The 72089-nt window shown below is 39.5% G+C and overlaps 1 protein-coding gene across 6 annotated transcripts; it reads right to left on the bottom strand.

Annotated features, from left to right (window-relative positions):
* Window positions 1-22969: 22969 nt before the first annotated feature.
* PCGF5 (polycomb group ring finger 5) lies at window positions 22970-71444 on the bottom strand. Of its 6 annotated transcripts, none has more exons than XM_060768746.2 (10): window positions 71257-71444; window positions 53687-54001; window positions 47564-47660; window positions 42489-42544; window positions 42311-42370; window positions 40451-40599; window positions 37960-38058; window positions 35874-35963; window positions 33864-33923; window positions 22970-31776 (listed from the first exon to the last, which is right to left on the bottom strand). In XM_060768746.2, exons 2-10 carry the CDS (start codon window positions 53796-53798, stop codon window positions 31765-31767), a joined length of 735 nt encoding a protein of 244 aa, XP_060624729.2. In that variant the 5' UTR covers window positions 53799-54001; window positions 71257-71444; the 3' UTR covers window positions 22970-31764. The 6 variants fall into 6 exon arrangements, with proteins under 6 accessions (XP_060624729.2, XP_060624727.2, XP_067321829.1 ...); XM_060768744.2 differs by having other exon boundaries at window positions 22970-31880; window positions 71257-71443; XM_067465728.1 differs by lacking the exon at window positions 71257-71444 and adding an exon at window positions 71149-71232 and having other exon boundaries at window positions 22970-31880.
* Between the last annotated feature and the right edge of the window lie 645 nt (window positions 71445-72089).

Raw genomic sequence — 72089 nt, 5'->3', positions numbered from 1 at the left:
TCAAGTGAAAGGACAAGTGCTGTTTATTATTAGCTCCCACTGTGCAAGTTCAAGAGCCCTGGCACTTTCCAGGGTTCGGCATCTCAGTCATCTTCAAACCACTTTCCCTCAAAAGGCTGCCGTGCTCATTCATCCAATGCCCTTGCAAACCGTTATTTTTATAAATGCTCATGAAGTCATTTGCCCGAGCGCTGACAAGTATGTGATCGGATTTCACTTCTGTGCGATTTGTGACATTCAGCAGATAAACACCAGAGAAAGGCTGTCAATTGGAAGAGAAGGACTGATTGAACTTCAGCCATCTCTTGTGACATTACAGATGTACCACCAAGTCATCACATCACAAAATCTAGTTTTGCATTGACTTTTCACTATTTGGAAACTGTAAACTTGCAAGTTAGCATCTGTTCAAGTTCGTTCCTGAAGCAAATATTCAGAACTTGATATCCCTTCATTGGACTGAACTGGAGTTATAGAGTAATTGGGAGTGGTCAAGATAAACTATATAGGGAATCTGTTGTTGACAGTGGCAGCTCGAATAGTATATGCTAGATATTGGAAAACCTCAGAGATACCTCCCTTAGAAAAATGGGAAAAATACATTACAGGTTTGCTAATAATGGATAAAATAACTGTTTAGTGCCATCTGAATGGATGAAATGAAGTGGAAACACAAATGAAACTAATGGGATAAATTTTGGGCCCATGACTAGTAGGTTCATGATATCTAGTAGCTGGTAATAGATACTACATGGTATTCAGAATTTGGAAAATTATTGCTAAAACAAATTAATCACAAAAAACAAAAACAAATAAACAACCATTTACTTACAAAACCCAAACGGTCACTGTATCATTTCACATTTATTCCGTTTCCAACTCATTCTCTCAAAATTCTATCAGTTGAATCCATCAGTGTGTGTTTTTTGAAATAATCTCAAACGCTTCTTTCATTCAAAAATATTTCCTCACTAGCTTTTTAAGGGCAATCTTTCTTAACTCTTTTTGATCCTTAGGAAAATTTGAACAACTCACATCAACCTCACTGGTATCCAATGATTGGGGACTGTTTGATTTAACAACATGGCCCTATATCTGTTGGGGGTGGGGTGGGGGTGGATATACTATATTTCTGGATTTACCTTAGAAACAGCAAACTTTGGGTATTGTGAACCCTACTGAAATGCACAACTTCTGTCAGTAACTCCCATAAAATAACTCTAGAGAACCTAGGACTGCATTTATCAACCTTCCTAATGCCCCGACCCCTTGATACAGTTCCTCATGTTGTGGTGACCCCCAACCATAACATTATTTTCATTGCTATTTCAGAACTTTGCCTCTGTAATGAATCGTAATGCAAATATCTGATATGCAGGATGCATTTTCATTCACTGGACCAAATTCGGCATGCACCCACATTTGAATACTGGTGGGAGTGGAGGAGGGATTGATTTTGTCATTTGGGAGTTGTAGTTGCAGGAATTTATAGTTCATTTACAAGCAAAGAGCATTCTGAACTCCACCAACGATGGAACAGAACCAAACTTGGCACACAGAACTCGCATGACCATCAGAATATCCTGGAAGGTTTTGGTGGGTATTGACCTTGAGTTTTGGAGTTGTAGTTCACCTACATCCAGAGAGCACTGTGGACTCAAACAATGATGAATCTGGATCAAACTTGTCATGAATACTCAATCTACCGAAATGTGAACCCTGGTGGAGTTTGGGGAAAATAGACTTGACATTTGTGAGTTGTAGTTGCTGAAATTTATAGTACACCTACAATCAATATTTGTACGGGGTAATTTTAGCTCTTTGTATATGTATAACATTGCAGAAGAATGTGACTATAGCTTGCTAACCACTTAGGATGGTGATAGAGGGAGAGATCATGGCCAAAGTGTAGACAGCAGCCCTGGCTTTTGCTAAAGATCCCTATCAACATATCACTCTCAGTGACATCAGACATGCCAGAATCAATTTGGAATCGTGCCATTGTTCTTTTCCTGGAAACAAAATGAGGGTGAGGAACCCTGGTGTATCATCAGTTGAACAAGTAGTCTCAAAATAGCCGCACAGCGTGATGTCAAATGGAGTGGGACAGTAATCTCCCTTAGGAGGAAATTAACTCATGCAAAGGCACCTCGAAGACACAACAAAGCAAGGTTTGTGGAAATAGTCACTGCTAGATACACTGGATGGTCACGAGCCTAAGTCCAAATACAGCGTTAGAAAACAACTTTATTTTGAGTACACAAATTTGAAGGTTGCAATTGCTCTTCTATGATATAAGGCGATGGCAGAGCACTCCGCTGCATCACAGGGTCTTTCCAATGTGGCGTATCTCTATTCCTTCCAAAATGAAAGAGGAGGGGATATGTTCATTTTGCTTTATTAAATTGACTATTTTCAGAGTGCAGTTGACCAGCTGTGGATGCAACCAATGGAGGAAAGCAAAGACACATACAAAATGGCCTTGAAATAGGGTTGCCATGTTCCAGCTTATTAAAGGCAGGTGGCAGAATTCATATACTATGCAAAATTTATAATGTGCAAATAAAATGCATTATGTAAACATGATTAAGGCCAATGAAAGGCCTTGTTCAAGCTGGAAAGTAGCCTGGAAGCCATTTCCTGTTTTGAAAACAAGCTCGCCCTGGCCTGAAACAACACTAGAGTTGGGCACCCCCCCCCCCCCCCAATTCTTTAAACAGCAACAATACTGAGTAGTGTTGTACTAAAAATAGCTTTGATTAACATGCACCAGTTTTCTTACCTATAGCTTACAGAACATTTTTGAGTCACTCTCAGTTAAAATTACCTTACAGATGATGATAGCAATGATGATGAATTGCAGAAGTGTTTCCACTGGAGTTCTTTTTTGTTGCCTTTGGCCATAATCTTTAAATGTTGGTGTTGAAAACATTCAGAACTATGTCGCAGGAGGCCATGCAAGGCAGTGATCTAATGGACCTGATTCATAGGAAATAAGCAAAATAAAATGAAACAAAATAGTGGGAATGAAGGGGATAGTTCAACATCTTGTTGCTTTTGCATAAAACTTCACTGAGCTCGAAGGTGGTGGGAGACAGGATGGCTGTAAACATTTTTCCTTGGCAAGGAGGCGGAGGCGAAGGAAACTAGTTGTAGTTTCCTTCAAAATGAAGTAGTTAATTTTAACTAGAATGCGTTATTAGTAAGGATCAGGTGGCAGGATTTTAGGAGTTTGCCGGGCCATATATGCTTCGTAGGAGACATCAATTTTTTTTCTTTTCATGTCAGGAACAACTTACGAAATTGCAAGTTGCTTCTGGTGTGAGAGACTTGGCTGTCTGCAAGGATGTTGCTCAGGGGATGCCTGGATGTTTTTGATGTTTTCCCATCCTTGTGGGAGGCTTCTCTCATATCCCCGCCTAGGTAGCCAGAGCTGACAGAGGGAGCTCATCCGCGATCTCCCTGAATTCGAACCTGCGATCTGTCCCTCTTCAGTCCTGCCGGCACAAGGGTTTAACCCATTGCGCCACCGGGGACTCCTACCAACATCACTGAAATGATTCAATGCATGTGATTCTGATAGATCCCATCCTACTCCCCCCCCCCACCATTTCCTCCTGTTTTCATGAGGTTCCAGAACTCAGAAGATGATTCTCCTAATCTTCTCTCCCCCCCCCCCCCCCCCGCCCCTGTTTCTTAACACTTTCAACATATTTCTTCAATGAAGCATCATGGATAAAGAAAGGAAGCCTCCTTATGTCATGTGATGGGCTCCATTAAATTTAGTTTAGATTACAACTATTTAGAAACAGTATAGAAAAATTGATGACAACTGTTTAGAAACTGGGATGAGGGGGATGCATGGCATAATGTCCTTTGGGTTGCCCTATGTCTGAAACTACTTGAAGGCACACAACAACAACAATCCTAATTAATTTGGCTATCTCATCAGCTAAAAGCAGGCCCACACTTCCCACTGAAATACTGGTATGTTTCTGTTGGTTAAAATTGTTCATTTTAAATATTGTATTTCTACATGGGGTTGCTTTTGAAGATTGTCCGGAAGCTTCAATTGGTCCAACGGATGGCAGCCAGGTTGCTAACTGGAGCGGCTCTCAGGGAGCATACAACCCCCCTGTTGTGCCAGCTCCACTGGCTGCCAGTCTGCTACTGGGCACAACTCAAAGTGCTGGCCTTGGCCTACAAAGCCCTAAACGGTTCTGGCCCAACTTACCTGTCCGAAAGCATCTTCCGTTATGAACCTTCGAGGACTTTAAGATCGTCTGGAGAGGCCCTGCTCTCGGTCCCGCCATCATCACCAGCACGGCTGGCAGGGACAAGAAACAGGGCCTCCTCAGTGGTGGCCCCTTGGCTATGGAACACCCTTCCTATGGATATTAGATCGGCTTCTTCACTTTTAGCATTTCGGAAAAAACTCAAGACATGGCTATTTGAGCAAGCATTTGCGAATACTGAGTAATGGACATAAGAACGGAATCAATTGCAAGATGGGATTGGACATTGTTTTAATGAGTATTTATTGAATTATGTTTTATTACAGCTGTTTTGATTTTATTGATGTTAAAGTTTTTATATTGTAATTGTGTTTTTGGTGGCATTGAATTTTGCCTTGTAAACCGCCTCGAGTCTCTGGAAGGCTGAGAGGGGCGGTATACAAATACAGTATAAATATTCGTTCGTTCACCCCCCCCCCCCCCCAGCTACATATCAGATATGTAGAGTGTGAATAGAAATTTGTTCATGTTTTTTTTTTCAAACCATAGTCTGGCCTCACAACAGTCTGAGGGAATGTGAACCGGCCCTCCTCTTTAAAAGTTTGAGGAACCCGGGTTAGACTATTCTCTAACTCAGAATAGTTGGGTATTAATTCTTTCTCTTCCAACAGATTATAATCTTCCACTGAAACATAAAAACAACAAATCTGTAAACTCGACCAAGTGTCTAGAGGCATGATGAAATGGCTTACAGACTATGCACAGACCTATCATTAAGCAGTATGCCCCAGACAGTAAAATGCTAAATCTAGTGAAATGTGCAGCTTAATGTGACTCACCATGAGAAAGTCCTGCTGCTAGTGTCTCAAGTCATCTTACTAGCCAACCTTTCCTCACCCTGCTTTGTTGCCTGCCTATCACTTCTCTACTTTCATTCCCTCCCTTCCCTGATTCCTACATGCTGATTAATCTCTTTCTCTTCTGTCATTCCCTGGTCCTCCATCTCCTGCCCCCTTGTTCATCCGCACAACAATTGTCTCCTACTGTAGGCTGCACCCGTCTGATACTCTCTCCATCTCCTGCTCATTGTCTCAGGTGTGACAGTAGATGCCTTCGCTTCTTTTTGCTGTTTTTCACCTGCCAGCTGGGTGGCAGATACTTCTCATTCTTGCCACCCCATTTGCACAAAACCAGGAGAAGGCAAACAGTTTTGAAAAGAATACCGAGACAATGGACAGGCACACAAAATAGAGTCCAGTTGCAACACCTCTGCTCTTATGTCAAGCAAGAGAGTCTGAGCTACTGCGACCCCCCATAGCTATTGTCAAAGGATTTTAATCTTTGAAGTAAACGACTCTTTTGCTGGTTTTTTTTCCCAGCAACAGATGAGCATGGCTGCCTCTTTTAAAAGTCTAAAAGATGTTAAAGCAATGGTGTTCCCCATGGTAATCTCCAAATGTGAGAGCTGGATCATAAGGAAGGCTGAGCGAAGGAAGATAGACGCTTTTGAACTGTGGTGCTGGAGGAAAATTCTGAGAGTGCCTTGGACCGCAAGGAGATCCAACCAGTCCATACTTCAGGAAATAAAGCCTGACTGCTCATTGGAGGGAAGGATAATAGAGGCAAAGATGAAGTATGTTGGCCACATCATGAGAAGAAAGGAAAGCTTAGAGAAGACAATGATGCTGGGATGAATGGAAGGAAAAAGGAAGAGGGGCCGACCAAGGGCAAGTTGGATGGATGGATGGTATCCTTGAAGTGACTGGCTTGACTCTGAAGGAGCTGGGGGTGGTGACGGCCGACAGGGAACTCTAGCGTGGGCTGGTCCATGTGGTCATGAAGAGTTGGAAGTGACTGAATGAATAAAAAAAAAGATGTTCCTTTGTGTAAGAATCTCAAAGTGAGTGACTATGTAATGTGGCAGACCTGCACTTCCCCATTAACACCACCCTCCCATATTTTATTTCCCCTTCTCAAAATAAATGCCTCCTACTCCACAACCCACCCCATAGCAACTGTTTTGTTTCCCTGTTATGCTTTACATTACAGTAGAAAATGAGGTAGAATCATAATACATGCTGGCCAAGTTCCTGTATCGTCAGACGTAACTACAGCATCAAAGTTCCATTGTCGTAGCTGTGTTTGATGATTTGTTGTTATCGCTTTCAAGTCCACTTCAATTTATGGTGATCCTATGAATAAAAGACCTCCAAGTCACCCTATCTTATAGCCTCGGGATTGTGGCTTCCTCAGCTGCGTCTGTCCATGTTGTCTTCCTTTCTTCCTGTTACCTTTTGCCTTAACAAGCATTGTTGTTTTTTCTAGTCTTTTCAAGATATGTCCAAAGCCTCAGTTTAGTCATTTTGACTTTAGGAACAGTCTAGTGACCTCTTCACATGGCTCTGAGGGGCCATGCCATTTCACTGGTAGTAGCCGGCACGAAGCATCTTGTGGCACCCCCTGTGACCTCCTTCCTTCCCCCATCAAATGGTGGGGATGAGAAAAGCAAGCTGGCACTCTGTCCCTATTGCCATGATATGCATGAAAAGACAGCAATGAGTGTTGCCGCCTTGCCCTTTCCCCATCACATGAAGGAAAGGGCAAAAAAAAAAAAAAAAAAAAATTAGGTAGCTCCATTGGAGCTATCCAAAACACACTGTCCTTTCCGTTGTGGCAGACAAAGCATCTTTGTCTCCTCTGAGGAAGCCTGCCATAGATGCAGGCGAAACGTCAGGAGAAATGCCTCTAGAACATGGCCATATAGCCCGAAAAAACCCACAAGAACTGAGTGATTCCGGCCATGAAAGCCTTCGACAATACATTAAAGCATCTTGTGATGCTTCCCCTCTAGTTCGGGAGGAATGGGGATGGGGTCAAGCCAGCATGGTTTGATGGCACTTGGCAGGCCCCGTCTAGAAGAGGGAAAAGGGGCAATAACAATCCCTGTTTTGTACTATGATGAGGATGCATCACATTTATTCTAGAACCCATTGATTTGTCTTTTTGACAGTCCAGAGTATCACAGACCTCTGCTCTAGAACCACATTTTAAATGTGTTTATGTCTTTCACCATTCTTCACTGTCCACCTTTCTAACCATAGATAGAAATTGGCTATATAATGGCATGGAGAATTCAAACTTTAGGATTCAATTATATAATTCTATTTCCTGATTTATTTATTTTATGTCAAAAGCCTTGCATAAATTAGTATAAAACTGATAAAATAGAGGAAACACAAGCGGTTAAATAATTTTTGAACAAAAACAGGCAACAGCAACCATATTGTCTGTAGCTTTAAACAGTTCTTCCTCTTTGCATGAGGCAGGGCATTGTGGGCAGGTATACAGATGCTGAATTCTGTTCCACGGTCACACAAGGTGTGGGATTCTTCTACGTAGTGCCATTTTGCCAGGCTGTCTTTTGATCTGCCCTCTCCACTTCTGAGTCTGTTCAGGGACTTCCAAGTTCCCCATTCTTGGTTTGCCCCTGGAGCAAGACCCACGTGGGGGGCCATCCATTTGGGATTTCCTGGTTTAGCTGCTCAGAAGGATACGCTTGCTTTTGCTGAGGGAGCATTAAGAGATATAGTGGTTCTCATGACACTTTTCCTTGATTTGAGTCTACTGGGAGGAGGCTGATAGCCATGCAGTGGATGGCTTTCATAATGTTCAACTTTGTTTCTCTCACAGTTGGCAGCAACTTCCTGTTGCTCATCGGGGGTGGGGGTGGGGGTAATGCCAGCTAGCTTATAGCTGCCAACAGGTGTAGGTTTAAGACATTCTGTGATTATACTACATGTTTTGTTCAGTGCTATATTCACCTGCTTCGCGCGGGCAGATTTATTTCAAACAGGACAGGTATAACGCACAGGCATCACCTAAAATATGAACACATGCTCACCAAAAATATAAAGCTGTCAAAAGGAAGAGGGAGTATGGTTGTTGAAACAGCTGTATATTTAAAGTTCTCTTTATTTTAATTGTTGAAATATATCCCACTGATTATACCAATATCAGGGGAGATTACAGCAGAGAAGGGGAGGAACACTTAGTAATTTAAACAGTGGGAACTGGGAAATACTAGAACTGAGAGACTTAAAATGCTTCTTCAAATGAATTCCACTGCCACCATTCCAGTAATAATCAGGCTGAGGTAATATTGTGAGCTTGTTCTGTAACACACACTGGGCCACTATAGTCTCTTAGTGGCTGCTATGAAGCTGACTTTAGAAATACTTTGACCACAAAGGTACACACACTGAGGCTGGTATAGTTAATAAAAGAACAAGAATGTTTATTAAACAAGCTTGAAGTATTTCAGGTGGAAATACTTAATGGTTTCAGAAAATACTGGATTGAAAAGCTTATGGTTGCATTAGAGTAAAAATCTTAAACTCTTCAGGGTTACAAGTCTTCAAAGTTTCACCACAGAAAATAACTTCAGGAAATTAATCTCTGAAAGTAACTCCCTAAAAACTGCTCCTTAGGAATCTAGCCAAAAATACCCTGAACTAGACTTTTCTAGGAATTTGAACAGTCCACTAACTGGGCCCTGCTCCACAACAGTATTCTAGCTATCTGCTAATAGCTAGTCTGAATACTTCACAAAAGACTAATCCAATCTTCTTCTCCAAACCCAAACTTGCTCTGAACTAACACCAACCCTCCAACTCCAACCGACAACTGACTAATTGGGACTTCAAGCCTCTGTTTTAAAAGGACACTTTCCCCCCTCTAAACCACTTAGGCTTCACCTCCATCTTTCTAGTCAATCCTAGTCTCCTTATTTTCCCTCTAAGACTTGAACACGCCTCCTCAAGGAATACCTAACTAAAATGGCTTCCACCTGGCTCACTTTCCTAAAAATGGATGCCGTGGCTTTGCCAGGCCCACTCCCTTAGGCTTCAGGCAGCCAGCTAAGGTAAGGGATTCATTACAGCAGGCATACTCAGAAGTTAAATAAGACAAGATTTAACTTATTAATTTTGGGTCTGCACCCCATACAGGATGTTATTGCGTGCATCTGCTTTGTGCTTGATGTTCATACATCTGTTTCCTAGATGTTAGTGTTCGATCTAATGTGACACCACGATATTTAGGATGGGAACAGTGTTCGAGTTCTTGTTCTTCCCAGGTAACTTTCAATTTCCTGCTGGCTTCACAATTACGGAGGTGGAAAGCACACATTTGTGTCTTGGCAGGGTTAGGCTTCAGGTGGTTATCTTTGTAATAGCTGGAGAGATGTTGCAGGGCATTATTAAATTGGTTTTCAATTGTTTCAAAGTCTTTTGCTTGTGTTGTTAGGACAAGGTCATCAGCATATATATCGCTTGATGATGTATACAGTTTTTCTCCCCTTTCCCCTTTCTTTCTTTCCTTGCTTGTGCAAAAGCTAACTACTGAAGCCTGTCCTAGCTTGGTCCTTTAATATTGCTCACACACGTATTTCAGTTTTCATCTTTAAAATGAGTCAGAGAAATAAGGCAAAATTTATCTACTCTCCTCTTTCAGAAAAGTCAGTATTTTGCCATTTCTTGTAATAACAGGTTATGCACTTTGGATTTTTTAAAACTAGAAGAGTTATTTTCTAGTTTAGCTTGGCCTAAAATAGCATATTTGATCAGAGAGTTCTCTAGTATGGGATATGGAAAAATACAGCCTCTCTGAAAAGTCCGCCTCATCCTAATAAGGCAGAGTTCTCTACTAGTAACATAGTTTGAATACTTTCTGTATGAAATAATACAGACGGAAAGAACTCCATTCATTTGGAAAAGTGATATATCAGCTTTCCATCTGTGACGAAGCATGGTCATTGTTTTGAGGAATTACTCATTCCAAGCAATATGTGAGCACTTTCTTAAGTGCCCTCTCCTGTAGCAAGAAAACTGTAACAAATCATATTAGCCATATGCTTTGCCAAACATTTATATTTTTCCAGTATGAAAAAGCTGATGTACATTTTGCATATTTCCAGTGAAAAATGGATACGAGGTGTGTATTTGTTGCCAGGAACAATAAAAAATGATCAATGGAGTAATTCTACTTTCGGTTGCTTGTTGTTGTTTATTTCAGTCATTTCCGACTCTGTGACCTCCTGGACCAGCCCACGCCAGAGCTCCCTGTCAGCTGTGGCCACCCCCAGCTCCTTCGAGGTCAAGCCAGTCACTTCAAGGATAACATCCATACATTATGTCCTTGGTCGGCCCCTCTTCCTTTTTCCTTCCATTTTCTCCAGCATCATTATCTTCTCCCATCCTTCCTATCTTCTCATTATGTGGTCAAAGTACTTCATCTTTGCCTCTAATATCCTTCCCTCCGGTGACCACTCTGCCATTATTTCCTGGAGTATGGAAATATTGTTGGAATATGGAAATACTGTTTCTGTTGTATGTAGCTTTCTTCCTCTGTTTCCTGTGTTGAGATAGCTGCTGCCAGGTGACATTTGATATCTTCAATTTTTACCTGTCTAATCTGATCTTCTCCAACCTGATATATGTGGACTGCAAAAACATAGAATTCAACAGCTCTCTGTACTCTGATGCCACCCAAATTTATTTATTTAAGACATAGGTGCCACTTGACTAGAAGATTCTGGGAAATGAAGTCAAAATATGATCTCTCCAAGCCTCTGAGATCAATATATTGTAAAGGAGGAGAGTCTAGCCTACCACAAGCAGCCCCTGCTGAAAATAAGAATCAGAAGTATGAATTTATTTTTTGTTGCCTTGCAAATACCATTGGTAGGCAAGTATAGCTAATTTTGCTGTAGGCAAATTAAGAAGTTCAGCAATTTATGATATTCCTTCTTTTATAGCATTTTGTGTTTTCTTACTCACACGTGGAATTTTAAGCAGATATTTTCATGTGTTCTTTTGTACCAGACGAAAAGAAATCAAACTGGAAAAGGTCAAATGAAAAATTCTGATAAGAGTATCAAGAAAATGATTAAGGATAAAAAGTAGATTTTTTTAATGAGGTCTAAATATGTATTTATTTATAGAAATGCCTACCTGAGTGACCGCATCTCCATCTATGAACCCACACGTTCACTCCGGTCATCTGGTGAGGCCCTGCTCGTGATTCCGCCAGCGTCACAAGCGCGGCTGGTGGGGACACAAGACAGGGCCTTTTCTGTGGTGGCCCCCCGACTCTGGAACACCCTCCCAAAAGATCTTAGACAGGCCCCTACATTGGCAGTCTTTAGAAAGAACTTGAAGACCTGGCTGTTCCGATGTGCCTTTCCAGAATAGGAAATCTCCAATAACAAGTCCTCGAAGCACTTTTAGTAGAACTAAGATTATTGCACACCGCACACTGCACTTGCCCTATAATCCTCGTATACCACCTGCCACATTAGCACTTTTAATCCTGTACCCATTACTCTGGCCCGGCCCAGTTTTTATTGTAGTAGTATACTGTCTATTGCATGTCGTTAATATTGCTTTAACTGTTTTTAATTTTGCTTTTGTGTTATTTTGTTTGTGTTGTGTTTTGTGGCCTTGGCCTTTGTAAGCCGCATCGAGTCCTTCGGGAGATGCTAGCGGGGTACAAATAAAGATAATAATAATAATAATAATAATAATAATAATAATAATAAATGTTGTTGCAATATTCTAACAATTCTCTATTAATTACAAAATTCATAGAAAATGACAGATTCATTCCAGAAATTCTTCTGTTTTGATTGTCCAACCTATGAAACTCAAGTTTTATTTATGCCATGAATACACTGAGACATGTTAAACAAATCACGATCCCTGGCTTCATTACAGATAATAAAAATACAGTAAAATATGATAAAAATCATAGAAAGAGTGTCAAAATTCTGTATCAACATACTGTATTCTATTTTTATATACCCACATACTCTGCAGATTACAACCTAAACATTTAAAAGGGCAATCATGGCTAGGTCCTTTCATTGCATTGATGGAGATGGAGAATAATGAATATTCTTATATTCTTATTTCCATTTACATAAGAAGGAAAAGGCTGCCATATTTCACAAAATAAATTATTGTTTCATTTGTTTTGCTTTGCTTCCTTAACCTGGACTCTCAGCTTCTCTGTGGAGCAATTTCCCATACATTGATTAGCCAGTTGGAAAGCCAAGTGTCTTGGATTTCCTCCAATGTTCAGCAATAACCATTCTGGCCACCAGACAAAGGAACCTTATTAGATCCTTATGAAGGAGAGTTTCATGTTCCCTAGAAAAAAACAGACTGTCAGATTCCTTCTCCAAACTTCTCTGCATGCAGTTCCAACCCTTGGGTTCCTGTCACTCACTGTGAGTTGTGATAGGCTGGCACCAATTAGACTTACCCAGTGCTTCACATCATACATATGTATAGCTGGAATTAGAATGACTTCTTGACTTGCAGTGGAAGGCTTATTTATTTAAATTTAAAATTACAGCTATGAAGTAGCAACACATTTTTTTAATGGTTGGGGGTCACCACAACATGAGGAAACGGATCAAGGGGTGGAGGCATTAGGAAAGTTGAGAACCTTGCATTAACTCATCAAAATGACTGACTTAATTCTTTGTCTTGAGATTTAGCTGGGTCCCTGCTTCTGGGGGACAGCTAAGCAACTACATCTCAAAGGAGACAAGCTATATCTTTGAGTGAACTTCCAGCAGTTTGTCAAAACTATATAGTCTTCCTTTTGTATTCACAGATTCTGCATCCATGGAATCAACCATCCATTGCTTGAAAATATTCTTGAATTGGGAGTTGAGAGCACAATATTTTTTGCTTTCTCCATTTACTCTTGCTCTGCTCTGATGATTTGGATCACAACTGTCATCCAGCAAGGCTGTTCTTTCTTTCTTTCACTCAATAGCCTTGACTTGAATTGTCAGGAAAGGAAGTCATTAGATCATTGCTTTACAACAGCAAATGCACCATTATAAAAAGATAAATCGCAGCATGGTTTTTAAACAACGAATTTGAGCAGAGCTATCCAGGAAATCTTAATTGATTACTCAATATGCTTTTTAATAAGTTACATTTGCCTGCCTTTGCTTATGCATGAGCTAAAGAATGAAAGGAGGATAGTCTTTTATTGATGATTAAAACATACGTAGGACTGGGCACTTCAAACAGCTGACTCAGCGTGAACTAAGTTAATTATAGCTGAATACTTTGCAAGGAAATACTACTGAATTTAATTGGAGTTATAATAAATAGCATACATAAAACTGGGTTTACGGTGTTCCCTCATTTATTGCAGGTATTACATTCCAGGATCACCCGCGATAAGTGAAAATCCGCGAAGTAGGGACACTATCCACACTCAAACACACACACACACACACATACACACACACACACACAATATTTACAATCATATTTACTGTAAATTATATTTTTTATGATTTATAATATTCTTTTAGTGTTAGAATTAATATTTTTAGTATATTTTTTATACATTTTGTGGTTTTAAAATCAGAAATGCCTTGCCTGACTTACCGGCAAGGGCTGTTGCAGCGGTGGGCCACGGTGGTAGAGCTCTGCGGAGGCCACGGAGCCGTGTGGAGGCCCAGGGCAGCCCTACAAAGGCTACTGGGGTGAGGTGGGGAAGCCGGCCCTGGCCAATCCATGGGCAGGGCAGGGCCTGCCGCTAGTTGGCCAGCCGGCCAAGTGCAGGAAACTTCCCACCATGCAGGGGGCTTCTGGGAAGAAGAAGCCCCTTGCAAGCAGCATGGCCGACAGGAGGGCGCCCACCATCACAACATCCCTTGCCTGGTAATTTCTGATTTTAAAGCCACAAAATAAAAATATTAATTCTAAACCCCAATCACAAAACAGAGATTCTGCAGAAAGCGAACCGCGAAACAGCGAGGGAACACTGTATGCCTTTGGAACAGGAGTGGGCCCCTGTGGCTCTCCTGACATTTGGGAACTACAGCTTCCACAGTCACTTCCCATAGGATAGTGTAGCCAAGGGAACATAGGAATTATAGACCAAAAAATATCTGAAAGAGTCCGCTTCTGCTTTGGAATTTTCTGCCAGATCAGAGCATGTCTGCTGTCTAATAAGTTTCAAACAACTCAAGCATGTTGGTTTCCATTCAACGTACAGAAGATTGTAATTGGCAGCTTAAGACAAGTTATGCAAGAGACTGGTTACAGTAAGGAATGCAAAAATGTATATTTTAGGACAATATCACATGTGGCTCCAAAAATGGGTCTTGTGTTGCAAATCTGTCTAGGGTTAGAGCTGGAGCATGCCAAAATAGCTGACCCTCTTATCACACCAATCCATTTCCCAAGTGCTTGAAGAAACTTGCAAGTGCTTTTAGTTTACCACAACTGCTGGCATTCATCTCCTCCAAACCTATGCATTACCCCTGTTTGTCCATGCCTCTCCACTTTCCCTCATGGAAAAAAAATGCCAGAATTCAAAATCTTGTGAGACTGCAACTTTGAAAATAACTTTCAAAAGTTCACCAGCACTATCCCTATTTTCTGGTATTTCAATAGGGTGCCATTAAAATACCCTGCTAAAGCAGTACCTATTTATCAACTCACAGCTGTTTCAATCTGTGTCAGAAAGCAGCATCCATATGAGGCCATACAAAGTATAATTATATAGGTATTAGTAGTGCAGACCATTTTAAAAAAATCAAGAGCACTCCTATGCCACTACTGGGGAAAATAAGAAAGAATAACCCAGGTACCCACTAGAACAGTCGTTCTCAACCTGGGGGTCGGGACACCTGGGGGGGGGGGGTCACCAGGGGATGTCAGAGGGGTCACCAAAGACCATCAGAAAACACTATTTTCATGGAGGATCTTTGCTGCTTACTCTAATAAATTTACTAGATTTACTGCTAATTCTACTAAATTTACTAAATATAGTCCAGTAACATTTGGTAGAATACAGATTTCTTCAGATTGTATGAAGTGAATGAAAAATTCAATTTGTTATGCGTTTTCTTATGACTATTGTATCTTTATATTGGAACATAAGCGCATTTCAACCATTTTACTCAGAATATATAATGTTCTCTTCCTTCCCTCTCCTTATTTAGTTATTATATCTTTGTTATTTCAAAATTCAAAATCTATCTTGGAAGCCCCCCCCCCCCTTTTACTTACCCTTTTTAGTCATAATAGAATGGCTTAAGACATCTACAGGTGCTTTTTTTAAGGCAACAGCTCCTTATGTCTCTGTTTTCTCACAATGGAATTTTCCCTTTGATAGAAAAAATGTGATTTAATCATTCAGTTGTGACTTTTTTAAAAAAGTGCTGGCATTCTCTAATGTGTATGCCTCATTCTGGTGGCAAGCTTCCAGCAACTTCATTTGGAAAGAAGTCTTCTGCATTCATAATTCATAAAAAGGATGGCATGTGTCCCATTAAAATAACAGAGGAAGAGAAAATATTCTTACATTCAGAAACACTCTTCCCCAGCTTGTCGGAATTATTTACACAAAAGGTCTCTCATTTTCTAAATTAAAACATATAACAAAAATTATATATATATAATGCTACATGGAGGAGTAGAGTTTTAACAAGTCTTTTTAGAAAAAAAGTCCTGAAGAACTATTTGTTATCATCACGCATTCTACAAATGCTTAATTATCACTCATTGAAAGTGACGAAGAAACAGACACGTTAACAAAGAGATGCCCTGCATATATGCTAGGTTTAATAATAGGTGCTTTCAGAGGCTTTTGGCAAGCAATATTAGAGCTAATTAAAGAAAATCGGCCTTAATCTGGGCAGGAAAAAAAAAAGGCTACATGGAGCAGAAGAGCTTCTATACAAAAAACAGAATATGTACTCAGTTTTGTAAATAAATAAACTTATGAGGCCGATATATTAAGGATGGTGCGTGGTACACCGCCTGAGCTCTGCGACTGCAGCATTTTTCCGAATGAAACAGAGAGTGTTTGAAAACTGGGACATCTGTACTCCGTAGGGATACCAAGGTGCTTGTTTATAAAGCTATTGTCCTCCCAACCCTGTTATACGCCTGCAAGACATGGGCTGTCTACAGACGTCACATGCAACTCCTGGAACGATTCCATCAGCGTTGCCTCCGAAAAATCCTGCAAATCTCTTGGGAAGACAAGTGGACAAATTTCAGCGTGCTGGAAGAGGTAAAGACCACCAGCACTGAAGAGATGGCCCCCCGCCATCAACTCCACTGGACCGGCCAAGTTGTCCAGATGCCCGACCACCATCTCCCAAAGCAGTTGCTCTACTCCGAACTCAAGAACAGAAAATGGAATGTTGGAGGACAGGAAAAGAGATTTAAAGATGGGCTCAAAGCCAACCTTAAAAACCGTGGCATAGACACTGAGAACTGGGAAGCCCTGGCCCTTGAGTGCTCCAGCTGGAGGTTAGCTGTGACCAGCAGTGCTGTAGAATTTGAAGACGCACGAATGGAGGGCCAAGAGGAAGGCATATCATACCACCTTCCACCTGGAAACCAATGCCCTCACTGTGGGAGAACATGCAGATCAAGAATAGGGCCTAAGGACACCAAGTTTAATTGAATACAAGGCATTGGCCTTATAACAGAGAATACCTTTACACCCTGGTCAACTTGGAAGTGCACTTCTCCAAAGATCTACACTCCATTTGAAGGAGATGGATGAGTGTATGTGTGTGTGAAAGTATGTGTATAGGTTCCCACCCCCCCTTGTTCAGTGTATGCGTGACCCTCCATTCCCCCTCTTCTCCCATCTTCTTACTCTCTATTTCTTTATTCCTACTGTACTACTCCAAACTATTGTTCCCCCACTTTTTATGTATTCAGAAACTCACAATAAAAAACTATATATATAAAAAGAATAGGGCTCCACAGTCACCTACGGACCCACCGCTAGTACACCAATCTTGGAAGACAATCCTATTCGGACAACAAGGGATCGTCTAAGTAAAGTAAGTACAGTAGAATCTTACTTAGTCAACATAAACAGGCCAGCAGAACGTTGGATAAGCAAAAATGTTGGATAATAAGGAGGGGCGAAGGAAAAGCCTATTAAACATCAAATTATGTTATTTTACAAATTAAGCACCAAAACATTATGTTTTACAACAAATCGACAAAAAAGCAGTTCAATACATGGTAACGTTATGTAGTAATTACTGTATTTACTAATTCCACACCAAAATATCACAATGCATTGAAACAGCTGTGGATCTGGGCAAGAGGCAGACTGTGTTGGATAATACAGAACTTTGGATGAGTGAAGGTTGGATAAGCAAGACTCTACTGTATGTACATGGCAGATATCACACAGCCAAGAAAGCACAAAGCAGGGCAGCTCAGGGAAAATTGAAGGGATATGGGAAAGAAGAGTGTATACTTTGGCACAGTTTTGCTGTTCAAGTCCATGTGAAGCGAGAGAAACAGATCTGCCCTGCCCAGGAAAATATCCTGTGTGATCCACACTAAAATCTCTTGTCTGGAATGAAATATCTGCATGTTCTTCATATACATCCGGACATTTTAAGTTATTGCCAGGAACTAGTTGAGATTGGAGGCAATGTCTGCACCTGAGGGTATTTTTATGAAATCTGTTTCTCTTACTTCTGCAAAAAGTCAAATAACCCATTCATTCATTCTGCATCCTGTGAATCATCTGTTTGTGCTCCTTTCTGGTTCTCCCGCATAAATCATACACTTTATGAAGTTAGATGACGAGAAAGAGAAAAACAGAGTTGGGAGGAGAGTATGGAAGTTCTAAAAAATCTTTAAGCCACTGAGAGATGATGTTCAAGTGAGTCCCAAATTAAAAAGTACCAGACTGGGATATAGAACGTGTACATGCAGCAAGTACCCCACAGACCTCAGTGGCTGGGAAGGGGACATATTCGTGGTACTCTCTGTGTTTCTCTCTTACACACACACACACACACACATTTTGTACTGTTATGCTTTGATAAAAATGTTCCAAAGGGAGAAGATGAATGTAGGTGTCCCTCCCCAAAAAACCTCCTCCTTTGCCACACACTTTTCCTTGTTAGGCGATCCCTTGTAGCCTGAGGATGATGGTCCTCCAAGTGTAGTGTCTTAGCGGTGGGTCCGGAGGTGGTTGTGGATCTCTATTCTCAATCCACATGCTCTCCCGCAGTGAGAACATCGGTTTCCAGGTGGAAGGTAGTCTTGGGCAGGGCTTCCTCTTGGCATGTTTCTCCCTTTTGCCCTCCATTCGTGCTTCTTTGAATTCTGCAGCACTGCTGGTCACAGCTGACCTCCAGTTAGAGTGTTCAAGGGCCAGGGCTTCCCAGTTCTCTGTGTCTATCCCACAGTTTTTAAGGTTAGCTTTATTACTTTTCCTTGTAATAAACAGCAAATGAAAATCCACCCATAGAGAAGTTCTACTAAATATCATAGTTAATTATACTTCTTGTATGCCTTCAAGTCATTTTCGATTTATGTCAGCCCTAAAGCAAATTCATCACATAGTTTTCATGACAAGATTTATTAAGTCGATTTTCATGATCACATGAGGATCAAAACCTTTGTCTCCAAAGTTGATGTCATACACTCAGACTACTATACCATGGTTGGTCCCCTAGTTATGCTTAGGGGTTTTCTAAAGTGACAGAAAAAATTGTACTCACTATGTAGCCACTGTGATCCAGAGACACAATATTCTTGACGATTCACTTGGAATATGGATTTTTGTGATGAATGAGATCTTTAATTCAGTTTTAAAAACCTTGGTCTTTACCCCCCCCCCCCCCCCCCGTTTTCCTGAATATCCATTTTTAATGAGTAGCTGGCTCTTCATGGTGCTCTTCCAGCAGTCACCAGCCAATCCCTCTGCAATGCCAGAAATACAGCTTAACGTTGCAACATAAGAAAATGTCGACCATTTCCACTACCTCTTCACAAAGTCAACTTTGACACTGAAATACAACACCACCTGAGCTCTGCAAGTGCAGCATTTTCTTGAATGAAGCAGAGAGTGTTTGAGGGCCGGAGCATCTGTAGGTGTTGTTTATAAAGCTTTTGTCCTCCCAACTCTGTTATACGCAAAACATGGATTGTTTGCAGACGTCACACTTAACTCTTGCAATGATTCCATCAGAGTTGCTTCCAGAAAATCCTGCAAATCTCTTGGGAAGACAAGTGGACAAATGTCAGCATGCTGGACAGGCATGTAGCCGGGGGGGGGGGGGGGGGCTCGGGGGGCTTCAGCCCCCCCCCCGAAATTTTTATGGTGGTTTGCGAAAAGGCCTTAATGGTGCATTATTTAAACTGTTATGTTTATTCATATCATGATCTGATCACCATACTGAATATATCCCATATGCATGGGGGTATTGGGGTAATGATACAAAAGGTTTGCTAGGCTAGACCCTCTTTCACTCAGACTCAGCCCCCCCGAAACTCAGCCCCCCCCCAAACCCCCCCCTGAAAAAAAATTCAGCCCCCTCCCCCCCCCCCCCGAAACGAAATCCTGGCTACGGGCCTGATGCTGGAAGAAGCAAAGACCACCAGTATTGAAGCGATGCTCCTACGCCATCAACTACACTGGACTGGCCACATTGTCCGGATGCCTCATCACCATCTCCCAAAGCAGTTACTATATTCCCAATTCAAGAAAGGAAAACGGGATGTTGGTGGACAAGAAAAGAGATGTAGTAGTGGGCAGAATGGGTTGGTGGGAGGTGATGTAGGCCAGGTGGTAACCTGATTATTCATGTCAATAGATGATTCATTTAATTGTGTTCATGAGGTTGAAATATTTTTTGTCTAAGAGCATCCATGTATCAGTATATCAGTATTAGGGCACCACTACTTAACAGAAAACATGTATACGGTCAGCCCTCCACATGTGTTGGGGAGGGGAGAGATACGAATCTTTAAAAAATAGGAATATGAGGTGTGAGCTAGAGTTAGTTAGTTATAGCCCATCAGGATTTATATTTGTTTAAAAATTAATCTTTGACTGTATATTGAACATCTGCTTTATATTTTTTCCTATTATACATTTAGGCCTCTGAGAATGCTGCAATAGTGTCATTGATATGGATGAATTCAAATGCTTGGTGTCAGCAGGGGTTCAAGAGTGATGGTGGTGGTCAGATTATATAAGTAAAGCCTTGAACAGGAACCATGAGAGCACCAAAAAGGATCCCACATTTGGTATCATAGTGGTGGGAGAGGTGGAGTGATGGGATAAGTGGGCAACCCTCACAGGTTCCTCATAATCTCAGTATTTCCTCCCATTTTGATCTGCTACAATGCAACGCCAGAATGCCAATGAGAGTGCTCACACAAAGGGAGCCTCTTTTCAGAACTATTTTAGGGCTCTAATCCCTTTATTCAGCCTAGCTGTCTTGTTTCCAAAGTGCTCCCCCACCTCACCTCCAAGTTTTTGCTCTATCTTAACTTTTCAAAGCTTTCACGTCCAAACTCTATTTTATACTACCTTGCACATTTTGAGAATATATAATTAATTCATACAAAAAGTATTATCCATCTGTGGATTTGGTTTCATTCCTATAGATTTACACTAATTCTTTCTCTCTTTTTTGGAAGATCATATGCATAGTACATGTCATTTGTGATAAGAGAAGCAGGATCAGTTTCATATTGTTATTCTTCTGACAGCCCTTTGTGCCACCCTGGTTTCTCTTTTTACTCCGTTGAATCTGTAACATAAATATGCCAATCTACATTAACATCTTGCTCAGTAGTTATGGCATTGTAGCCTGAATTCATTTTTATAGTCATTGCACCGTTGCAAATACCACAAGTACCCCTCCAAACCTCCTATTTAAGCCATGTCACTCATCCCAATAGGAATTTCGAAGGAGCTGAAGGGTAAGGTGTGTAGGACTGGATGAGAGCTAACAAATTGAAAATGAATCCAGACAAGGCAGAGGTCCTATTGGTCAGTCGCAAGGCCAAACAGGGTATAGGGTTACAGCCTGTGTTAGATGGGGTTACACTCCATGAAGACGCAGCTTCGCAGCTTGGGAGTGATCCTGGACTCATCACTGAGCCTGGAACCCTAGGACTCAGTGGTGGTCGGGAGAGCTTTTGCACAATTAAAACCTGTCCATCAGCTGTGCCCGTTCCTTGGGAAGTCTGATCTGGCCACAGTGGTCTACGTTCTTGTTACATACTGAATAGATTACTACAACGCGCTCTACATGGGGTTGCCTTTGTTCGGAAACTCCAATTTGTCGAATGGGCGGCAACTAGACTACTCACTGGAGCATCATACAGGGAGCACACCGCCCCCCTATTATGTCAGCTCCACTGGCTGCCGGTCCAGTTCCGAGCACAATTCAAAGTGCTGGTCTTGACCTATAAAACCCTATACGGTTCTGGCCCAGCGTACCTATCCGAATGTATCTCCTTCTACATCCTACCTTGGAGTTTAAGATCTTCTGGGGGGGGGGGCGCTCTTGGCCCCGCCTCTGTTGCAAACACACTTGGCGAAGACGAGGGACAGGGCCTTCTCGGTGGTTGCCCCCCATCTGTGGAATTCACTCCCTGGTGAAATTAGATTATCAATATTCCTCCTTTCCTTTAGAAAGAAGTTACAAATATGGATGTGAGACCAGGCTTTCAGGTAATCTTGCTGACAATGACAGTGACAATGATGACAATCACTATGGAAAGGGACCATGTGCTTGATGGAGTCTCTAACTACAGAATTCGGCTCAGAAAAGGCCACCAGGCTGTTATTGAGACAGAAATGGATTTTAATTAATAATATGATTTAATGTCTTTAATGTATGTAATTATTGGATTGTATTATGTATTTTCCTATGTGTACATTGGAGGCATCAAATTGCTGCCAGCTGGTAGCCGCCCAGAGCACCCCCCCCCCCCGGGTTGAGAAGGGCGGGATACAAATATCTGAAATAAATAATAAATAAAATAGGGCATTAAACAACAAAGTGTCCAGCTATCTCCCAGTAACAGGGTATGAGTCTATGCTGCTGCATGTCACATTTCACCCCACTAGAGGAGAACCAGTGTGAGCCAGTGGTTTCAGTGACTGTGGAAACCAAGATTCAAATAGCTGTTCATCCATGAAAACTCACTGGGAGACCTTTGGCAAGCCTTACAATCTCCTCAGAAGAGCCCATGGAGTTTCCTGGGGAAAATAAAGGAATGCGGGCAAGGGATCCTGGTAAGAGAAGTATATACAAGGCTATCAATCGAAGTGCAGGTGTAAGTTCACAGTGACAGGAAAAGAATGAATGCTATTGGTTGATATGAATGTGTGTGTGTGTGTCTGCATATCGGTGCGGTTCCATAACCTAAAATAATCTGATATAATGAACATGACGATGACAGGAAATTTATTTTGTATTGATATGACTTCAGGTGGGGAAAATGTATAGCTGCCAATGCCAATTTATGTCCAGATTTAAATAAGTTAGTGTGACACTAAAGGCATCAAACCAGGGCAAGACCTGGAATATAGCCGTAGTATGGACTCAAACCCAAATATACATTCCATGTGCAAAGATTTGAACTGCAAGTAAAAATGGCTACTGCTAAATATGGACACTACTTGAACTTCCATTCCAGTGAACTCTGTGTTAAAGTTGACATCATTAGCATGAAACCGTTTTGCTTTTTACGTGACATAATCTGATCTCAGAAAACACATTCGTTATAAATGAGACACATTTCCAGATGAAACAAATCATTCTTTTTATAGCACAAAATAAATTATATAGAAAAACAAAAGTGCAACAAAATGCCTCTTCACATAGGTTGCACAAACAGATGTTACAACATGGATATATTTATTGCTTTCAGAAAATAGCAATTCAGTGCTAACAAGCAAATTATTTATACAACTTGCCCAACTTGATTTTTATAGGAGTTTGTCCAACTGGGCTAAAAGCATATTGCAGCATATGGACTTACAGGATGTGGTTTCTGTCAGAAGCTTACAGTGATGCTGTGGACATTATTAATATTAGCATTGCATACAGGGTTTGAAAAACAGTTATGTCAAAGAAGTAACATGTAATTATTTCAATTATGTTTCATAAAATTATTAAGCAAAAGTAGCTGTGGGCAAGTGGACTAGTACATGTATTTGGACTTGGAGAAAGCTTCTGTACCTTTAGTAGCTACACAAGCATTAAAGATACAGGATCCTCATTCTGTTTTTCCACCTGCCTACTCTTTTCTTGGCTTCAACCTTTTATGTACCTCTTTTTAAGGCTGATTATAACAATGTATTTCTGCAAATGTGAGAAAATATTCACATTTGTTACACAGTTTAATGGTATCTACCTTCAGATACATATTAGGCTTCAAAGGAAGTTAAGATTAACAAACATCCTTTTTTAAAATTTATTTTTACACCTTCTACCTCCTTTTTTTGGGGGGGGGCTCCCCTCTTACATACACTTTGTATGTGTCACACACTAATTACCGCTGAAATGTTGTGTGTTCCCAAGAACAGTTTCCTAGGGAACATATTTTCAAAATATCCAGGTATAAAAACCCACATTCTTCCCCACATTTGGAATATGAATATTTACCTGTCTGCCTACCTATCTATTGTATTGATATGACAAAACAAAATTTGGGGGAACATGAGAATGTATTTGTGAACCAGGTTTAGTGAGCCAACCAATGTCTTTGGCACGGAATCAGTAAAAAATAAATTGACCATGGGCCCGGCAGCTACCAGTCTATGATGACCCACTTCTACTTTTTCTTTTGGTTCTTTCCTGCCATTTTACTTTACATTTTACACCAATTCACTAGGCCAGTGGTTCCCAACCTTTTTTTGACCAGGGACCACTTTGACTAGGGACAACTCTCCAACATTAGTACCAAAAGGGTTACGAATCGGTTTTTGGTTAACTTTAAATTCAGTTTAGTTATTTGGGGTGCTGATTAAGGAAACTGCATTGGATAGACCACATCAGCTCTAGTCTCTGATACAGAACATATGCCACCCAGTAGTCACCATCTGCTTGCCCACAGAAACCATATTTAATAAGCCTCGGCACCACATGAGGGTTTTGTGAGACGAGTCTCACAAGGGTGTAGTAACAGTGAGGCCACAGACCATAATTTAGTTCTTGTGGCCCACTGGTGGACCACAAGTTGGGAATTACTGCACTAGACCTTACTATGGCTCAACCTGCCATGCATACTTAGCCGTGCCTCATATGCATGCAAATGAGCACAATATTTTTGCTACAAAAAGGTGGCAAACCTATTATAAACTGCATTGATAGATCTCTCTGGAATGTGATCTTCATAATGAAATGATAATTTTGTTGTAACATAATAGCAAAAGCAGGAATGTTGTTAAGTAGAAGGTAGCTAACATTAAAGATGAAAACAGCATCAAATGTATATTCTGCTTTCAGGTAGGATTTAATGAGAGACTTGTCATGAACAAGATGTAATAATTGGATATGCCCAGGTATGAAATGCATTTAGCCCAGTTGTAACTACTCAGCTTTGTACAGAATGAACATGCCACAAATGCAAAGGAACAAAAATACATTTAAGCCCAAAACTAAAAATAATAAGGTGATTCCCCTAAACAGCAGCATTTTCCCCAGAACAAACCAGAGATAATAGACAAATTAAATATTTACAAGTGCATTTCCATTACAAAAATACATATATTTTTTAATAAGTAGGCTATACTATGTCATTAATAATGACTTGGTATTTTTCACTTCAATTTGAATGATTTATAAGCTAAATTTTACAACCACAAAAAGGTTTCTTATAAGATGTTACCACTTTTGACGAAAAGCTTAAAATATGTCATACTTCAAAACAAAATCAGCAATGGGCTATAACACATCAAGAACTAAACCAATGGCAAGATCTGTTGCAGTACAGATATATCACCAACCAGATACAACGAAATACAGAAATCCTACTACTCATATTCTTCTCTTCTTGGATCACATTTTATAAGGATACTTAAGTCCATAGTATGTATGCTTACTCAGAAGTCTATCCCATTAATAGCAGTGGTACTTGCGTCCTCATTAAGTATGCATACAATGACTCTACATCAGTATATATAAATATATGCATTTCAATAAATCATAGTTTCTCTTTTGGATGGTGTACTATTGGAGAATCCATTTTGTTGCTTTCCAGAAAGTTAACAAATAGGTCAATTAAGAAGCAAAATTTAAAATTCAGTAGTTTTGAGGGTGTTTTTTTAAAAAAAGAAATTACTCATTAATGTGGAAAAGATGTAACAAATCAACTGATATACTAATGCATCACTTGGCATTGCCTCATTTGTTAATCTAAAGGGCAGAAACTACTAAAGGAGTGCATAAAATCCACTAAACTATTGGTTCTCAACCTGTGGATCCCCAGGTGTTTTGGCCCACAACTCCCAGAAACCCCAGCTAGTTTTCCAGCTGTTAGGATTTTTGGGAGTTGAAGGCCAAAACATCTGGGGACTCACAGGTTGAAAACCACTGCACTAAACCAAACCATGCCTATAAGTATCTCTAACAGGCATGGGCAAACTTGAGCCCTACAGGTGTTTTGGACTTCAACTCCCACAATTCCTAACAGGCTCAGGCCCCTTCCTTTCCCCCCTCCGCCGCTTAAGCGTCCAAAACACCTGGAGAGCCCAAGTTTGCCTATGCTTGATTTATAAGGAGGATATTAATGCCTGATCACATATTTTGAAAAGAATATTAAATTATTTAGCTATTTTGGGAAGGCTGAAGTTAGTTTAGTATTTTGTGCTATGTAGATTTACAAGGTTGACAGAGCACTGGTTTTTGGTTCCTTTCAGTACTAAAAGGAAAACCCTTTCTATGGATTTAAAGCAGGTCCTATATAGCATGTCTTTGTTGCTTTGTCTTTTCATAATATTTTCTGGCTGATTATCCTCTAGATATCAGAGAAAACCGTTAACATAGGGCCCTTCCACACAGCTAGAATATCAAGGCAGAAAATCTGCTTTGAACTGGGATATCTGAGGGCCCTTCCACACAGCCCTATATCCCAGGATATCAAGGCAGAAAATCCCATATTTTCTGAGTGTGGACTCAGATAACTCAGTTCAAAGCAGATATTGTGGGGTTTCCTGCCTTGATATTCTGGGATATAGGGCTGTGTGGAAGGGCCCTGAGTCCACACTGCCATATATTCCAGTTCAAAGCAGATATCTGGGATTTTATTTAGCTGTGTGGAAGGGGCCTAAGAGATAACTAGTAGGGTACCGACGCAAATATATGAAAAAGGAGAAAAAGGCAATTTCTGTAAACTATACTCATTCCTTTTTAAGGGCTGTGAGATAAATTCTCAATCAACTGATAATAATGCAGGCATAATCCACCTGAAAAATAACAACAAAACCTGATTCTAGGCAAAATAAGAATTCCATTCTTAGGGGAAACAAGTCCCCAGCGGTCTTGCTTACGTAAACTTTAACTAACGTTACAAATAATATGGAAACTGGCTTCCTATTTTATCTCTCAAATTGCTAAACATGGCATGAATGTGTAACTCAGAGTTCTGAGTTCATAACTGTGTGGTACTCACAATCCCTACACAACCCCTAGTTTAGGAAATACCTAGCGACTAGGAGAGTCTCCAAATCCCTGTTTACCAGGAAGAAGACACTGCAATCAACAGTGATCCATTCCTCTGTGAGTTAGGAATTAGTTAATGGTTCTATCCCACCATGTTACAAGTGATTTTAGGGGTGAGGAGGAATTGTACAGGATACTCACTTCTGCCTGTTGCAATGGAGGAACGTCAGCCAACTGCTTTTCAAGCTACAGGAGAATAGATCCCTGCTGAGTGCATCATCTGCTTCCAGGTTAATGGGGATTGAAGAATTGAGCCAGAATTCACTGCGTAGGTAGTTAAGGATCTAGAACTGCTCAGTAGGATTCTGGCCTCTGTCTATATCACTCTGTTCCTTTCAGCAAATACATATAAACTATATGTGTTTGCCTTTATTTATTTTTTGTCTGTTTGGTACTATGCCTGCAATTCTAGAAGCATATATACACATTAAATATGCCATATTAATAAATGCAGCATAAAATTGCACATTTAGTCTAATGCTTTGCTTCAGCAAGAGACAAAAGCAGCCATTGAAATATTTTTTCTTATTATTTCTTCTTTCTTTCTTTATATCCTGTCCACCCGCCCTAAATGAGATTCAAAGTGGCGACTACTCTCCAGCAGTGGACCATTTGCACTCCAAAATTAAGAAGAGTATCCTTCCTATACATTCTTTAAAGTATTTTCTCCACCTAACACTTAAATAATTGTTTTTAAATTATTGACTTTTTGAACATGAAATATTGGATGTTTTAATATTTTATAATTTAAGCTGATTTAACAGATTTGTATTACATAGACATTGGAAACTGGACACCATCCAAAGAAGAAAAGAAAAACAGGGAGAGAGAAAAGCAAATCATTTGGCACATGAAAGATACTGTTTAGTACCATCTTGCTGAAATGTCTTTACAGCAGTGGTTCTCAATGTGTGGGTCCCCAGATGTTTTGGCCTTCAACTCCCAGAAATCCAAACAGCTGGTAAAACTGGCTGGGATATCTGTGAGTTGTAGGTCAAAACAACTGGGGACCCACAGGTTGAGAACCACTGCTTTATTGGGAAGGAAAGCAGGAACATTTTAGCATTTAAGTTATAACATTGCTGCTTCAGTTCAACCATGCGGTCTACATATATAACATATGGCTTGTTGCAATCTCTTGGTGCTTTGAATGTGAGTGCCAAGGCACAGCAATACTACAGCACTAGTACAATCTTTGAACAGAACATGCTAAACAGTAGCTTCAAATGCTTCTGTGAGGGAAAAATGCCCAATTTGCTATGAGGGAAAAAAATCTATGTATTTGGAGTGATTTTTTTCAATGCTAAAAAAATTATACTGGCTCATACTTCTTGTCACTCAATTCTAGTATTGACTACTTATTCAGCAGTTATTGAATTTTGTCATTTTTAATTACCTGGTAACTAAAATCCTTGTAATTAAACATGCTAGCAGTTGACCAAGAAGCCCTCTCAATGCAGTACTTGTGGTCTACCATTGAGTTATGATTCCATCTCATAACTCAGTGATAGAAGTCATGATTTGGAATATAAAGCCCTCAGGACATTCTAGGCTCATAAGTGATCCAGATCAAACACCACTGCTATCACCCACCTTGTGAATCCCCTGTGCCCTCCAGTTCTGATTTACACCTTGCAATGCAAATCTCCCTATCCATAATTTGAAAGGAATATGAATGTCTTCACTTGCAATTGTTCCCTAGCCCTGTAGTCTCTGATTAACCTTTCATTTTTAGTTATTTCTTGGGACAATAAAATGTTTATGAGTGCTGTAAAATGCATATGGGCAGAATCTTTCATTGGTATATGAAGACATTACAAAGTTCTCTAGAAGACATCTAGTGGTGGCCTTTTTCCAACCAACTGGGCAGAGGCACTGTGCAACGGTATCAGAAACAAACAAAAAAACTGTAGGCCACAAGGAGTTTACATGTGCAAGAAACTTATTAAGGCTCTCAGTTTCACAGTTGACAAATCTGTCTTGGAATTACATGATTTTTTAAAAAATAATTCAAAAAATCTACTCTCATCAAGGAAAATGAAATAGGTATAGGTTCTAGTCTAAAACTGAATGAACATTTTTGCATTTTGACCACAGCTTGGTTTCATATGATCCTTTCTATACAGCGAAAAGAAAAGCTATTGATCTATGAGAGTATAAAAAGGCTTAAATTAAAGTAAAAAATCTATTTGTTTTAGAATGTTTTCAAATGAGCTGAAACGAAGCTTTGAAATGTTATATTTCTTCTTATGAGTCAAACAAAGGCTTTAATTTTGCACAGGAAATCTGAAAAAGTTCAAAAAGAAATACATCTATTTGGAAATAAGACTGTTTTGCTATTGTGTGCATGCAGAAATGTGAACAGTGAATGTGGGTTTGACAAAGCACTGGTAGAAAAGAACTGATATGTCCTTCTAGCCAACTAAATTCCCCTTCACAGCATCAACATTGAGAAACTAGATCCAATACTAATGAAAAGCTACACTTGAAGGAAACCTCAAGTTTTAGGAGTAGATTTCACTATTACTCAAAAGTCCTGAAAAGTATGGTGATTGTATCTAGTTTTCAAATTCTGGGGGAACATCTCAAGTGATGACTCACATGTATTTCTTATGACAATATATACACATTCTGCATTGGAATTCAGCAGGTACTTCTCCTGTTTTGGATGTTGTCCAAATTCTTGGTAGAATATGAAGAAATATTTTGTGTATCCTTTGGCTATATACACCATTAGCAGGGCTCCTAGATAAAGTTCAAATGAGCTCTTATGCAAATGGGAATTTGCACACATTCTATAAATGCTAATATGCAGATAGAAAACATTTTTGTAACATAGTCAAGTCTATACTGCAAGTTGATGTGTACATGAATGTGTAAACAGCTGACTAAGCTCCATATATTTAGTTTTATAAGCCCAAAGGAACTGTAGACTTGGTGTTTATAAGCGCTAATCTCACATGCAGAATAGTACGTATCTTGGAAATGGAAGGAAACTGCAGAAAAGTTTTAGACAATGCATTGTTCAAAGGCAGAAAAAGTGATGTGATTTTGCTGGATATGCATACATCCTTTCAAGAAGCCCAGATCAGGAAGAGGGAACATGCTGTTTGAGTTCAAATTCTATCGTTCACAGATAGCATGCCCAATAGCCAGGGTTGATAGGCTCTTTTGTACAGGATCTCCCATTAACCCAGCCGCTAGACAGCTGCATGTTCTCTACCACAGGAGGGCAGACCCTTACAATGCATCTTCACATGGGTTCAACAGTCCTTCTGATTTGTTGTGTTTGTTAGCTCTGACCACACTGTGCAGGAAGAGGAAACTATGCAAGTATTGCATTTGAAACACAGTAGTCTACTCTTATTTAAATTGCTCTAGAGTGGAACTCATGTCTCTCGTATGAAGCCTCAGGGGAACATTTGGTTTTGCAAGAATTTCGCACTATTTCTCCAGCTACAACAGTCTATAATCTTTTATATTTTCATCCCTTCTTTAGCAAGCTCAGTTGTTGTGTCATAGCTCCTAAACTGCCTTAATTACACCACAGCTTGTTAAGGTAAATTAAATTACTTATGGTGTCCGGTTCATTACACAAACGTATGTATTTATTAGGAGTAGCACACCATAGCTTGTTAAAGTAAGTTAAATTATTTATGGTGTCTGGTTTACTACACCGATGAATGTATTTATTAGGAGTTGTATGGACTACCAAACTATATTGTTATTTTGGCTATTAATTATGCAAAATAATGGAAGACAGGAAAACATAACAATGTATATTATGATCTCTGTAATGATAACCATAACACAATATGCTTCGAACTAGAAAGAATACTAAGGCAACCATGAACATTTTTGTAATATTACTGATTTCTATGAAAAAGAAAACCCTGAAAAAGCCAGAAGTTTTAATCAGGTAGTTAATATATAAATATATCTCAGTTTTAGATGTCACAACAAGATCTACAATAGTGCTAAATTCCAACTGACCATAGTATGTGGTTGTGAATGCTACAAAACTGCTGCATTTAACAGTATCTTGCTGTATCTCACTCGATATGGTCAGAGGGAGGTCTATTTAAAAACCTGTAGTCTTAATCCACCATAATTAAGACCACCAGTTTAAGCCTATGCTCTTTTTCATTGTTACCAATATTTTTAAAAAAATAGAAAAAAAGATTTTCAAAAAGGGAAGCATGTATTGACAAGAGATAAATACCATTTGGAAGAAATCAATCTTGAAGGTTCCTGCTTTTTCCTTGTTTTTGAAGTAAACTTTTTGAAAAGGCAACCTTACCTGCTGAATTGGTACTTCTCCAAGTCAAAAAACTCTCTATAAAGTCACATATGTGCAGTTGAATAAAAGCTATGATACATATTAGACTCTTTCTGTTCAATTTTGGTGGACCGTATTTAACTTTTGCTGACAAAAAAATCTAAGTTTTCAGATGCTACAACAACACTGTTGCAAACTAATGAGTGAGCTATACCTGGATCTATGTGAAACTGAACAAGATAAAGGTAGTGGCACAATAACCACATTTCTAAAACATATATTATATACAAAATATTTTAAGGTATAGATATAACCTTTTTATACAGTACTTCTTTTAAACAATATTTTCAGTAAAATAATACAAGTGAAAAACAACAATTGCAACACCACATGTGAAAGAGCAGATGGCTATCTCTGCTAACATAACCAATGTCATGGACCTGTGAAGGTTTCTAACAGGCAAATAAAATATTCAGAGATTTAGACTCTTGACTATACATTTAACAATTTGGCTACAATTTTCAGTCTTTGATGCCACAAATATCTCATGAGTGTTTCAGTAGCAGAATGGCACTTGGCTTATTCTAACAAGGGGAGGGAAAAAAGTAGTTGATCAGAAGAAGAAAAAGTCCATGTTTCCATGCCGAAATTCTGGCTATGTCCCTCTCCTCCCCCAATCCAGGCACATCCATTCATTGTGCAATCTGTCGATGGGTAAACACAGTGCAGGATTAATCTCAGTGGGATCTGGCCCTTTGGTCTAACCGAAGTCAATTCTGGGTCGATACTGGAGTACCATGGGGTAAGACTAAAACCACAATGAAAACAGAACAAAAACAATGACAGCACACAGACACAAGGACATGAGCAATTTGATTATTAATATACATTCAATTATCAATGTTTTATCAACTTATACATATTGGAAGGAAATAATCAAATGATTGGGCCTCTATAAATGAAGAATTCATTTCATCTCATATCACATAGCCTTGGAAGTAAGTCAGGCTGGAGATGAGCAACTTCTCACTTTCAGTGGGCAGGCTGTATGGGACTCCACTCCCAGTGTACCAGGAGCTATACTGGTGGCACCACTGATTTCACACTGCATTTACTGGTTCAATGTGGCGATAACTGTAGCAGTTTTCTATGGCACAAGAGAGTGCAAAAAAACAAAACAAAACAAAACCACCCTTCAGCTTCATAGAGCTATACTAACTGGCAATAAAGAGTATTTCCTTCCTTTCTATATATTATTTATTTATTATTTATTTCGAGGTTTTATATACCGACCCTCTCACCTTCAAAGAGGGATTTGGACCGGTTCACAACATGTGTTAACATGTAAGAAATACATGTGTTATATATGAAAGTGGTGGCTCCAAAATTTAGCAGTCATTTTCAGTGCACCAAAAATAGGCATCTGGAGAATCTCCTCAAGGTCCTGCTTCAACTGTTTATCTCAATTATTCCTTGCAATCAAGACAGGGAGCAAGGCCAGAATAAAAAGATGTATTTTAGGGTTCATATTCAGTTGTTAGGGGTTATAAGCACAGATTCCCAGCAGTTAGAAAACCATAAGCCCAAGATGTAACTATTGAATAGGATTGTGGCCAAGATATTTATGAGTTCACTTTTATCCTGCCTCTCTCTACAAGACATCAATCCCAATAAGACAACTGCATTGTGTTCATGATTCTTCAACAAATGTCCCTCACTTTTCTAAAATTACATTTAGTGCAGAAAATGTATCATTTTGACAATTAGTTCACTAAAATTATTTAAGTAATTGCTTTGAAATTCTAGGTTGCAATTTGATAAAATCCTAATGATGAAATCAAATATTAATATTCCTTAGTGAAAAGTAGATGCAAGAAATAACACGCTAAATCTTAATGCAAAATGTCATTGCCTGGTTACCATATTATGGAATCTAACTCAACACTGTAGACCTAAGTGCTCAGATATTTGTTATACAGAGATCAAGAGTAAAGTATAGTGCTGGACATTAGATGATGTATAAACTTGGCAGAAACCAAACTGAAACTAGTGATTAAAGTATGTATAAACTGATAACTTCAAGTTTGCTTTCAGTTGGACATATAGGTAGTTGTTTTACTCCCAATTTATTGTCATTTCATATGTCAAAACTCTTGAATACAGGCAGTCCTCGAGTTACAAACATCCAACTTACCAATGATGGGAGTTAGAAAACAGGAAGTGAGAGAAATCTACCCCCAGGAAAGGAAATAAACTCCTGAAAGAATTATTATAGGGAAGAGGTGTCTCAACTGAAGCTTTTTCACTGATCCTTGTTTGTATATAAGTTGGAACAGGTACATTTTTCAGTGTAACCCCATCTCATTCATACACACACACACACATGCGTGCATGCATGCTTTGGACAACATAGGGAAGGGTTAACACTCCTGTGGTGTTTGTTTTGCTGTCTGTGTCCTCATTCAGAAGACTTCACCTCACTTTCTGTCCTGTGATAATTGGATTTTGAAAAAAATTGCTGTTGTGGAAACAAGGATGGGTGCGAAAGCTTCAGGTGAGACACCTTTCCCCCACGAGTCTTTCAGGAGGGAATTTCCCTTTCGTGGGGTAGATTTCTCTCACCTCCTGTTGTTTCACCCTGGTTCTTAACTATGAGTTGTTTGAAAGTCAGATGTTTGAAACTCGAGGACTACCTGTATGAGATGAAGAATAATACCCACCTCCCATCCGATCTGAATGATAATGGATATTTTCAATGACTGTAATGTGTACAGTCGGGAGTGCCTCTTACCTGATAAAAAGAGCCATCCTGTGAGCAGACTTGTGAAGATGAGCAGTTCTGACACCGAAACTGCGAAGGAGATGATTTTCTGATCAGATAAGAGGCATCCACAACTGGACAATGATTATCAGTCATTCATTTTTTTTGTTTTACAATTTAATTATTTTATATTAAGACAAGTACTGTATTGCTATGCAAGACAAACAGAATAATTTACAGATTCTGTTGGACCAAGATCAGTTATAGACAGTATCTTTTTGAAAAATTAGGATAACTGGAAAGGTAGCATGATTTTTAGACTTGTAGGTTTGGATCCCAAGCTCCCGCATGCTAGAAAAACAACACCTTTTGTTTTTTTAAAAAATTGTACCAGTTATTTTAACACTTAACTGAAACTTATCCGCAACTCAGAATTATCCACAAGAGTTGGTAGTACTTCTGAAAGATTCTTAACTTTTCTCAGAATATGTTTATGAAGACTGCAAGTGGATGGAGGAGGGAGGGAAGGAGAAATTAGGGACTTCCCATACCACTTGAGAAAAATTGCTGTACATTTTCTTGGGGACATTAAGGGCAAAACAGCAGCAAGGTAAACCGTAAAATTGATATAAAGGTAAAAGTTTCCTCTGACATTAAGTCCAGTCATGTCCGACTCTGGGGGTTGGTGCTCATTTCCATTTCTAAGCCAAAGAGTCGCCATTGTCAGGAGACACCTTCAAGGTCATGTGGCCAGCATGACTACAAGGAGAGCTGTTACTTTCCCGCCGGAGCGATACCTATTGATCTTCTCACGTTTGCATGTTTTCAAACTGCTAGGTTGGTAACAGCTGGGGCTAGAAGCGGGAGCTCACCCTGCTCTCCAGATTCGAACAGCCAGCAAGTTCAGTAGCTGTGCCACCAGGGAGGCCCCTACAAATTGGTAGTTGATAGTATTTTAAGTGCCAGGCAGAGACACTAGAGCTAGCCAGAGAAAATAGGGAATATAAAACTTACAAATTATTTCTAGAATGCAAAGAACTTAGCATTCAAACAGAAAACATATACACCTATTTAATGCTTTACATTTGACTGAAACAAATGCTTGTGTAACTCTACGAAGGATTGATTCAATGTAGGCCTTATTAAAAGTTAATTTTAAGTTTATTTTCCTGTGCTTTATATATATTTTTAAAAAGTATTAGTGGAATAATGGATCACAGTATTTTAGGTATGCTACAGACTCTGCTGAAATGGATCAGAGATTTTTTTTTTTTAAAAAAATGCTTTTCTGTAGTAAAAAAAAATGATACTTCTTGTGCAGGTACAAAAACTTTTAATAAAAACACCCAGGTTTATTAACAACACCAGGTCTTTTCCTTCTGCTCTTCTGGCAAAAAGCAGCTTTGACATTCACTAGGTTTTTTTAACATTTCACAAAGAAGAAAAGAGTTTCAGGTAGAGGAATTATATTCCTTATGACTCATCATCATCTTTGTCAAAGAAGAAAAGAGAAGGAACTGAGAAGGAGGCATCTCTCTGTAACTACAGATAGCGGGAGTTTCTGGGGTTATAGAGTGTGTTTACTTAGTTACATTGATCATCAAAGCCTAAGCATTATCATTTATAGTGGAACAAGAGGAAAGCTAGAAAGACAGTGTGAAATATGACCATAGGAGTGCAAGAAGCCCTTTTCTAATAATAAAAAGAGTTAACATGACTTAAAGAATGCCTGATTGGAGCAACACAGAGAGCATAATGGACACTATCCATGAATTTGCTAAAAGCCAAGGTGTTGTATTCAATTCTAATTATTTATGTGTTGCGATGCAGAAGCCTAAAATTACAATACACAAAAAAAATATCACATCTGGACAGAAGTTTTTGCCTTACAGATTCCATAAACTATAACCAGTATGATCAATGGTGAGAGATTATGGGAGCTGCAGTTCAAAAACTACTAGAGATCCACACTTTCCCACTCTTGCTATAAAGGAAACACCCCCCCCCCCAAAAAACCAATAGGAGTTGGAATTTATTTACATTTTCTCCTCGTAGTCTCCATCTTGTCATGTAGATGAATTCCATAGTATGATCTTTCCCCATGATTTCCCCATTGCATAGTACATCCAGCTTAAAGAGAAAATGAGAGACACCACAAATCATAACGTAACATTTAGAAATGTAAAACTAATTTCCTGAAACCTCTGCAATGATTCAGGGAGAAAAAAAAACATAAGAAACATTATTCATGTACAGAATGGGCTTCTTTACATGCTTATACGCATTTTCACTTTCTCAAGTGTCTCAGCTAAATATGTTACTTAAAATGAAATAACTGTATAAAAGTAGCTTGAGAGATGACATATACAAGATATCAACACTTAACTGTCAAGATCAGTCACAACATACTTGAGTTCCTTTTGGACTTTTCACTTTCCCAAGTGTCCCAGCGAAATATGTTGCTTAAAATTAAATATGTAACTGTATAAAATTAGCTTGAGAGATGACATATATGTCAAGATCAGCCACAACATACTGAGTTCCTTTTGGACTTTAAGCAGCAAATTAGAAAAGGCATTTTTAACAGGTATAGGAAACATATATACCTTTGATTTCTTTAATAAAAAAAAAAAGAAAACTACAAATAAAATTAATAGTCCAAATGTAACTTCTCAAAAACAAATGAAACAAAACATAAAACTATAGCTTGATTTAGGAAGATGCTTTTGTCCTATTATTTTATTATGTACTTAGGTAGCACTCTAGTATTCAGTGAGCTTGCTCTCCTAGTACTGGATTTGGAGACCTTCTGTATGAAAACCAAGTGATCCATCCACCAGATTTAATCAAAGCTCTTTTGCTGCCTGATGCAGGAATGAAATGCTGCCCTCCGTGCACTGCAAGTAGCTGCCACCCCAGATAAAAGAGAGCTGTAATTAGAGTTGGCTCACTTGTTCACCTGTCCACTGGACACCCATCCATGCAGAAGAGTGAGGATTAAACAGCATGGGCTGGAAAGTGTAACAGAACATCTCCCAATTGAAGAAGATAAGAGTGGGAGTCACCACCGTAGCCTTCAGACCTCTACCAATGACCGGTTTTATAAGCAAGAAGCTTCTCAAACTGAGTCTTCAAAGTCCAACGCTGTAGGAGAGAAGTCACTCATATCCCAAATCAGGTGACTTCAACCCCCCCCACCCCCAAACTGTGCCCCTTCCATACAGTGTGATTCTGAAGAGCCAGGCATTCAGGAAGTTTTCAGTTCACAGAGTTGGCTGCTACTAGAGAAGCTCCAGCTATTTTCATAATCCTAATTCTTGAGGGGAAAGGGGTTGTGTGCTATTAATTCTTGGTTCTGAACAACTGTATTGATCAGCAGCAGATTTCCAACGGTGCTCCGTATTGGATGGGCAGTAGCATATTTGCCACCTCATCACTTGAGGCTCATAACAAGACTAGACCTGCTACTGCTGTGCCATGATACCTCTTCAGTTACCATTTCTGCTTGCCTGTGTTCATAGTACAAAGCATGAAGGTGGGTTCAAATCATTACTAAATACTCTTTTCTAACTTTCACTTTTAGACATCTTCTGTTGACTTTACCCTATTGGCGATTGGAAACAATCAAGACTGTTAATGCCTTTTTGACTGTTTCAGAAGGCATTTCCTATTCCATGATTATCCCCACTCTCCATAACACCAACAATTAGCACAGTTTTTCAAACTCTCATTTTTATTGTGGAAATGTTTGTGTAAATAGTATTATTTTTCACTGACATCAAATTTATTTCTATTTTTCGCAGTCATTTTAAGTAAAAAAAATTCTTACCCTGGAGTATAATAATTAAAATGCAATGTTACACAGGTGTGTGTGGATGTGCCTTCAAGTTGCCTGTCGACTTATGTGCATATCACTGGAATAAGCCTCACTTAACATAGAGGAACTGTCTTCTAAGTAAAAATGCAACATATCACATTATAAATTTATCCCATACCACGTCTGGCATTAAAAGGTTTAAAAAAAGGGGGGGGGGGGAAGAAATATACATTGAAAGTTCTGATATTTTAAGTCCACTTATACTTAATCTAGGGAATGTGTATAACATTGGCTTGTTGTCATTCATACCTCATAAGAACTTGGAAGCTTTAATTTTAAACTTAGAAACTTCTTGAGGGTTCCTACAGTCACACGTGTAGAACACCGGATAAATTTTTTCATCAGTCCCTAAAAGAAAGGAGACAAAACCAGTTAAGCTTAGGTATTTAGATCTCAGTTAGCTGGGATTTTATTGAAGAAAATGGACACATGTGTTTGATTTTTCAAAACACAATTGTTAGATTAGTAGAGCACACCTTAGTTGTGGAGGTTTAAAACAGCATTAGAATATATGTGTGTGTGTGGTTTTGGACATGCATTGTAATGTAAATTTTGTTTTTTGGCTTTTTAAGTCCCTTCCGCTGTGTTTTTCAGCGTTTTTATGAGTGATAGTCATTCATTGGCCTGAGAGGTGTCTTGTGTTCAAATTTGGTGTCAATCCGTCCAGTGGTTTTTGAGTTATGTTAATCCCACAAACGAACATTACATTTTTATATATTATACTAGCTGTACCCACCACGTGTTGCTGTGGCCAACCTTCCCTCCCTCTTTCTCTCCTTTCTTTCTCTCCTTCCTTCCTTCCCTCTTTTTCTTTCCCTTCTTCTTTCTTCCTTCTCTACCTGTTTCTTTTTTCGTTCCTTTGCTCTTTGGTTTCATCCTTGTCTTGTCTCTTCCCTTCCTTCCCTCCCTCCCTCTTTCTCTCTTTCATTCCTTCTCTCCTTCCTTCCCTCTTTCACTTTTTTATTTCATTCTCTCCCTCCTTCTCTCCTTCTTTCCTTCTCTACCCTTCTGTCTTTCCTTCTTTTTCTCGTTCCCTCCTTCTTTCCCTCCTTCTCTCCCTTCCTTCTCTACCCTTCTTTCTTTCCTTCCTTCTCTCCTTCCCTCTTTCTCTCCCTCCTTCTCTCCTCCCTTTCTTCTCTACCCTTCTTTTTTCCTTCCTTCTCTCCTTCCCTACTTCTTTCCCTTCTTCTCTCCCTCTTTCTCTTCCTCCTTCCTTCTCTACCTTTCTTTCTTTCCTTCTTTCTCTCCTTCCCTCCTTCTTTCCCTTCTTCTCTCCTCCCTTCCTTCTCTACCATTCCTTCCTTCCTTCCTGCTCTCCTCCCATCCCTCCTTCTCTCCCTTCCTTCGTCCTTTCTGTGTATGTGTTTTGTGTGTGTATATGCATATATGTGTGTGTGTGTATGTGTGTATGTGTGAGTCCCCTTGGGGAGAAAAATCAGAATATAAATAAAGTTTTAGTATTATATTATTACAGCAAGTAAAACCATTGTGGTGTAGTAGTTCAAGCACTGGATGAATCTGGAGACCAGAGTTTGATTCCCTACTTGACTGTGGAAAATCATGGAAACATACTCTCAACTTCAGAAAACCTTGTGATAGGTTTTCCGCAGGTTCACAGTAAACTGAAAATTACCTGAAGGCACCTGATAACAGCAAACTGAAATCAATGTGATTACCATGCAAAAGACAATTCTTGGCCCAAGTGTGGCAGTATAACACTTATATGGAGATCAAACAAAGATATTCTATATAACAACTGAATCTCCATTCTACACAGAGCAGCTAAATTAGTTATTGACAGTAAATTGAAAGACAATTTTACCATGTATTAAGATAATTGGTACAATAATTTTGGAAATTAACCGTAATGCCCTATCAGATCAAACAAGTAAGAGAAGTAAGAAGAAAATGCAACATTTGAAGCAATTTCATTTCCTTTTTTAAACACATGAACAATAATATAGTTATTATCAGTTCTAATTATAGACACATCTATTACATACTTAGAATCAGAACTGATAATGACTATATCCTAAACTGGAATAATGTAATCTAAGAACTGGAAAGTACTGCAAGGACCATAAATTCAAAAACCTGTTAGGCAGGAATACACAATTTAAGTATTCCTAAAGATGCCAATCCAATCACTACTAAAAGATCTCCAAAGAGTTCACACCTCAGAAGCAAGCCAACTACTTATAGATGGGAATAAAATGGAATCCTTTTTTTTGAAATTTGAATCCATTCGTTCATATTCCAGTCTTTAGAGCAGTGGAAAATAAGCTTATTCTATAGAAGATTACATTTCTTCAGTTTCCTCATGCAAATAGTGGCTATCCATTTGTATTATACTTTATTGGTATCCCCTTCTTCTGCTTCTTGAGCTTATATCTTAAATCTCAGATCATATGAGAGTTTATTATATACTCACCCTGATTTCTATAAAAAAATCTCTCACTTTTCTTTCTTCTTTACAACTAACTGTGCCTTCAGTACTGCATCCTTTAAAAACTCCCATACAACACAAAATCCCTTTCCTTTGAACACTTCTCACCATGGGCTTTCACTAATCTTACCAAAATAATATTTTATGATTGTCTGACTATATTTGGCTTCTCCAAATGAAAATTGACGTGGGTGTCTGGGTAACCCCCCCACCCACCTCTCCCATCCTCTAACCCCTTCCCCTTAATTCCACCCGATCCTGATCAGAAGCATCATAAATCCTTTAAAAACTCACTTTTACTACATTATCCCCAGACTGGCCGTTGTTACGTAAACAATCCAAACAAATAGCAATCTGCGGGTCACTCCTGTGATAGTCTTTATCCTCTTGATTTTCATCTTCATTTTCATTATCTTTGGGATGTGGGGATTTTTTATTTTCTTCTGCAAAATAAAAATAAAGATGCCATATTATTCACCGTAATGACCTAAATATATCAATTTAGCACATGCTTATTTTTTTAATGAAAGATTAACTCAACCTGGGATTTCTAAATAAAGTGATCCTGGATTTCTGCTCTGAACAGTATCATCTGTGCTTTATTTATTTATTCAATTTAATTTAATTTCTACCCCACCCTTCTCCCCACAAATGGCTTTGGGATTCAATATCCATGGAAATACCTTTGTGGAACATTATTTGGACATCTGAAATTACACTCTGACCCATTTTCCGTTTGACCAGGGACCACTTGACCAGGGACCACTTTGACCAGGGACGATTCTCTAACATTAATATCAAAAGGATTACAAATCAGTTTTTGGTCAACTTTAGATTTGGTTTGGTTATTTGGGGTGCTGATGCAGATAACTGCATTGGATAGACCACATCAGCTGTAGTTTCTAATACAGAACATTTTCCATCCAGTAGTCACCATCTGCTCACCCACAGAAAACCATGTTTAATAATCTAGAGTTGATGTAGTAGTAGTAATCTTTTGTGGGTAGTCAGCCTCCCTGTTGTCTCGGCACTATAAGAGTGTTTTGCAAGACCAGTCGCTTTCATTGCTGCATGGTTTTGAGGTAATGGTGAGGTTGCGGATGATATTTTCATTCTTGCAGACCACTGGTGGTCCACGGACCACAGGTTGGGAACCACTGATGTAAGGGAAACAGATACATTCTGTGCTGATATTTGAGACCAGAACAAGATACAATCTTACAAACTGAAGTTGATTTGGAGAATAAAGTTTATACATATAGAAATAGTAAGACATCTAAAAATCTTTTGTACCATATATAGCTTTGTTCATTTCTTCTTTTAGTCTTATACTATGGCTAGGGTGAAAACTAGTATATATTAAGTACATAGCTATGCAATGCACAAAGAGAACTAGCAAGCTATGGAGTTTATAGCAGGGGTCCTCAAACTTTTTAAACAGGGGGCCAGGTCACAATCCCTCAAACTGTTGGAGGGCCAGATTATAATTTGAAAAAAAAAAACATGGAAGAATTCCTATGCACACTGCACATATCTTATTTGTAGTGCAAAAAACACTTAAAACAATACAATAATAAAGAACATTTTTAACAAATATAAATTTATTAGTATTTGAGTGGTAAGAGTGGCCCTGCTTTTGGCTGATTGTTGTTGTGGTTGTTGTGTGCTTTCAAATAATTTCAGACTTAGGTTGACCCTGAGCGAGGGCCAGGTAAATGACCTTGGAGGCCGTATCTGGCCCCCGGGCCTTAGTTTGGGGACCTCTGGCTTATAGTATAAGACTGGAACCTTGGTGAGTCCCTGAGTCATGAAGCTTATTGGGTAACTTAGTCAGTTGCTTAATCAGCCTGAGTTACCTCATGGGATATAAATATAACTAGCTAATCCAACAGTGTTAGTTAAGCATGTATAAAACTTCTGGATTAGACAACCAGCTCTATACATTTTACATTACTATATGCTGTGCTAGATAAAAATAGCCAGATATAGGTAAGATATGTACAAAGGATAATCTCAACATTTCCTAGGTGGTGCAGTTGAAGCTGCAACTGTGAGAATTTCAGATGTAGTTTGGCGGTCATTACAACACATTTTTAAACAAAAATTCAGCAGCTGTTAGAAGATGTTGTTATATTACCCGAAGAGCATAATTACCTTCTCCATTTTCTTGAGGTTTGTTTTTCCTCCAGAATTCAGCCTCACAGTGCAGTTCCTCTAGTTAGCAACAACAACAAAAATAAGAGTGTGGTATTTCAGATCATGAATGCTGGAATGCAAACACGACTGTAGGAGGGAAAAGGTAGCAATCTAAGTAAGAAAGAAAAAAACGTACTTTCTCGAAGTTGCGGGACCAACTTAAATATTATTTCTTCTAATGTGTTATCGAGCCTTAAAAAGAGAAGATAATTAGGTTAAAGGCACCCAAAGATTTAAGCATTATTTAATTCTTTTAAACTGGCTAACAAGTATTATTGACATCAAACATTACAGAAATTAAAAGAGGAACATTAAAAGAAATATAGCACATCCACCCAGAGGCACCACACAATTGTTGTTTAACAAAAACAAGTTGATTGATATTAAGAGACACGTGCATAATAAGAATTTACTATTAGAAATACTCCTTATATTTAACAACCATTTCTTACATAGTATCAGAAATCACAGTGTATCAAACTAATGTATTCAGTTTTTGCTCATATTGGAATGGTTTTCAATTAAATAATTTTAAAAAACATTAAAATGTTTGAAGTACTTGTTATCAGATCTAAATGGATTATAAGCAGAGCATGAGCTAGCAATGTGATGCAGCTGTGAAACCAGTAAAACAACCTCGTGTAGCATTAACAGGAGCAAAGTTTCAACATGTTGGGGATTAATAGTTCTGTTCTACCTTCTGCTGGTCAAGTTGTACCTGGTGTGGGGCCAGGAGGGCTCTGACATATTGGAGCATGTTCAGAGAAGAATGACATGGGTGGCAAAGCTTATGAACTAAGTTCTGTGAAGAATACTTGAAAGAGTATTTGCAATCTTTATCAAGCTGGGTGTCAAAAAACCTTCAGAAATGGGAGACACTTTTCCATTTCTCCCCATCCCAAGTTCAATAATACCAAACATAACATTTAAAGTATTTAACCCTTTTATGTCATTTTAGTGGTTTCAATACACATCCATCCAATTCTGGTTTGAATTTTTGTTCCTACTTATAAAAGCCTTCGGGCTGAGAGGGGCGATATACAAATATATAGTAGTAAATAATAATAATAATAATAGTAATAATAATAATAATAATAATAATAATAACAATAATAGCTGTTCAACAGTAAGGTAGATTGCTTCAGGAATTATGAGTTCTCCTTTGCAGGAAATATTACAACAGAATCTGGACAAGTATCTCAAAGATGCTCTAGTTTAATCCTTTAATGCAGATCGTGTAAAGAGCAAAAAAATTTTCCTAGATTATCTGATCTAACGTTGTTTTAATTCTAGATGATAACATCCTTGGATTTAAAATAATAAAAATCCAAGGATATTATTATACAGAAAGAATGTATATATTTCAGGCTTTTTATGCAGACTTTTTCTTGACCTGCATCTGGCCACAAAGGTTCAATTAGGCTCTTCCTCCCTTCTGTCTGCTATGAGGCCAGAACTCAATTTCCCTCCTAGACCTGCACAACAAGACCCAATATTTCCATTTCCCATGGAAGTTCTTCTCAAAATGGCAACAGGAAGTCTTTGCTTTCTGTTGCCCTTTGGAAAGGGAGTGTAGAGGAAGCCGAGATAATGAGGAGCTTGCAGTGGTGGTGGTGATAAATGGGGCTTTTAGTGTATAGTTCAAGAGCTTGAAATAGTGCCTGAATATCATGCTGAAACCTAAGAAACCACTAAATCGGGATCCAACGAACACATGATCAATGGGCTGTAATATGCTGACTCTAGGGACCTTGTCACATTTAATTTTTTCAGCATCCTAGGATGCTTCCAGGAAGCTGAGAGGACAGAACCTACCAGATGACGCACAGCTACTTCCGGCCGGGCTCCATCCTCCCAGTGACCTTGCAGTGTCCTATGACAAAGCTCTATGAACATGGGAGGCTTCCTGTGCATGGGGGGAAGCCAAGGGTGATGCTTTCCCCCCTCCCCTACTGGGATGGGGAAGGGGACAATGTGGGTGATGTGGGGCACAGGGCGATGGTACCTTCCACTGCCCACCAGATTTGCCCTGCTGCCCCACAGATTGCCCCACTTTTCCCTGGCTTAAGGACGTCCATCTCATGAGGTCCTTGGCCTAACGCACTGTCATAACTAATAAAACCTCTGACAGTATGGATCATCTGTGGGTGATGTAAGCTCTTGACCGTAGAAAAAGAATGAAGCACTGATTTGAAAAATGTGTATAGAGGACTGGAAATAAGGAGTCAAAACAGGACTTTTTGCACCCGATGGCAATATCAAAAATGATCATGCAGTAGGATGGATCAGGACCATAAATATTAATTTTATTAATTCTATCTGCCTGAAGTTTCCTAATAAGTGAACACTGAGCAAGACTACCATCTTACTTGAATATTTACATTAAAATATTCATACTACAACAGAATCAGAGAATGTATAATTGATTGCAAAACCTATGCTTCAGAAGAATTTCAGAACAGTAAAACTGGCACAATGACTTGTGTAAAACAAGAAAAATTATGCACATGTGTTTAATTCACTTAATTATACAGGCTGAAATATTCAGCTTTTATGTAATTCTTTCTTCTTTATGACAAAGCACACACATGCAAGATGCTTTAGGTAAAATCCATTATATTAGAATCAAACTATATGTGACACAAATTCACATGTAATTTTTTGCATTCTGTCTCTAAACAACATGGGAGAAAATAGAAGCTATATTAACTCTTTCCCTTTTGTTCTTTTTTCTGCTATAACAGCCCTCCACTCAACAGAAATTATTTTTTCTTCAGGGGTAACAAGTCACATTTGTTTTACCAGATATATCTACACATTTTCCCAACAAAGGGGAAACTCATTTGGGTAAGGTGATTTCTGGAAGATGAAAAGGAAAGAATTTAACATCCTCATCCTTCCCATATTTAATAGGATTTTGATTTACAAAATAGTTGTATTTTGCAAATCAAAACATAACAGGTAGAACATGCAGGAGATATACGCAACAGCATTATGTGTCATTTAACTATAAAATGTCTTCCTTTACTTATCAAATTTATCAATTCTTCTTAGAAGATTGTTGTCACAATCAGTAATTAAACTACATTACAGTTCTTGCCCCTGATTTTATTATTTCTGTTTACTTGAAGGAAGGCAGGATTACAGACCAAATCATTTCTCTCTATGAGCAATGTAGAATTTCCTATCAAAACAATCAGATTGGAACACTACTCTTGAGTAGCACTTGCCACCCATTGAAGTCTACTGATGCTCCTACCAGTTTACTAGCACTGAACCAGTAGTCAATCTTTGTCACAAGGTACTGAAAAACAGAAATCTTTTGAAGATAAATGGCTTCAACTGCCACTAAATTTAGTCTAAACTGAATAGTATTCATGGTTGGCTAGTATGATTAAATATAAGCCAAAGATTTCATAATATTCCATCTATGTCTCCTCAAATGAGAGTTATAATATTGTACAGGTAAAGTTATATATTAATTAATACCATAGTAATATGAAAGATGACACATATCACATGTGTCAGTTGCACTGAGCATAGTTTCATAAGTGAATTAACAAATATGTACATAATTGTTATTTTATTATTGCTTGTTGTTTTTGATGTGCTGTTGGGCTTGGCCTCATGAAAGGTGCTTTGAATCCCTTGGGGAGATGGTGGCGGGGTATAAATAAAATTGTTGTTGTTGTTGTTGTTATTATTATTATTATTATTATTATTATTATTATTAACAAACAGCTGGTTCAGGTCCTGAAAGCAAGATGTTTGATGGCTTGCCCACTCTTGTCCTTACTGTTAATGTCACTTCTTCCAACTAGAGTTTTTTTTATTTCCTATCTATCCAGCAAGATAGAATAACCAATTGGTTTGTGGATTGCTCCTCCTAACTCATAAAGATAATGAAATATTTCACAAAGTGCATCCCATATCAATGTCACAGTTAAGAAAGAAATGCAAGTAACACAGTATATAAAGGAAAACCAGGAACAAGCAAGACTGATCCAGTACACAATATTGACATTAGACTTTTAGAAGTTGTTGTTAATCCTGCTTCTTATTTTGTGTACCTTTTCCAAATAGCTATGCTACCACTCTGCATATAGCAATGCTCCCCTGAACTTCTTATGCAGATGATCTCTCTACTTCCCTCCATCAACTGGACTTCTAACAATCTTTTCTTCTCCAGGGATACTATCTCATTAAAATGAGTTGTTACTAAGATCAACTGAAACAAAAACAAGAAGATATATCCATCTTTTTGCAAAGTCAGCCAGTTTTCTTTTTCTCTTCTGTTCTCCATTTCTTTTCTGATTGCTAACAGGCACTTCACTTCTTCACACAGCCTTGATAATTTAGTACAAGCCCTTAAGATTAAATAACTCCATCCCATGTTTCTTCAGCCCCTCATCACATTCATTTTTGTCTCTTATAACATTTGTGTATGCATACATGAACACTAAGAAGAAAACATATGTGGACATTCATGCAAGGCAAACTTTGCTGAGACAGAGGATTCCTTTACAATGGTAAGAGCAGAGGAGTGGGCAAACAGAGAATGTGAAAAAGATTATGCATCATATAATGGGATAGCAAATTCACTATGCAATTCACTATGGGATAACATTTGCAGTAGACAGACTGAGGAATATTTTCTCCAATATTTGTTCAAACAGATGTTTTTGGGCACATTCAAAACCCAGGGGAAAACTTTGAATTCTATTAATGCGGACAAAGATTCTTAGGCTCAGTGTTGTTAAGTGCAGGAATATTGTCTTATTGTGACTCTGTCAGATTTATTCAGAGTAGATTTCTCATTGCCATCATGAGAGTCTTGCCCAAGATCACCCAGTGGATTTCCATGGCTCTACCAGAGTCCTAATCCAAAATTCAAATCTCTATAACATACTGGCTCTTAGTACAGGCAAGTTGTAAAGTAAAATGAAGTCTCAGCAATTTAAAATGTAGATCTAGTCATAACTAACTAGCAGGCATGAGCTAAGAGAACTTTCTTAAGATAGGAAAGCATTGTTTAATTGAATAGATGTTATTTATCTAAAATTCTAGCAACTTTGTTCATATAAAAATTAAAAATAGTGATTGCTTTCAAATTTTAATATCCTATCTATCCCTTTATGACCCATTTCCCAATTAACTAGGTTAAGATAGACCATCTTTGTCTGAAACATTATGCATATAATATTTTCTTACCGTAACATTTCTAATGGATTTGTCTCATGGACTTGATTGCCACATCTGGGACAGTCATTGCTCTCTTCAAAGTGCTGTACAATACAACTTTTGCAAACTGCAAAATCAGATAAAAATATATATCTTAGGTTTAAATGTAAAGTGGAGGTATGATTTTTAAACACCATCACTTAAAAGGGCATATCCAATTAAGCTGTCTTTCAAATGTACATTCAAAGTTTCTTTCCTAATTTATGCAGTGTTGGAAATCTTCCTCTGTCACTTGCTAGCATTCCATCATGAACACTACAGAAAAATCCACTTATTTCTCTCTATTGATTTAGATACAGATATATAGCAATAGTAGTAGATTAATGTCAACTGAATAGTGCTCAAGAACACTAAAATTCAGGTTATTTAAGTAGCCATCTGTGTCCACAAATGGGTTTTACAGAGACCTTATTTGAAACCTTCTAGAGTAGCTTGGCACTTACTCCTCCTCTCTATGCCAATTACATATGCTCAAACCCACCAAGCTACCACTGCTCCAGTTTCAAGTCCCCTGCTAAACATGCTGGGGCATAAATGTGGGGTTATTAGGATATGTTTGTATGAGGGCACAGATGACCACTTAAAGAATCAGTTACTAATAAAGAACATGTTCACCTTTTTAAGGGTATTCGTGCCTCCCTCAAATGGGTAATTGTAAAGCTTTACCAAGAATGATGGGCCAAGTGCTAAAAAACAGAAATAAGACTCAAATTGGGCATCAGTTCTGGCTCTCATGTCCAACCTATAATAATGTATGAAGGGGAAAGGTTGTGACCACATTGCAGCTATGCAGATATCAGACATGGAATGATCTTGAAGAAGAGCTGTCAATGAGGCTGTTGATCTTGTAGAATGTGTCTGGACCCCAGTAGAAACAGGTTGCTGTTCAAGAGACATGGATTGCCCTCAATTCTGGTTACCATAATAGGTGAATAGTTTGTTGGTAACATGGTAAGTGGAAGTATATTGCATGTTGTTTGCTTAAGCAAGATAAACAGCTAAAATTTGAAGACATTTCTCCAATGGCAATGATGGATGTTGGGAAAAAGCAGGCAAGACAATACTTTGATGAAGATTAAGTTGAGAGACTGCCTTAAACAGGTAGGCAATACTGGGATACAGAACTACTTTATTAGAATGGAAATTGAAAATGGGTTTGTTACATCTGAGTGTAGCAAGCTCACATGGTTATCTGGACTACTGGTTGCTACTATAAAACTACCTTAAAGGTGATTAGTCTGTCTGTCACAGTAGCAAAAAGTTTAAATGTTTTCATCACAAGTGCAGGAGCCTCCGGTGGCGCAATGGGTTAAACCCCTGTGCCAGCAGGACTGAAGACCGACAGGTCACAGGTTCAAATCCGGGAAGAGTATGGATGAGCTCCCTCTATCAGCTCCAGCTCTTCATTTGGGGACATGAGAAAACGGCAAGGGCGGCAACACATCAAAACATCTGGGCATCCCCTGGGCAACATCCTTTCAGGCAGCCAATTTTCTCACACCAGAAGTGACTTGCAGTTTCTCAAGTTGCTCGTGACACAACAACAACAAAAAAATCGTAAGTGCAACAGAACCAATGGGAATGACCACATTGGAGTTGGCAGATTGAGAGTAAAAAACAGATGATGTAATCCTTTTATGACCTTTAACCATTGGATTCATAAACAAAGTATCTGATGATGTGGAAGCTGGCTGGCTGGCTGACCATTACTGCAGCAAGATGCACTTTAAGCAATGAGAATGCCAAATCTTACTCATGTAAATGCAATAAATAATGTAGTACAGGGAAAAATTATGTTTGTAGAAGTTCTTACGATCTAGATGTTGCAAAGAAATAAAATCTCTGCCATTTGTAGTTATAAGAACACCAAAGTGATGCCGTCCTCAATGCCTGTAGAAAAGATGCTAGGCAAAGTCATGCAGTCACTCTTCACACTATTTTATCATTCAGAAATCTGGATGAAATACTTAATCCTCGGAAGTGAATTAGAAGTCCTGAGATTGCTGAAACTCTATTATGAGATTCTTGGTGAACTGTGGGTGAAGAGCAAACCAAGATTGCCTTGGCTACTACAGTATCCTCCCTGAGTTCCCTAGGGGAGATGGGGCAGGTTATAAATAAAGTTTTATTATATTAATATTGGTATTACAACAATGGCTAAGATTTGCAAGCTGGAAACATCAATTTTGTAAATGGGGAAAAGTTTACAGGAGACATCCAGACTATGTTTTGGAGAAATGTGTCTCCTAGGGAGCCACATTCTATCCATGCTCTGCAATAGGCCATGGCAAAGATGTTTATCTGACAAATGCCCAAATATCAATGATGCATAGGAATACTTGACTCAAAAGAGGTCATTAATACATTGCCCGGTGAGATTAGGCGAGCCCCCCTTTGGAAAGTTTTAAGAAGAATCTCAAAACCTGGCTCTTCCGCTGCACTTTGGAGATTAACCATATGAACTCATATTGCCATTAACACTCAATATTTGTCTTTAGTGCACACCTCCTCCCCCTCTGTATGAAGGTCCCTTTTTCGACCCTATCTTGGAAAAGTTTCTCCCTCACAAATAATCCACTACACTGCTATCTCACCCCGTTTTTACCTTTAGTATTTTATTCTGTACATGCAGCCCGCTCACTGTTCTGTGTTATGAATGATTTTATTGTAATTTTATATTATTTGTTGTATTCTTATAGTTTACGTTTTATGTAATTGATTATGTTGTTGTTTATGTTTTGATTTCATTTATTGTATTGCATTATTGGGCTTGGCCTCATGTAAGCCGCCCCGAGTCCCCATCGGGGAGATGGTGGCTGGGTACAAATAAAGTTTATTATCATTATTAGCCCCCAGTGGCGCAGTGGGTTAAACCCCTGTGCCGGCAGGACTGAAGACCGACAGGTCACAGGTTTGAATCCAGGGAGAGGCGGATGAGCTCCCTCTATCAGCTCTCATGCGGGGACATGAGAGAAGCCTCCCACAAGGATGATTAAAAAAAACCAAAACATCAAATCATCCAGGCGTCCCCTGGGCAACGTCCTTGCAGATGGCCAATTCTCTCACACCAGGAGTCACTCCTGACACGACAAAAATTATTATTATTATTATTAATAATAATAATGTTGAAGATCCCTGTCCTGATGCAGAGCATCTGTCACCACATTATCTGCCCTTGCCAAATGGATAGTGATTGGATGGATCTGCCTTCTGAAGCATCATCCCCAGAGAATAGTTGCAAGGCTCCACCTTGTAGATGACAGTCAGAGGTACAGAAAGCCACAATCATGGTCAGTAATTCTAGTGTATTCCTGTGGGAAAGACTCTACTGTGTCCAATGTCCTTGTATCTTCATGTCTGTACAGTGAGCACCTTTCCCTGTTTATGGAATACCAATGTTGACAATACAGAATGGATCCAGGAACTGGAATGGCATTGCAGACATTAGGTTTGATGGGCTCATTCACCATATTAGTGATTTGAGAACAAGCTGGGTAGTAGCATTTGTTTGTATTGTATCCCATAAGAGTACTGAAGTGTTATAGGATAAATAAAGTAGATGAAACTTTAGTTGAAAAAGGTAAGTGACTGCCATCATTGCTGCCATCAATCCACAGAGTCGTTGTATGGTGAAGGCTAACCAGTATGGATATTCAAAAGCAGGAACTCTCCCCTCTGGGAGATAAGTTCTCCCTGTAGTGGAATACAAGGTGGTTCCCGTGAAGCCAAGTTTTTTAGTGGATTTCATTACTGACTTTCTGCAATTCACATTGGGGCCTAAGTTTTTGGCCTGATACAAATCCTGAGTGCTTTGAAGATGTAGAATTGATGTGAAGAATCCTCTCCCTTCAATATAGCTAAAGCATGTAGAACTGGTGAATGCAAGCCTGAATCAACCTGAAATGGTGCAACCATGGATGTCAGTGTTGGTGCCATATACATTGGTACTGAAGCGGGATGAGACAGTCCAGAAGAGATTGGTACCGAGATCTTTTGAGGGTGTGATTGTAGAAACCAACTGATTGATATTGCTCTTTCAGACACTTGCAGTGTTTTTTCAAGACAGTAAGATTTTGTTTTTCAGTGCCTGAGAGGTGAACCCTTGGGAAATGATGCAGTTCTGTACATTATGTTCTTCTCCCAGACAAACACTCTGAATGTCATACATGGAAATAATTGTACCCATATGTGACACAAACTTTCAACAAAGACAAAGAAGAGGCCATAAGAAAATGGAGGGAGCCAAAGAATGAAGTAGAGAGAAAGATATTATATACTGTATATTCACAGTAATAGAGTGATTTAGAAACAGGAGAACAAAAGAAATTAGGAGAAAGAAAGTGTTTAAAAGCGATAAGTTAGCTACTCAGGATGAGAGAGACCTATATGACAGACAAAAAGGAACTGAGATAACATAAGCCTGGCATGCTTGAGCATGTGTGTATGGTAAAGAGAAGAAGGGTAACTACCAAGCTATTCAGCTCTAGAAAGTTCTGAATCCATTTGTGTGAGGCACAGAGACCACTAAGAAGAAAACTAACTTCTGTTACAGTAACTTCAGGGAAAACACATATTATAGGGCAGGTGGACCTACATAATTTTTTTTTAAAAAATCAGAACTTCGTGCTTATTCTGTGAACATATTTAGAAAGAAGGTTTGCCTGCATCCTCGTGCCTGCTGCAATAGATATCACCAAATGTGAAGAAATCTCTTTCTAAATACTTGCAATCCAGCAGGAAACATGTACGGAAAAGCTCTCAGTTTTAGCTCCCATTTATGAGCTGAGTTTTTATATACATGTATTGCCCTTTCACAATTATTACATGTAGACTTAACTCTTCCTCTAAAGAGTAAAACGTTTTTTAATGGTTCCTATGCAACTTTTAATCCAGTCAGCTTATGAGACCATGCATATTTAGCCAACTGTGGAAGTACATTCTTTCTCAACTTTATTTAGTTTTTATTGTAATAGACTGGTATACATGCAGAAAACATGATTACCATGTAAGACAGCTGAAAGTGTAGATTTACAGATCAAGGGCATTACTTTTCTGCATAAAGTAGAAAACTGATGGACTTGAGAATGAAAAGTTCATGGGAGGCTCTTTCTTAGAAACATGTTACATTGAGAAATATTTTGTTTCGGAGACTCTTTTAAAACTATTCCGAATGGATCCTATAACCTGACATTTTGTCCCTCTCCATCAGTCATCTGTTGGGAGTCCATCTGCAAAATGTTGCAGAAATGGAGTAACTGCACATGATATTCTAATCGTGGTTTTAAAAAGTTTACTATTGTTTTATACGTTACTGTAGTGCTGCTTTTACATGGGATCAGAAAATCGGTATGCATTCTATCAGCTAAAATCTCGCAAGTATTTTGAGACTTCCAGGCTATGTCACTGTTGCCATATTAGGGGAAAAGAGGAATGTAGAGAGGCAATCAAATGGATTGGAAGGAGCCAGCCTCTGTGGTGTGATGAGTCATAGTAAGAACTTAAGAATCGTAGTAATCAGGTATGATGGGGAGAACATGCATCCCATAAGTCCAGTCCAAAATAATAATAATATGGGGCACATAATGATTAAAACTGAGTATTTCTAAATGTGATGAGGTCCATCACTAAGACCAAATATGTTATTAAAATAATCCATCATAGTTAACATTATCAAGGATTCATCTGCCAAGTGTATTGATTCCATTTTGTCTTTAATGAAAGCTCCAGTAGTGTCTAAATAGTCAGAATTGTGTAAAGCTCTTTAAAAAATGATATTTTGTTTCTCTTTAACAATGTGCAAATACAAGAGAAAGGGCAACATGTACAAAATTCAAGCTATTTAAATTCCCCAAAAAGTACTCAGTGATGATAGACAATGCCTAACCACTTAAGCTTCTGTCAAATTCAAATATTATGGAATAATGTCAATTTAATGCTTTTAATATTGCAAATGTCTCCAGTATAATTACAAAATATTATCATAATGATTCACACACCTTCCACCTTAATCCTACGAATATCATTAGGATTAATGGAGCAAACAGCATTTTGTTCCAAAGATAGTAGCCTTTAAAAAAAAAAAGTCCTACTTACAAGTATGGAGGCACTCAGTTACTGTAGTTGGTTTGATAAGATACCCTTTACAGATACAACAAGTGATATAAGGATTGAAATCTTTCACAGAGTGCTTCCTCTGGGTAGCCATTCGTGGCACAAGCTGTGGCTGGAAAACGATTTGGACCCGAGCTGTGAATTGGGAAGGCGGAGATGACAGGATCACAGGAGCGGATGATGGTGACCTGCTCTAGGCTGCTGGACTTCTCCAGGCATTTGATCAAAATCCAAAGGTTCTCATAGGGTGATAATTCCTAATCTCTGCTTCTTTTTGGAGTTAGGCATCTTTGAGCCCTGTAACATACACAGAGAGACAAACAACAACAGAAAATGAATGACTAATCACAGAAAAGATGCCACAGCAAAAACAAAAGGTTTATGAATTGACATAAGGAACAAATTGCATCTGCCTGCCTCATGAAAGCAGGAAGCTGCAGCATGCAGCAAAGTAGGAAAAGAAACAATTTTGTCTCTCTCCTGAAGAATGAAGAATGAGTGTGAACTGACATACTGGGAGAAACATTGTTCATTTGTTTCTTCTCCCTGCATGGCTTTCTTTGTCAGCCTCCAACTGTCACAAGTTCCTTCTACTAGTGAAAGAGAAAGGGAAACTGTTTACTCGGTGTTACATAGTCCCCCTCCCCACCAATTCTGATTTGAGGCCAAGGAACAGTCTCCCCAAAGTCTCTTTGCTTTGCAGCTTCCTATCTCGTGTTTCCTTTTCTGACTCAGTCTTAAACATATATGAGGTAGCTATGAATAACGAGTGTGGAAATATAGAGTTCTTATTATGTGAAGTGCAAGCTATACTTTGGATGGTAGATACAGGTTCAGGAGGGGGGATTTTTGTATCACCAGGAAAAGAGAAGGAGTATCAGTGGTTTGACTGTTCAGAATGAGTCTCTTGCTCTCTGGCACCACTGTCAGCTCCTTGTCTATGCCACCCAATGACAAACATCTGCCAAGATGTGAATGAGACACAATATACTGTGATTGTTTCACATAATGAACTTGACTTAGAACATATTTGTTGAATATTCCTTATCCTAAATGTTTGGGACCAGAAGTATTTTAGATTTTGGGATTTTTTCCCCCCAATACACATAGTTAAGAAAATATCAAACAATTAACCCACATAGCTTTGGGAAATGTAGTTAGCTTCTGTAATAAATGTGGATGTTTTATGTTCAGGTTGTATGTCATTTTATAAATTTTGATTGATTACATTTTATTTAACTGTTATTTATTAACATTTTATTTAACACTTTAATAATTTTAATTTTAAATAATTAAGTGCATGAAACAATACTTGTGTACGGTACATTAAAGCACCAGAAAGCAAAGCTGGCAATTTTTCATCTCTCCATGATGGCAATTTTATATTTTGGAGTATTTCAGATTTTGGAATTCTAAATAAGGGATGCTCAACATGTATTATTTAAAACGTTGATTCCTGATTTATATTCTGAAAGAAGGGAAGGAGAGAGGAAAAAATAAATGTGTTAACAATTTTAATATTATCTGGCTTCCATTTTACATGGAACTTTTGTTGTTATACACCCACTTCTTCAGATGCACTACCAAATGGTCTTAAGAGTTCACATACTGCACATATAACAAAAGGAATCTTCTCAGACTTTTGAACTCAGGGAAACTGTTTCTGTAATCAGATCCATTGCTTTCACACATCAATCCTAACTGAACACTGTAAAGATCCAAAAGACCTGTATCATCTTGAACAACCCTTGGAAACTTTTGAACATGGGACATGGTTTGCATCTTTTTATATCCTATTACATTACTTTATATGTGAGATCTTAATCACACTCATTACTATGGCTTGAGCAGTGGACTAGGACTCTGGAGACTAGGATTTGATAATCTGCTTGGCAATGAAAATCCAGTGGGTGATCTTGGTTGAGTCATACACTCTGAATTCCAAAAAACTTTGTAATAGGGTTGCCTTAGGATCACCTCAACAACTTGAAGGAACACTCACCACCATCATAACAATAAGTGCACTCAAAGATGTGGGTTGATATCCATGAAAGCTAATGTTAAAGTAAAAAAAAAAAAAACAGCCTTAAAGGTGTTGCCACGTTTGAAGCTTACTAGCTAGAAAATGTGTTCAGGTTTACAAGACACAATAGTCCAGAAGAAAACATTATACAAGAAGGTAATGCAACCATGGTTGTAATACAAAACACTTTCAGTGGGAGATAGTCCTACCCCTGTGCCTTCCCAACAGGTCACTTCAGCTAAGAATGACAACCAGAAGTAACTTACTGTTTTGTTTTTGTGGTGGGCGAATAGGTAGATGTAAGAGCAAACTATTACTCCAAGACAAAATCGCTTGCTCTTTCCTCCAGATTTTGCGTGATTTAGAGGCAAAAAAATATGGAAGTACATGGACTTTAGGGAATCTTGAAAAAGTCTTTAGACCACAGTTCCCATACCTGTTCTGCACCTCCCTTTGCCTGAAACTCTGTCTCACTTTACCCAAGGAAGTTCATTAAAGTTGAACTTTGATGTGCTTTGCACTGGAACACCTGTGGTTCATTCTACTGTTTTACACTTAGATGATTGTTCCCATAGATTTTCTGTGGTCAGACCTTCAGAACAATGGCTTCCCATAGCTCAAGGGAAAAGGTATGGATGAAAGCAGAGAGAGAGAGAACAGAGAAAAAGAAAGGGTTGGGGCTTTTGAAGAAAAGTTAATTATTAGTGGTTGTATGAGTCTGTGTTCTCAAGATCATTCCTTCTGCTTTCACCTTGTGAGGCATAATTTATAAAAAAAATACCAGTACTTCTTTGGGGAGGGTGCAGCAAAACATAGGTATAATTATTAATGTTGAGCTCTCAAAGACACCTCATCACAATTAATTAAAAAAGTAACAAGGCTAGAGGGGACCCTTGGGTCTTTTCAATAGTTAAGTGTCGAAAAGACTGTGCTTTTCAGAAATGATGACAACCTGGATAACTAATGGTGACAGCCTAAACATCTTAAAATGAATATATCATAATATCTTGGTCATTTTTGAAACTGTTGGGTCTTTAGGATACTATAGTTTCTGGAATTCGCAGAACTGTGCAGAAAAATGTGCAGTTTCATACAAAACAGTTTCTGCATTACGGTAGAAAGATGAATGCACAAACAGTCCCCAGAGCCTTGAGAAAACTGATCCCAAAGTAGCAACAGTGTTGTCTAGCACTGTTAAGTTTTGTTTTCTCCATCAGGGACTAAGCACACTACTGCTTCAGCATTTGAGCTGCGTTCCAAATAGCAAATGCAAAATAAGGAGCATGCCATGGGCTATAGCTTCTCACTAGCGTTCAAGGTGGCCCATTTTCTATGGGATATTCCCATATGTGCAGGCATGAAGTCTAGCCCCAAATTGGGGGCATCTGGAGCATTTCAAATCCTGTATTGATTAAATGTGAGTGAGTACAAGTTGCACTTTTGATGGACTTTATTATGGAGTAAAGTGACCTAATTGGGGTTCTGCATGCTGGGATCTACAAGTAGTTTGGTGCTGCTCTTCTCCCTGCCCCCTCCCCACTAGCAAGCAAGGAAGTGCAACCCAAAAGTATGCCTACTTTCTCCTCTCTCAGTACCAATAGAGCCAAGGGTGGGAAGAAATGGTGCCAGCTGCACTTACAAGAGAAGTATCCCAGACCGAGGCCATTTACCGCAGGACTAATACTCTTGGGTCATTCTGTTGTGAGTGTTTTGTGCTCACGTTTCACAAAAATCGACACCAGATCTACTGCACAGCATTTAGCATGTAGCAAAATGGTTTCAGATAGGGTCCATGTACTATGAGTACAACTGGCACAAGTTTTTTTCTATTCTCAACTAAGATAGGTACGTATGGCAGGCCTATAAAAGATTCATCTGATCAGAGGAACATCTCTCTTGAGATTTCTGGGCTCAAATGCAATGATAACTTTAAGACGACTGGGCAAAGAAGGCTGGCCCACATGAGAGATATAAGTCATAAAATCTTGGCAGCTCTATTGCCTACATAATGACCCACTTTATGCTACTGAATGGTTTGTACATCCTTAGGCATAAACAGACAGCCCCCAAGTTATGAAAATATAGGTTCTGTAGGCTTGTTCTTAAGATGAATTTGTATGTAAGTCGGAACAGGTACATTTTTAGGTGTAGCTCCTGTGGTGTTTGTTTTGCTGTCTGCCTGTTCAGAAGATTTCACCACACTTTCTGTCCCTGTGACAATTGGATTTTCAAAAAATTGGCTTGTTGTGGAAACCAGGATTGGTGGGAAAGTGTCAGTAGAGACACCTTTTCCCCATGATAACTCTTTCAGGAGTGAATTTCCCTTCCTAGGGGTAGATTTCTCTCACTTCCTGTCATCTCACCCCTGTTCTTAATTAGGAGTCATATGCAAGTCAAGTATTTGTAACGTGGGGGCTGTCTGTACTTTCAAAGTTGAAACAACCTCTGATATAAGATTGAAGGGTCAACCAGCTGACGGAGACTCTTTACTTCAACAGGTGAGGATGCAATAATACTTTGATACTTTTCATATGGTGGGAGGCTTATCCAGTACAAGGACATTCTTTGACCAAGTCTAGTCCTGCCCAAAGTAAAAATGCTACAGACTACCTGTGTATTGGTGTATGTTTCTGTTTTTGTTTTTAATGTTGATACGGTCAGTGGATTAATCAATAAACTTTGCTTGCTACAGACACCCCCTCCCCCCACAGAATGATTTTCATAACTTTGACGGCTCACCAGCCAAAAGCAGTTAGAGTATCTGTTACAGGATGAAAAATATTGCTGAGTTCTTCCACCTTAGTGAATATATATGCATATAAACACACATCTCCTGCCTTTGATTCTTGAAACTCAGACATCCCTTCAAGCTGCCATTATTCAGACTAGTCAATTGGGCCAGCAGATAATATTAAGTTAAATGTCTAAAAATTAAAAAGAACTAAGATATTCTTTGTGTCAGTCTGACACTGATAGCAGTGGAATGAGTAAATGATTGTGTGGGGCAAATGCATGCAAGGCACAGAAGAAATTATGTCACCTAAGTTAGGTTGAGTACACCAAATCATACTTAAGTAATTTTACCATCAGAAATAATGTCACCTCCCATTGCATGTACAAAGATTGGCTGGACTGGAAGCATAGGTAATGGGACATTGTCCACTATGCCTTGAAAGCAGCAATCTAGCTTTGAGAATATTGTCTGCACTGGATATGAATCTGCAACAATAAACTAGCTGTAACAATCTACTTGCACAATGTGGTTAAATCAGGGAAATCGTGAATGTTCTGCACAAATCTCTGCTACAGTATTCACTAAATATAACAACGCAAAGCTAAACAGAAATTGCAGTTTGAAAAATTGGTTTGGCTTTAGATTAAAATACATCGTAACAAAATTCACACTATAGCACCTTGGGCATGTTGTTAGATTATATCTCAACTTCAGTTCTCCTAATGCTACACAATCTTACTGAAACCCTTGTTTCATGTTGTTTACACTTGTTTTAAACTCCCTTTTCAATCTGTTTCTTATGTACAGTATTAAGAAATGAGAAGTTGGTACATAACAGTGCAATTAAGATTTTGTCTTGCACCTGATAGAGCAAGTTTATAATTTTAGCTCATTAGACAATGTGCTGTTCTTTTAATTTAAATATGCCATGAATTAAACATATCAGCACCCTTGTCTTTCTGAATTGCAATGTGATTTTTTAAAAAGAAAATGAATGGAGAAAAGGAAGAGAGAAGTCTAAAAACAACAACAAAAGGTTCACTTCCAATGAGTTTTTTAATGTGACTTTTCCTACAGCAAGGAAAGTGAATTTACGCTGTTAAAATAATTGCTTTCCACCTGTGCGTCCCTTAAGCCACCTGTGTGTCCATGGCTCCATGTTTTGACAGCCTGAACAGCTGATTAGCTGTTTTGGGCTTTTAAAAAGCACACATGCGTTGGAGCAGTCCACACAGGGGGAAGGAAAGTACGGGTTCTGATTGACTATAGGGATATACAGTCATGCAAAAGCACACATTTTTCAGGTGAAATCAGGTTTTAAGCGCACCTTTTAAATTTGCGCTTTTCAGCTGTTAACCCAATTCTGCCCGCACTTTGGCTTAGGCCACCCCACATTTAAACACGGTTTTTGGCCATGTGTAGAATGGCCCCCAGTAGTTAACTTGTAAGTTATGCACTAAATATAGGGCCAGGCACCTACTCACATCCCATACAGACAATTATTTTCTATAAGCTTTTAAGAATAATCCATTGTCAGCTATATTCCATACGAAAAGTAATGGATTAATACTAGACCAATATCTTCCTGATATTGATTATTGTACTATACACCACATCAAATAAACTGCATTCTAAATTATGAATATTTTTAAGGTGTTAATTCCTACTCACTTGTTTTGGCTAAATTCACTCGAAGTTCACACTAGAATTAAGTACAATCACTTTTTTTTTTGCTATCTACAAGTTTCTTGCTCCGCACTCCAAAATGTTTTTAGATTCTATCTTTTCTTTTTACAAATGTCTTTCAGTATTAAAATATTTACAGAAGTAACTTATAGACATTCTTCGTCAGAGCACTTGAGTTATAGAGCTGCAAACAGTATGCATCAAACAAATCATATTCTGCCACAACTTCCAAAAATTCAGTGGAGCGAGAAGGAGTATAGTACTCAGAAGTTAACTCAGAAAATTGACCTGAAACTTCATGGTGTCGTACAAGTAGACCTGAAAATGTGTACATCCAATCTTAATGAGGAAGTGGTAAATAATAGTTATTTATAGGTGTTTAGACTTAGGTCCCTGGGGATCTTTTGCAGCAGCTTTATTGCTATCATATTTTGTAGAAGATGGTTCTCTGTGGCAGAAGAGAAGATCCAACTTCCAGATATTTCTATTCGATATACACACAAAGTTTTCATAACCAAAGCAATCAGAATATTGAAGTTACCACTTTACAAGTACACAGCTGTCAGAAAATTGCATCGGATAGAACACATCAGCTCTAGATTATTAAATATGGTTTCCTGTGGGCGAGCAGATGGCAACTACTGGATGGCATATGTTCTGTATCAGAAACTAGAGCTGATGTGGTCTATCCAATACAATTTTCTGAATCAGCACCCGAAATAATCAAACTGAATCTAAAGTTGATGAAAAACTGATTTTTAATCCTTTTAGTACTAATGTTGGAGAGTGTTCCCTGGTCAAATGGTCCCTGGTTAAAAAAAGGTTGGGAACCAATGATTTAGACGTACAACCAAAAGAAGAATGGTTGACGCAATGACCAAGGGAACTAGATGTGAATGATTTTCAGTGTCTCACTTTCTTCAATGTTAGAAATTTAGGGAGTTAAATTTCCCTAAAATTAATTTCAGACAGAATTCTTATAGTAGGAACCCTCTTTTTGGCTGTGTCTGTGTCTATACTCCTGTGCTTTCTTAAGAATTTGCAGTCCAATCAATTTATCTCATAAATTATGGAAAGGTACAAGCCCTGTTTCAAAATGTAAGATAAAGTCTACCTATGCTAAAGGAACAACTATTTCTTCTAATAAAGAAAGTACGTGGGAACAACAGTACTTATTGCCACTTATGAATCATTGTTAGAAGGTTTTTTCCCTTGAGGTATTTCCAGCTACTTGTAGTCAGCACATATGGTGAATGGAGCATGAATCTTTGATCTTTGCATGCATATTTAGATTAGCCTTTCCCCTAATTCATGAGGTGAAATATATTTTTGAAAGAGCACTGGTAGAAACCAACAAGTCATTTGAGTACTCCTTGTGATATTACTGTGGTTTTCAGAATGTAAGTTTAAAGATGATACCTGAAAATACCACTTATTGTAACTTTTGCTAAACTTCCAGTCCTCTCACACAGACACTTGCCAACACTATATTGCATTATTCCTTTCATTCAAACCTATCTGTGGAATTCACCTGCTCTGAGTAGCCTCGTCTAGCCTGCAGAGCTGTCTATTATCTGGTATAAAAAATCAACATCAGATACCCTAGAGCTGTGGTTCTCAACCTGTGGCTCCCCAGATGTTTTGGCCTACAACTCCCAGAAATCCCAGCCACTTTATGAGCTGTTAGGATTTCTGGGAGTTGAAGGCCAAAACGTCTGGGGACCCACAGGTTGAGAACTACTGCCTTAGAGGCACTACATCCCATCTGATCTTGGAAGCTAAGCAGAGTTTATACTGGAATAGATAACAGCAACAAATACCAGGCTATATTTCATAGGAATATCAACTCTGAGCATTTACTGCCTCAGAAAATGGTAGGATGTTCATGGGGTTATCAACTATATCAACAATATAATGGTATAGTGCAATATAGTAATATATATTGATATTGTACTATGCTAATAATGTATTGTATGAAAATATATATTGTAAGCCGCTCTGAGTCCCCTTCGGGGTGAGAAGGGCGGCATATAAGCGCTGCAAATAAATAAATAAATAAATAAATAAACTACATCTCATCTACTTATGTACAATAGGCAAAAACAGTGCATTCTGACTGAGGAGGGGAATTCCCATCCATAAGGACTGGAAGCAGGGAACTCCCATTCATAAGTACCAGAAGGACCAGAGGTCAGGACTGTGTTGCCCAGAAAAGAACCTTGCTGGACATATATGTTGTTGACACCATATCTCCTCCTTCAGTCACTAAGGAGCCCCTGGTAGCGCAGTGGGTTAAAGCTCTGTGCCGGCAGGACTGAAGACCGACAGGTCACAGGTTCGAATCCAAGGAGAGGCGGATGAGCTCCCTCTATCAGATGAGCTCCCTCTATCAGCTCCAGCTCCTCATGCGGAGACATGAGAGAAGCCTCCCACAAGGATGATAAAAACATCAAATTATCCGGGCGTCCCCTGGGCAACGTCCTTGCAGACGGTCAATTCTCTCACAACAGGAGTGACTTGTAGTTTCTCCTGACACGACAAAAAAAAAGTCACTATGCACCAGTGTTAAGTCATTTTACTGTCTCAGATGCTTTTACTACATCTAACAAGTTTCTGCCATGCTACATAGATACCACTGACTGCCTCCTTCTTGACAGGCTGCATCTTTCTGTGTGTCTATGTAACATTTCTTTAAAATGTAAGTCATGCATTTCACCATGCTCCATTTCAGTACAGACTTATATGTTAACACAGCAGGGTCAAGGCTCTGAAGAACAACCAAAACAGACTCTAGCCAAGATTATTGTTTTGGAAACATTTATACTAGCACATAACATAAGCACCAGAGCCTGATCATCAGTTTGTCTCTTTTTTAACCTCCAGCATTAGAGAGGGTGCCTCTACTGCTCTTCCAACATCAAAGCATATGAAGCAGTAATACAAGAAGACACAATATGAGCTACTATTCTAATTGCCACTGGTTTATTGTAGACATTTCATGAAAAGATACATAAACAGCACCAAATTGGTTCAAGCAGACCTCTCTGTTTTAATGGAATCACAAAAAAACTTTATCATAAAAATTTTGAAGTGGTTATTGTCGTTAATTGATTAGTCTGTTATTGTGTTAATTGTTTTTAAATATCTTGCTGTTGTTGCATTGAATTTTTGCTGCTACTGTTGTTAACCGCTGTGAGTCGCCTAAGGGCTGAGAACAACGGTATACAAATAAAGTAAATAAATAAATAAATAAATCATTTTGGGCATGGCAGTCTTGTAAAGGTCTATATCATCTTTTCTTATCTGTTTCTGTATTTAATGTGACAAAAATAAACAGTTTGACACTTTATTCAGATCAGAGGTAGGAGTCATGTGAGCCTTCAGACATTGTTGGACAGCAGGTATCACCAGCCTTAACTAGCATAGCCAATGATGAAGGATGTTGGGTGTTACAGACTCACAACATTGGGAAGGCTGCACAATTTCTTCCTGATTTAGAACATAAAACAAGTGTAAGATAAACAAATAATTGATTGTGCAGCATTATCAATTCCAGTTGACATAATATTCTCAATTCCCACTACAAGGGTTATCATTGATATTTTTCATACTGAAAACACAATATCAGATGACAAATTATTGATAACTACATATAGTTTGCCATTTGCAAATTCATCATTGTAAGCTATCAGACAAACAAAATCTAAAAAGCCATACAATTTTGGGACATCTGCTTTATCTGCTATCGAAAGAACCAACCGAACCAAAAATAATTCTTGGTTACTTGGATTTTAGGCCTGTTTCTGGGATTATTTGGGGTACTGATTCAGCAAATTGCATTGGATAGACTGCATTAGGTCTAGTTTCTTAGATATGGTTATCATGATTTCTATAGGCGAGCAGATTTTATTTATTTCATATCAAAAGCATTGCATAAATTAATATAAAACTGATTAAAATAGGAGTGCGGGAAGCTAAATATATTTTGACCAAAAATGGGCAACAGCAATGGCATTGTCTGTAGCCTTCAACAATTATTCCTCTGTACATGAGGCAAGGCATAGTGGACAAGCATACAGATGCATCGCAAGCACGATTGGTGGGGACGAGAGAGAGGGCCTTTTCGGTGGTGGCCCCTTGACTCTGGAACTCACTTCCTAAGGACATCAGGCATGCCCCAACTCTGGCAGTCTTTAGGAGGAGCTTGAAGACGTGGTTGTTCCAGTGTGCCTTCCCAGAATAATGATCCCATAGCACTTTGTCCTCCAAAGTACTTTATATAGTTTTAGGTCTGCTTGTATGTATCCACAAACCGCCCCATTACTTTTTCGCCCATGTCCAGCATTATTTTTAATTTTAATTACATTTGGCCTACCCATAGATTTTAAAGTGTGTTGTCCTATTGATAATGCTTATGTTATTGTTTTATTGTTTTTTTAAATTGCTTGTATTGTTGTTATTGCTTGTATTGTTGTATTTTGGGCTCGGCCTCATGTAAGCTGCACCGACTTCCCTGGGGAGATGGTAGCGGGGTATAAATAAAGTATTATTATTATTATTATTATTATTATTATTATTATTATTAGATGCGGAGTTGTCTGTTCTGCTCCACAGTCACACAAGGTGTGGGATTCATTTAGGTAGTGCCATTTTGCCAGGTTGTCTTTTGATCTGTCCACTCTGCTTCTGAGTCTGTTCAGGGACTTCCAAGTTGCCCCTGGAGGAAGACCCTCATTGGGGGTGGGGGTAGCATCCAGTTGGGATTTCCTGGTCTAGCTGCCCAGAGCTGTTGCTGAAGGGATGCCAAGAGGAGTGGTAGTTCTCATAAAGCTTTTCCTTGATTTGAGTCTACTGGGAGGAGGCTGGTAGCCATGTAGTGGGTGGCTTTCACAGGGTTCAACCGTATTTGTCTCACATTTAGCAGCAACTTCCTGTCGCACATCAGGGGGGCAATGCCAGCTAGCTTGTAGAGTTTATCAACAGGTGTAGGTTTAAGACATCCTGTGATTATTCTGCATGTTTCGTTCAATGTTATGTTCACCTGCTTTGCGTGGGCAGACCTATGCCAAACAGGGCAGGCATACTCGGCAGTTGAGTAAGACAAGGCTAGGGCTGATGTTCTTATTAATTTTGCTGCCAGTAAATTTCTGCAGGATGTTATTGTGTGCAGCTACATTGTGTTTGGTGTTCAAGCAGTGTTTCCTATATGCTAGTGTTCGATCTAAGGTAACACCGAGATATTTAGGATGGAAACAATGTTAAAGCTCTTGACCTTCCCAGGTGACTTTCAATTTTCTGTTGGCTTCACAGTTGCGAGCAGATGAAGATTGGTATACTGCATATGTTCTGTATCTCAAAAACTAGATCTGACAGGGGGAAACTGGTGCCATGTTTGGAATTGGCAAGTCAAATAAACTCAGAAACAGGTCTAACCTCTGAGGCATCAAAATATGTGTTGGTCATTTGACAGATAACCTGGTTACTTCTGTTAGTGTCTTTGAAAACCATGAAACTAGGTTGGATTTTCCAGGCTATATCTATATTACATTATGTACAGTATGCAATGTGTTCACCCCTGATTGATTTATACTTGAATCAAGATGAGTCATTTGGGATTTTGCAGGATTTATCGCCATTCTGTTCCTCTTAACAGGAATGCTAATATTCTTCAAGTCTCAATAAAAACATGTCTTATTCTATGGACACTTTAAATATTGGAACACAACTGAAATTAAGTCTAAATTGTAATTACATCAGGGGTAAATATAAGCAGGGATGGGATCCAACTCTCATGGCCATGATACAAATTATTAACCCATGAAGCTTTCCTTCTCACTGGTGCTGCCTGACCAACAAACCCAGTCTAAATCGTTGGTGGGAAATCTGTAGATTTCCAGATCTTTTTGAACTACAATCCACAAGTGTTTTACTATTGTTTAATCATAGTTGTGGTTCAGTCACAATCATAGGGCTCTAGAGTTACATTTCAACTGGCCCACCTCCTCTGGCTAGGCCTAATTAGAGTTCACCCCATTCTTCTATGTATACTTCCTGTGCTACCTTAAAATGGTATCTGGACCTGTTCTTCTGGTTTTGTGCCTTTGTATTATTCCCTGGATAATTGAGTTACAAGAGCAAGTGATACTTTGATTTGACTCATTCCACCGATTCAGTAAGGACCTTTAACGGAAAAAAAAAGCATTTTATAATGGGAATGAGAGCTTGGTTGGTTTTCATTTTCTGTTTTGAGCAGCTGGAACATGTAGCTATGTATGAATATATGTCAGCAGTAGCCTGAAGTCTGCAGAATAGACACAAATACCTACTATTTCTTTCAGTGTTTCTTTCTCTTTCTTGCAGTTTGCTTTTAGGACACAGCGAACACAGGATGTCACAGCATAAGCAACAGTTGATATATCAATATGCAAGTCAAAAGAAGCAACAAGCTGATGTCCAGTTTCTGTTTTCCTACTTGGAAACTAGTCCCTTTTTATAATTCAAGTCTCTCTTTGCCTAATACAGGTCTCCTAGAGAGTGGCATTCCCCATATGACTTTAAACGACTCATGAATTTGGCAACCAACTATTCCTCCTCAGTCTAGGACAGTGGTTCTCAACCTGTGGGTCCCCAGGTGTTTTGGCCTACAACTCCCAGAAATCCCAGCCATGTTAGGATTTCTGGGAGTTGAAGACCAAAAAATCTGGGTACCCACGGGTTGAGAACCACTGGTCTAGTGCTTTCTAAAGGATACAGATTACATTACGTTTTATTTTTGAGCATGAAGCATCCAAACAACTACAGGGAACCGTGCAGCACATTAAAAATGGGCAGGTAGAATATAGCAAATCAACACTAAACATAGATTTGTGCAAAGAGAATGGGCTAGCCCAAGCAACATGAGAGGGGCTTTTCACATAGTTAAAACTATGTAACAGAAACTCGTGTAATATATGGGTCTATTGTGTACAATTTAAATCACTATACATAAAAAGGATATTATATAGAACTAGAAAAGGTTCAGGAAAGGGTAATAAAGTTATCAAAGGGCTGAAACAACTCTCCAATAAAAAGTTTACAATGTTCTAAAACATTTAATTTATAGAGAGACATGACAGAGGTACATAGAATTTTGCAAGGTTAGGAGCAAGCACATAATACTAAAATCTGAGGCCATCCACTGACGGTGAATAGTGGGAGAGTTGGCATAGCTGAAAGGTTGCACTTCTTTACATGGCTCATAATCAAATTGTGGTGTTTACTACAGAAAATATAGTTAAGACTGGGAGGTGCTGTACCCCTCTAACCCCAGAAAATGTGGGAGGTTGACCGTTATTCCAAAATCTGGGAGAAAATTGAAATCCAAACTACTTCTGATGCCAAAAAAAAAAATTAAAATCAAATAAAGGATATTCAACCTGTAGCAGTAAAGTACCATCAAGACTAACAACCCTATAGTCCAATGTCTGAAGGCCCAGACAAGAACTGGAAGGGTACTGCAGCATGAGTCTACTTTCATTATTCTTCAGTCCTGGGCTGGAAACTGCAATCGATACCTCTGACAACCTCTGTGGCCCCTCCTACACAGCTGAATAAAATCCTACATTATCTGCTTTGAACTGGAATATATGGTAGTGTGGACCCAGATAACCCAGTTCAAAGCAGATATTGTGGGATTCTCTGCCTTGATATTCTGGGATATACAGCTGTGTGGAAGGGTCCTGAGTGAGCATGTGAGAAAGAGATGGGGGAAGAGAGATATAGAGAGCAGGGGAGAGCAAGAGAGAGACGAGAGAGAAGAGAAAGATAGAGAAATTGAAAGAGAGAAAAGAGAGGGAGGAGAGAGGGAGAGAGAGAGAGAGCTGGGAGAGGGGTAGGGAGAAAGGGAGAGAATGGAATAGGTGCAAGAGACAGAGAATAAAAGAGAGATGAGGAGAGAAAGAGGGGGAGAGAAAAGAGAGATGAAGAAAGGAGGCAGAGAGGAAAGAGAGAAAGAAAAGGCGAGTGAAAGAAAAGAGAGCAAAAGGGAAGAAGGTGGAGGGGAGGGGAAAAGAGAGATAAGGAAAGAGAGGAGGAAGGAGGGAGAAAGGAGAGAGGGAGAGAGAAAAAGAAAGAAAAGAGAGGGAGGGAAAGAAAGGAGGGAGAAAGAGATAGAGAAAGTGGGAGGAGGGGGAGAGAGAAAGAAGAGAAAGAGAAAAAGAGAGGGGAGGGAGAGAGAAAAAGAGACTAAGGCTCCTTCCACACAGCTGACTAAAATCCCATATTGTCTGTTTTGAACTGGAATATATGGTAGTATGGACTCAGATAACCCAGTTCAAAGAAGGTATTGTGGGTTATTCTGCCTTGATATTCTGGGTTATGTGGCTGTGTGCAGGCCCGTAGCCAGGATTTCGTTTCGGGGGGGGCTAAAAAATTTTCAGGGGGGGTTTTGGGGGGGGGCTGAGTTTCGGGGGGGGGGGGGGCTGAGTCTGAGTGAAAGAGGGTCTAGCCTAGCAAACCTTTTGTATCATTACCCCAATACCCCCATACATATGGGATATATTGAGTATGGTGATCAAATCATGATATTAATAAACATAACAGTTTAAATAATGCACCAGTAAGGCCTTTTCGCGAACCACCATGAGAATTTCGGGGGGGGCTGAAGCCCCCCGAGCCCCCCCCCCCCCTGGCTACATGCCTGGCTGTGTGGAAGGGCTGAGAAGGAGAGAGGGAGAAGAGGAGGGAGAGAAAAAGAAAGAGAGGGCGAGGAAGGGAGAGAGAGAAAGAAGGAGAGAGAAATAAAGAAGGGAGAAAAAAAAGGGGGGAGAAAGGGAGAAAGAGGGGAAGAGGAAGAGAGAGGGGGGAGAGAAAGTGAAAGAGGAAGAAAAAGAAAGAGGGAGAGAAAGAGAGAGGAAGGAAGGGGGAGTGAGAGGAAAGAGAAACAAAAGAGGGGAGAAAGAGGAGAAAAAGAGAGAAAGAGGGGGAGAGGAAGAGAAAAAGAGAAAGAGGGGAGAGAAAAAGTAGGGGGAGAAAAAGGGAGAAAGAGAGGAGAGGAAGGAAGGAAGAGAAAGTGAAAGAGGAAGAAAAAGATAGGAGGAGAGAGAGGGTGAGGAAGGAAGGGAGAGAGAAAGAAAAGAGAGAAATAAAAGAGAGGGGAGAAAGAGGAGAAAAAGAGAAAGAGAGGGGGAGAGGACCGGAGAGAGATAGAAAAAGAGGCAGAGGGAAATAAAGGAGAGGGGAGAAAAAGGGGGAGAAAGGGGGAGAGGAAGGAAGGGAGAGAAAGTGAAAGAGAAAGAAAAAGAAAGGGGGAGAGGATGGAAGGCAGAAAGAGAGAGATAAAAGAGAGGGGAGAGAGATAGAGGAGGAGAAAGGAGAGAGAAAAAGAGGGGGAGAGGAAGAGAGAGAAAAATAAAGAGGGGGAGGGAAATAAAGGAGAGGGGGAGAAAAAAGAAGGAGGAGAAAAAGGGAGAAAGTGGGGGAGAAGAAGAGAGAGTGTAGAGAGGAAGGAAGGGAAAGAAAGTGAAAGAGGAAGAAAAAGAAAGGGGGGAGCAAAGGGGGAGAGGATGGAAGGCGGAAAGAGAGAGATAAAAGAGAAGGGAGGGAAAAGAGAGGGGGAGAAAAAGAGAACGAGAGGAGGGGAGGAAGTAAGGGAGAGAGAGAAAGAGGGAGAGAGAAATAAAGGAGAGGGGGAGAGAAAGAGAGGGGGAAGAGGAGGGTTGTGAGGGAAAGAGAAAGAGGGAGAGAAAAGGGGGGAAGAGGAAGTAAGAGAGGGAGAAAAAGAGAAAGAGGGACAGAGAAATAAAGGAGAGGGTGAGAGAAAAAGAGGGTGATAAAAAAGAGAAGCGGAGAAAAAGAGGGAATGAAGTAAGGGAGAGAGAAATAAAGGAGAGGTTGAGAGAAAGAAGGGGAGAAAGGAGGAGAGGAAGAGAGAAGGAAGAGTGGAAGGAATGGAGAGAAAGTGAAAGAGGAAGAAAAAGAAAGGGGGAGAGAAAGAGAGGGGAGAGAGGAAGGAAGGGAGAGAGAGAGAGAGAGAGAGAAATAATATAGAGAGGAGAGAAAGAGGAGGAGAAAAAGAGAGAGGGGGAGAGAAAGAGAGGGGGGAAGAGGAAGGAAGCGAGAGAAAAAGAGGGAGAGAGAAATAAAAGAGGGGGAGAAAAAAGAGTAGAGAGAGGGAGGGAGTGGAAGAGAGAGAAAGAGAAAAAGAGAGATGGGGAAAGAGAGAAAGAGAAGGGGGGGGGGAGGAAGGGAGGGGAGGAGGGAAGAGAGAGATTGGCGGGCGAGGGAGGTGAGTCACCATTCCGTGGAACTGATGATTCATCCATTCAGTCATCCTCTCCGGGCCACAGGCAGAAGCAAAACACACGTGGGTTGTTGTAATCCACGGACCCATGTCCACCACAGAGCCGCTCGCCCGGCCGGATTCGAGTTCCCTTGAATATGGACTGGAAAGCGAGGCAAGCAAGGGGTGATGCGGTCCAGATCAAAAAAAAAGGGCAGCCTGGAAGGGGATGCCTCACCCTGAAGCCGCAACGCAGCTCCCTTCTTTCCTTCCTTGAACACAAAACACCCGGCCGAGCCAGCCTGCCTCCTTCCTCTCCTCCCTCCTCCTCCTCCTCCTCCTCCAGTGACAGCTTATATAAGAATGATCCCGGCTAATCAAAAGCGGAAGCCCGGGGCCGCCTTTTGGACTGAGAGCCGAAGAAGGGCCCCGATCCGACTCCCTTCCAGGCTGCAAACCTTTCCTGTTCGCTTCTGACAAGGCAAAAAAATAAAAAAAAAAGGAGGGGGGTGACAACAACAACAACACCAGATCTAGAAACAAGCTACCAAGTGAGGAAGATAGGGAGCCGCAGAAGTGTCGCTTCCAGCCTTCCAAAGTCGCATTTATGTTCCATTTCTCTCTCTCCCAGACTAGAACAGAAATGCCTGCCCTCAGCTTCCTTCAAATAAGCAACCAGGAAAGGTGGGTTAACTCTGAGGAGAAAGTTAACTCCTCTCGCTCTGAGGGCCGCTCACACTCACCAGGCTCGAGCTCCCCACATTCAGCAAGTTGCCACAGCCTTCCCTTTCCTCACGCAACTTTCCTCCGCGTTTGGGATGAAGGGGAGGGAGAGGGGGGGGGGGGCTTACCTTCTTTTCTCGCCTCCAAAAAAAGAGAGAGAGAGCTTCTGCTGGACCTGAATGAGGCGGTGCTTCAGCTGACAGGAGAGGGAGGAGGGAGACTGTCAGAGGATGCTGAGGAGGAGGAGGAGGCGGGGAGAGCGCGCGCGCGAGACTTTCCCAGGGCGGCTTGTTTACGCCTCGCTTTGCCCTGCTTCCCCTGCACGCGCAGCCGGCGCGCGCTGATTGGACGCAAACTGGGGCACAGCCTCTCGCGCCTTCGCTTGACAGGCAGGCTGCAAGGGAAAGAGGAGGGGGAAGGGACGTACACGCAGAGCTCGTGCTGCTGGGGCTTGTGTCAAGTTTGCAAAGTACGAGTTCTGCTTTCAACTAACGAGCTTCTTTCGTCCCCTTCCCCGTTTCAATTCTTCGTGTTGCTCTCTTCCTGGTGCTCTGGCTGGGCATTCATGCCTACTAGAGGTTCGCGCATGCTCAGCAAGGTCCGGTGAAGTCACAGGGAAGCTGCTGCTTCTGCCCTCACTCCACTTAGAGCTGCCCTGCAGAACTGAGGGAATTCTACTTCAGGTAATAATAGTATGATAGCTGGGGTGAAAATTGCTGGAAGAAACATTAACAACCTCAGATATGCAGACGACACCACTCTGATTGCCGAAAGCGAGGAGGAGCTGAGGAGCCTTCTAATCAAGGTGAAAGAAGAAAGCGCAAAAGCTGGGTTGCAGCTAAACATCAAAAAAACCAAGATTATGGCAACAAGAATGATTGACAACTGGAAAATAGAGGGAGAAATCGTGGAGGCCGTGACAGACTTTGTATTTCTAGGTGCAAAGATTACTGCAGATGCA

Source organism: Anolis sagrei, chromosome 3 (assembly GCF_037176765.1).
Source record: "Anolis sagrei isolate rAnoSag1 chromosome 3, rAnoSag1.mat, whole genome shotgun sequence".
Lineage (NCBI taxonomy): Eukaryota > Metazoa > Chordata > Lepidosauria > Squamata > Dactyloidae > Anolis > Anolis sagrei.
The sequence above is the reverse complement of the archived record's forward strand: the minus strand, read 5'-3'. Positions and strand labels throughout refer to the sequence as shown.

Excerpts from the sequence above, each read along its gene's own strand:
- PCGF5 (XM_060768744.2), bottom strand. The coding sequence starts at position 53,798 with ATGGCTACCCAGAGGAAGCACTCTGTGAAAGATTTCAATCCTTATATC. Across the intron at positions 38,059-40,450 it reads CTGGGGATAATGTAGTAAAA|GGACTGATGAAAAAATTTAT; the intron begins GTGAGTTTTTAA and ends CCTTTCTTTTAG. Across the intron at positions 33,924-35,873 it reads GGAGACTACGAGGAGAAAAT|TTTCGGTGTCAGAACTGCTC; the intron begins GTAAATAAATTC and ends TCTCCTTCGCAG.